At 40.5% G+C, this 71,590-nt stretch overlaps 4 protein-coding genes across 4 annotated transcripts; 1 reads left to right on the top strand and 3 right to left on the bottom strand.

Annotated features, from left to right (window-relative positions):
• Positions 1–707: 707 nt before the first annotated feature.
• ZNF488 (zinc finger protein 488) lies at positions 708–20,373 on the top strand. The gene is made up of 4 exons (XM_017839823.1): positions 708–785; positions 13,437–13,659; positions 17,480–17,708; positions 18,869–20,373. The coding sequence occupies exons 2-4, from the start codon at positions 13,444–13,446 to the stop codon at positions 20,035–20,037; spliced, it is 1,614 nt and encodes a 537-aa protein (XP_017695312.1). The 5' UTR covers positions 708–785; positions 13,437–13,443; the 3' UTR covers positions 20,038–20,373.
• Positions 20,374–25,222: 4,849 nt separating this feature from the next.
• On the bottom strand, positions 25,223–42,803 carry RBP3 (retinol binding protein 3). The gene is made up of 4 exons (XM_017839739.1): positions 39,216–42,803; positions 31,607–31,797; positions 28,765–28,907; positions 25,223–26,885 (listed from the first exon to the last, which is right to left on the bottom strand). The coding sequence occupies exons 1-4, from the start codon at positions 42,258–42,260 to the stop codon at positions 26,557–26,559; spliced, it is 3,708 nt and encodes a 1,235-aa protein (XP_017695228.1). The 5' UTR covers positions 42,261–42,803; the 3' UTR covers positions 25,223–26,556.
• Positions 42,804–48,379: 5,576 nt separating this feature from the next.
• On the bottom strand, positions 48,380–55,088 carry GDF2 (growth differentiation factor 2). The gene is given in 3 exon segments (XM_017839200.1): positions 48,380–52,817; positions 54,480–54,793; positions 54,795–55,088. Coding segments are annotated over 3 exon segments (1,281 nt in total). The 5' UTR covers positions 54,821–55,088; the 3' UTR covers positions 48,380–51,876.
• Positions 55,089–58,913: 3,825 nt separating this feature from the next.
• On the bottom strand, positions 58,914–70,732 carry GDF10 (growth differentiation factor 10). Its single transcript, XM_017839314.1, has 3 exons — positions 70,435–70,732; positions 64,146–65,053; positions 58,914–59,926 (listed from the first exon to the last, which is right to left on the bottom strand). The coding sequence occupies exons 1-3, from the start codon at positions 70,730–70,732 to the stop codon at positions 59,735–59,737; spliced, it is 1,398 nt and encodes a 465-aa protein (XP_017694803.1). The 3' UTR covers positions 58,914–59,734.
• Between the last annotated feature and the right edge of the window lie 858 nt (positions 70,733–71,590).

Raw genomic sequence — 71,590 nt, 5'->3', positions numbered from 1 at the left:
GGAACGACATCTTTCAAAAGCAATGTGGCTAGTCCAGATATAGGGAATATTTGATTATGACAAGACGTTTGATGGTTTTATTTTACATACCAGCTGTGCCACAAATCGTTTCATACCTCAAAGTCCTAATTTTTGTCCTGCGAGTACTTTCTATGAAACAGTAATTTTCATGTTAAGCCGTTCTTGTCAATACCTGCAGCTCCCAAGAGAGCATTGTGTTGATAAGTGTTGTAAGATGCTCTAAAGGACAACTGGGAAGGAGGCTTTGAAGATGACTTTGGTTTGTTTATTTGAGGAGTGTGTGTGTGTGTGTGTTTTTTCCCCCCAAGTTTAAAAGAAACTCCTCGTTTTATGGTACCGTTACAAGGGGACATCCCGTCCACTTTCAGACTCTCCCTCGCTGCAGTCTGCAGCCGCTCGGGGATGGCTTCTGCGTCGGCAAGGGCTGCGGGACCCCCCGGGCGGGAGTGGCAGCGGGTCCCGGGGGAGGGGGACGCCTGGCTGCCGGCGGGGGTCGGGGGCAGGCGCTGCGGTAGGCGTTTCCCGGGGTCTGCTCTGGGCGGGGAGCCGTGGCGGGGGAGGAGGGTGCCGCCGTGCTGGGCGGTGCGGCGGCGGGGGGCTGCCGGCGCAGCTCTTGGGGGGCCGGGCGGCCCCGCCGGTGGGGTGAGGTGAGGGCTCCGCGGGGACTTGGCCGTAGCGGGATCCTGGGAGAGGGGAAGGGGTACGGCGGGGACCCCAGCGCCGCAGAGCCCCTGTCCGCGGGCAGCCTGTAGCGGGACCCCCAGGTGAGCGGGGACAGAGGGTCCGGGCGGGGGGCTCGGGGCGGCCCCTGCCGCCGGCAGAGCGCGGGCAGAGCTCGGGTACCGTCCCGCCCGCCCGGGCTGCGCAGCCCCGGGGCCGGAGCGCTGCGCTCCCGGAGCGGGGGCGGGCGGTGGGTCGGGGCCGGAGCGGTCGGAGCGCTCCGGGGGTCCCCCAGCAGCCCGGGCGCTGCCGCACCGCCGGGACCTGCCGTGCCCAGGGCCGGGCTGCCCCGGGGAGGGTGGTTGCCCTGGGGAGGGGGCTTGCCGGGGAGCAGGCGAGGGCACGGGGGTGTCCCTTGGTGACTTGTGCCTAACCCCGACCTTGTCACCGCCCGCTTCAGTGCGGCAGCGAGGGGCCCCGAGGAGAGTCCCCCGAGCGGCGGGTACCGTCCCCGGGCTGCCGGGGGGCGATGCGGAGGCGGGGGGGATAAGGCGGATCCGCCCTGGCAAACCCGCCGGCAGTAGCCCTTTTTCTCCCTCCCGGCTCCTCTTCTCTCGCCGAGACCTCTCGAGCATCAGTTGCTCTTTTTATTGGTTACAGCTCTCCTCAGCCTTCCAACTTCGACAGGTCATCAGAGCATCGTGGCTGTTTTAGGTATTTGCTTAGGATCTAATTGCTTTTAAGAAATTGATGAACTTCTTTGGAATAGTTTACATTGTTATTCTCTATTCGTATCTAATATAAGGCTATCCATGTCCCATGGATAGCCTTATATCATGGATATTCATGTAATAGAATTTTTTAGTGGTTAAGTAAGTTAGGAGCTGTTATTGCTGTCACTTTAAAATGTCACATTGATCTTTAAATTTGCAAATCCGTACATGAAAAGGTTTCTGTAGAAATTCAGTCCACTGGAAATGTTTGAAGCATTTTAATGATTTTATTCTGTGATCCGACAGCTACTAGTTGGAAGAAATGTCAATAGAAACTTGCTGGAAGATATAATTTTTAAATAGTTTTATATATTTTTATATGCTTGCTTTTAAATAAAAAGCAGTTGCGCTCACGTATGAAATTCAGAATTTAATAATAAATTGTGACTCAGGAGTTATCCCTTATATTTGGCTTTTAAAAATGCAAAATATAGCACTTGACAGCTTTTGTTACCATTTATTAAATATGATTGGAATTAGAAAGAGGGATTTCTTTAGGCAATAGAGTGATTAAATTTATATTTTAATGTGTAAAAATACACCAAAGCATAAGTTGTTCTTTGAGAAAGCCATTTTTTTTTTGTATTTTAAGCATTTTCCAGTATTTCAAAGCTAAGTAGAAGTGCCTTATCAAACTCTGTAGAGGTGTTATCTTATAGAAAAAAAATAGCTTTGGAGCCATAGAAATATTAATGTAACATCAAAATACTACTTTAGATTCTGTTATCTGAACGTAATATAACCAGATGACAAAGTACAGAAATAAATTATGTGTAAGAATTACAGATTGTACCAAAGATTTTGCATAAGAAATTACTTTGCTAAATCCTAGTATGATATAGATGGATATTTCCATGTCTGTAGTGCTATGCTTTATTTAATATAATTTTCCTACAGCACAGTCTTACATTACATGCAATTGCTAATAATAAACACCAAGTCAAAGAACAGAGTATTTTGTTGGAAAACAAATTATTTTAAGTCAGACCTATTTTAGTTTAGAAAATCACTTTAAATTAAAAGGTTTCTTGGCTTTACTGTAGTGTTTGTGTTGCTTCCCACAATTTCAGCTTACATGGTGTTCTTCAGCTCCATCACTTGCTGTTATTGGAGTTGACATTGTGTATTTAGTTTAGCATTAATGTAAATAAGATTAATGTAAGTTAATGTTACTTAGCACCGTTGAAGAAATTTCCAGTATTAACCATGTGAAAGTAACTGCTCTTTGTTTTAAAAGCCTTCTCTTTAAATACAAAATCACAAAAAAATAAAGAGCTGTAGCTGTATGTGTAGTCGTGAATGTATGTACGTGTATATATGTGTTTACGTATATATATGTCTGTGCTTACACACCATAAGTATATGCTTTCCTGTCAGAAAGAAACATTTGAACAGATATAACTTCTTTATAAATCTAGAGCTGCCAAAAATAGTAACAGGGACATACCTTAATATATCTTTTACATCAACCAGATAACGCAATTTCTTTAGATTTGTGAAAAGGAGGCATAAATGGGAATTGTATGAAGAGAGAAGAAAAATGTTTATGACTGTTTTCACAAGTCACACATTTTGTTTCAGTCTGTTTGGTTTTGGTTCAGTCTGTTTGTGTTTAGATCATGTTGGTTGGTTGTTCCTTCATTTTCTGTGGCTACACATAGGGAATGGTGGTTTTGTCTGCATGGATGCCTGGATAAAGGACCAAATGCACAGATCTGTGTGAGAACAAATGTGTTAGCACAAACTGCTATGGTCAGGGCTGTATTTATGTGAATCAAACAAGGATTTTGCTGAAAGTGGGTAGGTACACACATCTGTGAGACAAGTAACTTTCTTACACTATGTGACAGATGAATAATTGCCTTCTTTGTTCCCCCCTCATGGAATAACTTTGTTGCTTGAAAATGTGGGGGGTTTGTATGCTTTTTTTTGTGTGTGAGAAAAGTAGAGGCATTTGTACATTTGCTTTCTGTTCTTTCCTGGTTGTTCCCTGTAAAATTCAAACTTCCTGTGATGTTTTGGGGCATTATGTCCATTGCTGAATAGTGAACAATGCCAGAGCAGCAGGAGCAGAAACCAGACCAAATATCCGAGTTGACCACCAGCACAGTTCAGGCCTGGAATATGAAATACCTTGTGCTCTGAACTGAAATATATCCATACAGTGTACTGCATACACAGGTGTATAAGGAGCTGAAATTATGTTAATTCATAACATTTACAGTCTGATAATCCTTAATACTGGATGAAGAGTTAAAACACGCTCCCTTTATCCTACAGAAACCCTCTTTTTTAGGTCTTGGGCCTTGAAACCACAAGAGCAAAGTGGTGGATAAAGGTACTGTTCTTCCATTAGACAGAATAGCTGTAGTCCAGGGAAGAGTCAGCCCTTCACACAAAAATAAAGTCTTTGAAAGCCAGCAGACTACAGAGCTGTAGTCATTTTTTTATCCACAGGTGGATTGCCTGATTTATGAATGATTTGTACAACCCAGTACCATCCAACAGGGTTCATTAGATCAGTTACAGTGCCAGACAGAAGAACTAATTCTGCCCCTGGGACCAACCCAACTGGAAAGAAACACTGACATTTTTTTAAACATGTACCCAGTCTGTCTGAACCACAGGTATTGCAGAAAATAAACTTATTTTATTCTTTCTAATTGATGCAGCTTGGTATTACTGTTGCTCATTGTCCAATTTGAAACATCAAAAGTCCTCCCAGTGTCTGCACTGCATTTCTTGTATTTAAGCTCTGTGAAAGGTGGAACAGAGCCCTGAATGAACCTGTTGTTTGTGTTCCACTAGACTGAAAACCTCCAGCTAAATCAAAGAAACCTTCACATAGAACTATGCAGATATTGTTGCATCACACATCCCAACAAATCAGTATTAACCAGGCCTTCTAGCTATGTGGGATATTGCATTCCTTTCCTACCTACCACATTTCCTACCATGGAAGACAGTGGCAGTAGAAATAGGGGTTCGATGTGGAAAGTCCTAAAAACGTAAGGAAGTTTGGTGCTGAGCTGCCATTTGAAACTCAGTGGGGCTACGGTACGTGACTCTACTGGGACTTCATCAAATCTCATCTGTTTTGTCATCAGGCTAGTTGTGATGCTCAGGCTCAGGGATTTTGTTCCTGGACTTCAGGTAGGGACTGGAAATTGCATCCTTGTGGTGGTCTTGGACTTAAAGCACATCTACCTTGGAGAGGCAGCTCTGCGTGTCTGTGGGGCAGCTACCATCCATCAGGAGAGAGCCCACTTCAACTTTCCCTGTCCTCAGAGAAAATAAGAAGAAACTTGGAGGCTTTTATTTTAATCTGCACTTCCTAATGGCTCCTGTATGTCACAAGACTTGCTTAAAGCACATGTGAAGTTAGAGGTGTTTACTCATTTTGAAGCAGGGAGTTTAGCTCTGTCTTCTTCATTATTCCCACTGAAGTTTGAGAGATTGTTCATAATAAAAGGCTTTGGCAGTTTCATGATTCACTAGGTTGGGTATCCAGCCAAGATATAATGATGGTTCATCAAGAGCTGTCAGCTTACATTGCATGTACTGGGGATTTCAGATGATAGAAGACAATCTGAAGACCATAGAGTCTTAAAATAGTAAGAACTGGAGAACTACTCCCTGAAGACATCATGACGATACAACAACAAAATGGTGAGCACCCATAAGACTGGAGGCCTCTGATTCACAATAAAACCTCAAAAAGGGCCCAGTCTCAAGAAGCTCAAAGTAGACACCAAGCTTTTCACCTTGAGCTGCCTCGTGATCATTTCAGAGGACGCCAGGCAGTGAGTTTCCCTGTTTCTACTCATTATTTTTAGAGGCTCGCCAGATTAGAGTTGTGCAGCTGCTGTACAGAAAAGTATGATGAAAGAAAGCTGGGGAAGCCTGGAATGCCAAGGAAAAATCATTTTCATGCATCAGGCTAGTTCAGTCCCAATTTTATTTTTTTGTCTTTAGATTCAGTTCATTTCAGTCAACAAATTCCTGCTTGATGCTTATTGTTGTATTTTCTTCTGCTTCTTCCCAGATGCCTAGCTCAGGCAAGCTAGTCAGGCAAGCATGACTGAATCATGCCATATGTTCAGATGAGCAGTACATAAGAGCTGTGAGGAACTGAGAAGAGAGGTACTCACAATATGCCCCAGTTGTAGCCCTGGACAGCAAAACAAACAAACAAACCAACAGACAAACAAAATCAACACAACAAAAAACACACCACCAAGTTTCCACAGGTTTTATTATCATTATCTCATTTACTTAATCCATGCTAATTGGGCTGTTCTTAATGCATAGATGGGACATGGCTGACTGGCAGGCAAGGATCCTCTTTGGATCAGCTGCCCTCTTTCTTTTATGCGGGATCGCTGCTGGCATCCAAATTTGTGACCAATAAAAAGGTGAGGATGACAGAGCATACTCAATGCTTAGAAATTCAAGGTATATTATCTTTCTCAAAGATGGACGGGTTGCTAAACTTGAGACTAAGAAATGAGTGACATATGACTAGTTTTCTTTCTTAAAATCAAGAGCAATTCTTTCTAACATAATCCAAGATCTTTACATACTCTGCTTGGGATATAATGTCTGTCTGATGGGTAGCAAACCCCCAGATGGCTTTGTTCATCCCAAACAGGCTGGGAATGGCAGCACATAGATGTATCTGCCTGTCCTCTCCATGAATGTTTGTAAAATTTTCTTAATGCGTGCAGGATTTTCAGCACTAAAGGTACAAAGAAACCACTTCATGCTCAAAAGGAAACAGCTCCCAGTGCTGCACCCAGGCTGAAGCACATAACCTCTGTCTTGCCATGGCAGTGAGCTAAAAGAAATTACTTGTTTGGACTTTTCTTGCTTTTAAAGGACTTCTCAGCTTATAATTTAATTTAGGAAACAGGTTGTGATTTCTTTTAGGATTTATTGTGTGGGTTCTGGAATTACTTATTCTACCTTTTAAAACAAAAATTTTGATTTCCCACCAGTATCCTTCAGTTTTAGTTTTGATTCTTCTCCTTTGCAGTTCACAGCTTAAATTAAAAAGTGAAGAAAACCTTCAGAAGAAAAGCGATTGGATAAAACCCACAGATGGATTTTCTCACTTTTCCATCTCTGATTCCTTTGAAATTTCCTTCATACGTTAAGAATCCTCAGTTCCTTATAACAACAGAGAATAATAAATGCTGCAGACAGAACCACTCTGTCTGCATCAGCTCAATTCCTTTATTATCTGTAGTTTATTGTGCATGACACTGCATGTCTGATCGTGGATTCCTCAGACCGACAGACCTATTGAAATCAAAGGCAGCTTTGGCAGCGGCCACAGGAGTGCATTGGCACAAAGTCACAGGTTATGCACTTCAGGGAAAATACCGTCACACTTCTGAGCAGAAAGGAGTAAGTTAAAAGGTGAAGGAAATGATGGTTCCAGTATTTAATATTTCACCTTTTTTTTTTTTCTTTCAGTTTTGTTGACATTGCAAGTGCAGAGGTATACCCTTTACATTAATCTGTGCTCTGGAAAAAGTCTGAGACTCTGGGATGATGCTTTCCAGGATTAAATACTTTAATTTTTTTTTTTTTTTTAGTAACTTCTGTGCCATTTTCTTTTCCACCTGCAGTAATTGCTTTGAAAGTGATATAACTATATGGAAATTAATCTACAGTTAGAATGGAATGTATTGGCAAAATAGAAAAAGCTACTGACATTTTTTAAAATCAATTTAAGAGAAACAGTTTTTATTATTTTCTTCCATGTATGATTGTGAAGAGCTGAACTACCTTCTTTCTTTCACACTTGCATAGTTGATCATAATATTAAGCAAGGCTACCAGTGTCTTTATGGTCACCAAGAAGCTCCAAATGATGCCACAGTTCAACATTATCACTGTGGCAAGGAGAATCAGGTCAGATCCTCTGAAAATAGGATGTAGGTGAGTCCTTGCTGAAATTGGTCTTTCTACATTTGGGAATTTCCAGACATTTTTCAGAAGAGCTTGCAGTGACATCTGAAGGCCATACAGTAGAAAGTCAGGGATCTGAAAATTCCTTTCTCTCTTTTCCTCTCTAGAAACATGTTTTTCTCGTGAGGTGTGGGAGCTACATAAACATTTTTCAGGAAGGCAGGAGTGGTAATCTTATTTAGTTAATGGTATAATATACAAGTGCTAGGAAATAGGGAGGGAGGAGGAGGCGGCTATCTGCAGAGCTCCAGCTTGGAAGAACACTTAGGAAACCAAAAGATGACTGACAATTTATGTGCTACTCTGGAAGCAAGCAGGCTGGGAGCACTTGCTGGGAGCACCATCTATTTCATGTGCTTTTTGATGGAACATCCACAGTTGCATAATCCATAAGGAGTTGCCTGCCTATAGGTGCTTGTTCTTTGACAGATCTGTCACACTTCTCAGAAATCAAGATGCAAAATCCATCACTCAGGGACATGGTATATGTGTATCAAATAATCTCTGGGGGATGAAGAGTCCATTAAACAGCAAGTCCCTAAACTCATCCATATGAAGAATTCACATCTGTGACACATAGAATATGGAGAGTACTCATTGTCCAAAGGTGATCTGAGTCTAATGTGCTAGTAAAGCACTATAAATATTAATTTTATTACACCCTCTCAGAGACATGTGTGGGTGAGCCCAGAGGGACAGGAACTGCTTATGCAGAACATGAGTGAGAATTGCAGGATTATGTTGTAGGGGTGGGATCATGTCTCTGGGAAGCGATGGCATTCCCAGCATTGGCACTTTGAGGCAAGCACGTCATTGCCTGCATGATACAGAGTTGAAGATATGACCTTCACCATGAAGCTTATAACAGAGTCCTGTGAAGTTTGCTACATAGTAGAAGAAGAGTGAATTAGTCATATGTAAACAGCTAGTGAATCTGTAAGAGGTGAAAGCACAGCAGAATTACTGCTCCTTAGAGGAGGTAGCCAAACTACAGAAATCAATAACATAAGACAAGAGTAATCAGTTGACTGAAGTCTTGAAGATTCTCTGTTATGATAATTTCTCTGTTCTTTGCTCCCTGGAAAGAATATGAGCAATTCACCTACTAAAGCCTGTCAAAGAAAAATGCCAGGCATTCTATTATACCTTTTCAATTTCTCATTATGACTCCATTTGTAGATTCTTAATGACTTTCCTTAGACTATGAAGACTGTTGGCAAAGATGTGAGATTTGTATTGAGACCAGATTTGTAATTAAACAAGAGCTCAAGTACTGGGTTCATGGTTTGGTGTAGAATGCTCATTCAGATTCAAATATGAGGTTCCTGAAAACTAAGGAAAGTTGCAAAAAAACCTCCCAAGCATCTTGGCTGTGGCTGAAGTTTTTGCTTTAGATTATAACCAAATGAAAAGCATGTACTTCCATCCAAATTGAGAGGTATTTGAGATTTATATTCTGGCCTACTTACACATGATCTTTCTTTGTTCTAGCTCATTTCTGTCATCTGTTTTGAGTGCTGCATGCTTTGCTGCTCTTCTAAGATACCTGTTGATGCTTTCAAGGTATGAGGTTGCATTGACTGTTATGCAGCTGCCTTCTGCACTGGCAAGTGCCATAGTGTAGTCATACACCTGCTGACCCTCTCTGAGAATCCAGCAGATGCCCTCTGGCAGCAGTAGGATCTGATTTTGCACACAGCTGTCTCTGGGTTTGCAGTAAATGGTGGCAGGACTGAAAAGAGCAGAACTGATTAGGGCCCTGGGCAACTTCATGCCCATACTCTGTTGAGATTTATTTCTGTAAAGTGTCAATGAGTATTTGACTGGAATTACTGGGGGAAGAACACTATGTGGATTTAGACTTGGGATACTGCTAAACTTTCCTGAGCTTTGCTGAAAAGGCACCTCTGTGTGCATTTTCCAGACACCACCATCCTCAAACTCATGGGACAAAGGTAAAATCTGTGTTAGTAAACTTTCTTTAAAAGTGTCACACAGACTGATAAGTTTCTTTAACAGCAACAGCCATTAAAAAGTCATCTTGAAATGTAATTTTAAAAAGTCTGCAGTGTAGAAATGCATTACCTAGGTTGTCTGCGGGTACCCTCTTTTATGCTGGAGCTGCTGAGTTCCACACTCCAGCCACAGTATTGCTGTGATGCCAGTAAAGCTTTTATAGTTTTATACCTCTTACTCCTGTTGTCCATGGTCCTTTTACCTCCCTTCAGCTCTTCTGTTCTGGTTTCCTTGGCTCCCTCAGAGTTCAGAAAGTAAATCAATTAAATTTGTTTCTCTCCTCTGAAATCATGTTTCAAAACTCAGTCTACTTTTAAGGAAGTCAGTATTTCAGTTCTCCAGGATAAGGGCTGCAGCTACCTGAGAACTCCCTACCACTGCTCACCTTTACAGGAGGCAAGACTTGTTCCAGTATTGTCCTGTGGATGAATCTCCACTTTGGAATGGAGACCTCTGAGGACAGGTCAGAAAGCCCACAGGACGCAGCACAATCCTTTGCAGAGGTAGCAGCTCATTTTTGAAAGTAGTACAGTCATGTGTGCTCGCTCTTGTCCCTCAGCTGATGGACTTGCCTCTCTAGCAGAAGCTGAAATCTACTTGGTACAGAGGGAAGAGCTTTCTTAATGCTCTTTGAAGACTGCAGAAAAAAAGATTCACCCTTTTTCTTAGTAATATTGCTGAGTATCCACACTCTCCACTCTGAGTATGAGCAGCACGTCTTCAGCCTCCCTTCGCTTTTTCAAAAAGTCAGCACTGTAAATTTAAATTACTCTCCCTACCTGACATAACGGTGACCAGACCCTATAAAACCCAGTACCCGTGGAGACACCTAACCTCCTGTTTGAGCGGAGGATGGCAGAGAGAATGATCCACTCACGAGAGAAACGAGTCATGCCTGACGGAGTGCTCAGCAGCTGCGGCAATACCACACACCAACAGCACCAGGGACTATGGGATGTCCTGTGTTGCTTTGTCTTGCGACACTGTGTTATACTGAGATCTGTCACTAGATGGTGCCTTCGACAAATGATTGGAAAGGTTGATCTTCCCATGCGGAAAGCTTTTGGCCCAAGGCTGACCTTAACAATTCCATTTGCTGTGTAATCCTTTTCATAACTTTTCACAAAGTTGACCCTTCTGTGCAGGAGTTGAGTTCCGTGCTTCCACAGCTGCTAAAGTGGCACTTTGAGTCTTTGGCATTTATGCCTGTAGATTTGGGGGATTTTTTTTTTTTTTTTTTTCCTGAACACAGATTAAGTTAACAAGTCACTTAGAAAAAAGCAAACTTTAATGTCATGCTGAGTTTGAGGGGTGCATAGAGGAGGTATGTTAGGAAGTATCTGATAATCCATATTAACCTGCATTTCCCATATCCCATCAATCTAGGTAATTAAATGGAACCGAAGACATGCACATATTGGTTTATTTGCTGGAGAATAAATATTGATTTATTGTCCCATGGCCATTTACCTTTGCCATAGGGCAGTGCTCCTAATGAAGCTTTCCTTCCCCTCCTCTATGAGACAGGAAGAGACTCCTGTGTCCAGGGCATTAGTGCGTGCCCATCCCTTCGGGTGTGTGGAAACCCATCTGTATTCAGGATTTGGGGCAGGGCAGTGGGCAGCGCAGCAAGCAGCACACGCCTTGTTGGGAACTTTTGACACCTTCGCCAAGGAACTCAGAAGAAATGTCAGGGTTGGAGGTGTGGGCTGTGGGTGTGCTTTTCGAGCTGATGGACCTATCTGGCAGGAAACAGTGCTAGAGCGTGTCGTACTCCTTGGTGAATCTTTCTTTGGGGTGCGGATTGCGTTAGGGATCACTAGGTGGTGCTGTTACACATCATTCTCACAGCTTCCTTTGGTATCCGCACATTTTCAGCCTTTGGAGAAATGGTTCTTGTTACGGTTGGGTTTACGGTAACTCTCTGAAAAGCTGCTGAAATAGAGAAAGGGAGGAAGCAGCAGTAGCTGGCTGGGAGGGAGTGTAGCTTCCTTAAACCCTCGTATATGTGCTTGGGCTGAGTTTTCTGGAGGAAAAAACTGACTGCACACGGGTAGCATGCATCCTCTTCCAATGAGAAGTGTGTGTGCTCAAATCCAGTGTCCTTCCTCATTGAAAGCTTCATTTTGAGGGCCCCGGTTTTCTGCTTCCCCTGGATTGACAACAGTATGTCAAGGTACAGCACTATCTTAGTTTACATGAAAAAATTCAGATGAATTTCATGGAAACGGAAATCTTAGTAAGAGGTGTTGCCTTCTAGGGTCATAAGTGGATAAGTAAAATAATGTCAGAAGAGATTAGGAATTTCCTGAATGTGAATTCTTTAGAAAATAAACTGGCTCAGGTTACAATTTGTTTCTAAACTTATTTAGAGAGACTTTTAAGCATTTTAGATATCAAATTTAATTTCTGATTGGTTTGAAACTTTTATTTTTGGTATTATTTTAAATAAATATGCCTTGACTGTTTCCATTTATTCATTGATATATTTTAAATTGAAACAACCACATACATATGAATACATTGTATTGATTTAGGTAGATTCCATATATTCTACAAATGTACACATATATCCCGTCATTTTGTTTTCACACCAGTAGTAACTTTAGGAAATGATTGGGAAACCAGGAAGTGAAACTTACCATTAAAAGAAAGCAGAAACCCAGTCTATCCTTCTCTTAGTGACTAATCCCTGGCAAGCCATCCAGTCTTTTTTTTTTTACCTGCTATATCCCACTCTTTGCCTTGGTCATCTGGTTTAGAACTTCATCCATCAGATGTTTACTACATACTGAATATGTGACCATGTATTCTAATATTTTTAGGGTAAGATCTTAAACTTTGCCTACAAGGAAAAAATTATAATGAATTAACTATACTGAATTAGAAATTGATTTAGTTAAATCAGTGGAACTCTCCTGAGCACATTATACCACTTCAGTTTAAGTAGTGAGTCGGTGAGTAACAAATCAATTCTGATGTCAGAGAGTGAGAAAGATTAGACTAGATTTTCAGCCCTTCTATCTCAGTATTTATTAGGCTAAGGCGTCTTCAGGGCTTGTTGCTGTTCTCTTTAATTTTCTCTGCCTAATGGACCTGATCCAGCTCTTGATGGCATAAATGAGGGGGTTTCCATGACCTCCAGCTGGGAGCTGGAGATGGCAATATCTTTATTAAAAACCTAAAGAAGCTTAGAATGACAGATAACTCAAACCTGCCTCCTCACTTCATATTGATTTCACAGATTGTGGCTCGTATTGCAGAACTTGCCTCTGCACTGAAAAATATTCTACATTCAGGGCAGGAAAATTCATCTTCTACTAGCATTGTGCTAAAAGTATTGCTATGCAAATAGTCATAATCTGATTTGATTTTCTCAACAACAGCTGATAACATATTTTGAGATATAAAAATATTTTTCATCCATCTCCACAGATTTTGTGCATTCAGGTTGGATAGACTTGGGATTTATTTCTAGTTTTGTGTCAACTTAACCAGAAACTAGACTGATGTTGCACTCAAATAAAAAAGCACAGCTTTTTAAAAATGTATTTCAAAAAGTGCTCACTTTTTTTATTGCCTTTCTCCTTCTCTACCTTTCTTCACACCTCTACAAACTATTAATAATTAAGAAGGATATCTGAGAATGTGCTGAACAAGAATATGCCGAGTTCTACTCACTGAAAATTCTCCTTACTGTTCCCAAAGCATCTTATTTCTGACTGTAGAGAGTAACAGTTGAACTCTTGGAGTGTCTGCCTATTCCAGGAAGAGTAACTCACTTGTTTACAAACCTAAGATTTTGGTTTAGTGCAAAGTAATCTTTCTCTTTCTAAACTGGATGTTGTAATGCTTAAACTCTGTAACCAACAATGTCCTGGCATGCTCTTACGATTCACCTATAGTCCTCGAAGTCTCTGTATTGTAAGTAGTGATGCCCCCTTCCACTTCCATCTCTATTCCAAATGTGATTTTTTTGTATATTTTATAGGTTTATAATGGAACTTACATCTTTGCCTAAATTCCTTTGGACAAGTGACAACAAGCTTCTGCATCACCATTTTCCGGACATATTGGCTACTGTTCATACCACACAAGACATTCCTGAAGAAGTTGTTTTTGGACCATGCATGCTCCAGAACACCCTGCTGGACACTGTAGCTTTTATTGCTCTCAAGTGTTCTGATAGACGGAACATCCACTATGTATTTAAGGTATGAGAAAACAGTGTTTAATGTCAGTCATATCAAAAAGAGCTACACCATCTCTGAGAAGGTAACTTTGCAAGGGGTAGGTTTTTTGTTTTGTTCAGTATGAGTAACAGCTCCTTCAGAGGAGAGAAGTAGTCAATGCATTTCTGATTTATGAGCTGTAGATTAGAGGGACCTCAGTGAAAACTGTTTCCTTTGCAGGAAGAATACAAAGTTCCACTTCTAGGCTGACGATTGATGATCTGCTTCAGCACTGGTGTGGACTAGGAGGGGAGAGGGACAAATAGTTTAGAAACCTCACGCTCAGGTTTCATCCTTACACAGGACAAAGCATATTTATCAAGTGTGACAACCCTGTGAGAACAGAGAGGGAAAACTGTGGCATTGCACTGATTCATGCAGGTGGTGGATTCACAGCATTTATTGACAGATCCAAGCAAGTGCTAACACAGTTTGCTCAGTTATCCATAAAAGTGAAATCACCAGGACAGTTGAGCAACTAGTCCACACAATCTCCAGGCAGCCACAACTCACTGCTGTTAGTACATGGACCTCCTAAAGTTACCTTAGATATGTATGTCTGTTTTAGAGCTACACTTCTCAATCACTGTAGAGAAGGCAGAAACCCCAGGATTGTGATGGAGCGTTAACTTTCTAACTTTAATTACCAAAATTTCTTTGTTCCATAGCCACTGTTTATCATAACATTTTTCATTTGAACAATGCATATTTCGTGCTGGCCTGTTACCCTGGCTTTCTGGGTCTTGGAGTGCCTTTCAGTCACCATTGGTCTAGATTAAGATGGAGAGGTAGTGTTTTACGGTGTGAGGAAAGCCACATTCCATGGCATGGATGGATCTGGGAGAGATCCAGGTTCACTTAAGAGTTCTCTGCTCTGGAGGAGAGAAATCCCAGTGTGTGTCTGTAATATGGAAGATACAGTTGTTGGGATATACCTGTTTTACAGTTCTGCTTTAAACAGAGTAAGAAAGAGAGTAAAAGGCTTCAGGGTTTATCTGACTGTTTGCACAAGTTTGCTTTCTTGGACAGTGTTATTAGCACTCCAGGAGATCGACAAACTCTTTGGAGAGAAACCTGTCCTGAAATGAGGCTTTATTTATGGAATATGTCAGTATTTCTCCTGGGAGTTTTGAATTACTGTAGACTCAAGAAAGAGCCTCAAAGGGTTTCTACATTGGAAGAGCCCTCTGGAGAGATGGCTTTAGTGTTTTTCTACACTTGAGCTAAGTAATTGCTATGCAGCAATGAAATTGGATGCCTGAGTTGGCTCAGATCTCTGTCTTTTGGCAGTAAATACATGGAATTCTGTGCAAGTAGCTGTTTTAGATGCAATCGGTAGTCCCATATCCTGTTAACTACTCATAATTAAAAGTAAACCTTCCAGAAATCAGGAACTACTGTTAAGCTCCTAACTCTGTGTAGTCAATTAATTAACAATTCAATCATGATACTTTGTTGTTATCATGGCACTGAAATGCAGAACAAGAAATGGGTTTTGCTCTGCTGGCTATAGTACAAACAGAATACACACAGGAATAATTTGGCAAGAATTTGGGAATATTATTTCTAACAATGGTTCCTCATCTTCAGCTTTTTGTTTAGACCAAAAGGGAACTCCATAATTTTTCTCTCATCCACTTGGAGACCTTAATTTGAACTCCTTGGCCCAGTTTATGCACTTGGGCAAAGCAAATGCCTTGGCAACCCTTGGCACAGGTAGTTCTTTCCAGCTGAATTCCTCTACCCCTTACAGCTTCTTGTGGGTTTCAAGGAAGAGTCATATTCTCTCCCTTCTCCTCCAGTCTCTCCCAAGGAAGCCACGTTGCTTCCATAGCCCAGCTATGATTGAGCCTGTTGGGCTGTGAAGCCCTTTCCTCCTATATGGGTGCAAAGGATTCATCTGAGGGATTGCCATCTCCAGAACAGGGTGGACTTGTTGGGTTTACAGTGACTCTAAACACACGGAAAAACTAATGCTGGTGTGTGCTTCTATTTGGCAGCACCCAGATCTTATGTCTGGTACTCCTCCACACCTTCTTTAGGCTCACTCAGCTCTTTCCCTGGACTCCTGGTTCCTGGAGAAGCTGTGCTCCCTTTGACTTTGCTTAGAGCGCTGGGTGGCTGCTCAGTATTTCTGAAACACAGCAACTAAAATATGACAGCCTCTGTCATAGCTATTAGTTACAACCACTGTGTGTGGGTGTTCTTGTGTCGCTGTCAGACACTTGTATTTCTCAATCATTGTTAATTACTGTGGCATTTAGAGAGAACCAGTTACAGGCCATTCTAATTTATTTTCTCCCTTATACTGATTAACTCTCATCCTAATGGTCCCTTAATGTTTCATTCTTGTATCCAAGCTACTAATGTGATCATACTTTTCACGGTAGGGAATAGTCAGTTAAAACTAGAGAAATAATTAGCCAAAATACTGTTTTTGATACCAAACACCACTGAATGGCTGCCCTGCAATTAGTGGAAAACAAAGAGCTATACATTGCTTGGGGTGAAATTTAGATCATACTTGTCATTAGACATTTTTCATTTTCAAACTTTTTCCTTTCTAAACAATGACTTAATGCTTCAAAAATTAGTTGAGGCTTTTTATGCATGTAAATGCTGCCCTTGATCGCCCTGTTTCAGCCTTCAAGCTATGAAAATCTTCCCCATCTTTCAAATACTGCAGAGGGCATAGATCTGCTGTGGTAAACAGCAAGGAAAAACCTATAAAGAAATAAATCAGTCTCTATTCAGTGTAATAAACTAAGATGGGAGTCACACTGAAAGAGGAAGACCAAGCCAAATGTTTTGTAGTTATATTATGTCCAGAGCATAGTCAGCCTGTGACTAATGACTCAGGAGTCCTGTGGATAAAAGTTTATATGTGACTGAGGACTACACTTTAATATACACACAGAAGAGAACTTTAAATAGCAGACTTAAAATTATTTTTTAAACTTTTTAGTGCCTGACCTTACAACCTAAGAAATTATTTAATGAAGAATACTGATCTGATGAGGTTTTATCTATTTAGATACCTTGAAATGAATTTAATTATTTATCAAAGGTAAGAATAGGAATATCTAATTTTGTTTCTTAAAAAGGAAAGAGATCATATAAGTGCTTCTTAGTTATATTTAATAAAATCTATGTTTTATGTAATCTAGCCAAACAGATATGCAGATGTTATCTACTTGGGATGTTGAATCAAATAACCGAGGGTTATTCTTATACCTCCTGATCCATATCCTCTTATGTCAGTGAAAATCTCCACATGCATCTGCCAAGAGAGTGTGTTCATTTCCAGTCTCTCACTGCATTGATCCAGGGGTCTGCACACCTCTCATCCCCCCAGGCCACAGCACCCTGACTCATATCCCATTTTCCCATGAGACTGAGACCCCTTCTTACAGAGGATCACACCTTCTGTACCTCTATGATCCACACCTGGCACTGTCTCATGAGATAACCTGCAAAGGACAGAGAACATCATCCTTGCCATGAGTGGGCCAGAGACTGACCAACATACCATGGCATTGCCATGAGATGTTACACATGAACACTGGTGTCTCCTTCTCTTTCCCATGCAGCTGTATTCCCAGAGTACTTAGCATTCACATAGGGGAAGCCTTTTACCTATGATGACTTTGGATTTGCTGACATGGGTGTGTGTATCGGGCTCACAGCTTTGTCATATTTGCTCAATATAAGGCAGAAAACAGGCTTTGTTCTTGAATGTGATGGAAATCTTACTCTGGCTCTCAAGACCTGTAACTTCCCTTTTATGTGTCCTGTCTCACAGGTAGACGTTACGTCTGTGCACAGTCCCACAGGACTGCCTTGGATGAGACTTGTACAAGCAGCTGCCAATAGCAAGGAGCAGAACTTGGAAGCTTACTTAGAAAACAGCCAGTTATATTATCGCTCCACCAGGAAAATCAATAAAAACGAGGAGTTGCTTGTCTGGTATGATGAGGAGCTTTCCAGCCTCTTGGGTTTCAATGAGATAAAACCTCAGAGTCCCCAGAATGGTAAGTACCAAGTTGCTGACTGCAGGGGTCACTGAGGGCAGAAAGTGAATCTACAACTTCTTTAGTATGCGGTTATTTTGTAATAAGTGAAATAAAACCTGTCAGCCCTTTGGATTCACCAGGGAAAAGTGTTATCTGCACAAGAAACTTTAAACTAGCAGATGTAATGTTCCACCCAATACAGCAGCCTTATTTTCTTACAGAAAGTTCAGTTTCTGTAATTTGAAAAGTGATCTGAGCTATGCTGAGCCCAAAATTAGGAATTTGTGGTACTACCTAACCAATCTATGAACTTTCTTATGTAGCTGAGGCCTCAGGTGCTGTCTGGCATTATTTGCATTTAAAAATTGCTGTGTGTTGTGAAATAACGTAGCATGGATATAGTTTGCAAAGGTTAAGATGTACTGTATGTGTCTTGGTTGCTGAATTATGTATCATCTGTTCATGGCAATCAATCCTCCCAGTGAACCCGAGATGCAGTAGATCTGAAGGCCAGAAGGAAACAGTGTTCCCCATTCCTCCTGCACATCACTGGCACTGTTTCACTTTGAACATTATTTTCTGTGCCACAGATGGCTGTGCCTTAAGGCATATAACAGCTTGCCAAATGAGCATGAGTAAAGGCTTCAGGCTAAGGTCAGATGATTTGTGAATGGTATTAAACTTCCAGAATATCCTAAAAATAGAGGCTTGTGTCAAAATCTTTGAATCCAGGTCTAAAACACGTTATTGCTTGGATATATAGAGTTTAACATTTGTCCTGTATTAAAGCCAATGACTTAGTTTAGAAATGTAGACCCAAATCTGGGTTCAGACTTCAAATCGTCATAAAGTCTATATGATTTTATCCAGGTCACTGTGTTCTGGCCATTTTATTTAATTTTATGTAATATAATTACATTTTATATAATACAGTCTTGGCTTGAGAGTCTAAATGAAAGCATTTCTGCAAGTAGCACATGGAGGCAAATAAGAGGGAACCATTTTGTATAGCAGGAAGGGACCTGATTCTGCACTGGCATTAGCTTTACCATGTGTTATCTTGTATGACACAAGAGGTGTTTCTGATTTTTTTGTTTGTGTCAATGACAGGGTCAGTATCTGCATCCATCCATGATTCTGCCTTTGCAAAACTCATCATTTGTTGTCTGTTTCTGCAGAGTTGAGATGCCAAGAATGCGACCGAGTCTTTAAATGTGAGCATTCCTACCTATCCCATGTCCGTTTCCTCTGTGTCCCAGAGAAGAGTGCCCTGCTGTGGAGGAACTTCCAGAACCCTAAGACTGAAAAGAGCAACTTAGCTGAGCAGACCACAAATTTCCACAGTCTGGCAAGGGATCTAGAAGTCAAAATGGCAGCTTGTAAAGATGATGCACATGGTCTTGTTGGAGAAAGGAGAGCAAAATCTGAAGAGGCTGAGAACAACAGGAGCAGGAAAACAGTGTTGTTGGAGAAAACCAATAATTTGACTGAGGAACGTAACTGTGGGGGCAAGGAAGAGGTTGGAGGAGAGCATGCATTGGCTGGTTCTTTCTGGAAGCTTAGTTCAGGGAGGCAGTCAGCTAGGAAGGATGTTTTAGAGCAGAAGCAGAGTGCTTTCACAGAGGTCAGGAGGATGAAGGAGAAGCTGAGGAATGAGAAACTGAAGGAGCCAGAGCAGGAGGATGGCACAGTCCCAGGTGGTAAAGAGCAGGTATCAAAGGAAGTGTTGGTGAACTCCTCTGGTAGTGCATTCTCCTTCGTTTGGCCCACCAGAGCTCGAGGAGAACAGAAAAGTGCTTTCAGCAAACCCAGTAAGCGTCTAACAGAAAGAGCTGCAATAAATTCTTCTCATCCCATGAGTGAGTCAGCAAAGAGCCTGGGGGAGCTGTCTGGCTTCATTGCCACCACAGACATCATGTGCTGCAGCACTCTTCTCAATTCCAAGTTCTTTGTCAGTGATTTGTGTAATGCTCAGATGCTGCAGACAAGCATCACTCGGAGCAATGTTTTCCCATATACCTCAGAACCGTGGCCCAAACAAGCAGGAGGACAGTTACAAAACACAACCACCACTTCTTCTTCCTCCTCCTCCTCTTCCTTGACTCTTCTTCCCCCCACCTTCACATCCTTTGGAGTGGCTGCCCAGAACTGGTGTGCCAAATGCAACCTGTCCTTTCGCATGACATCCGATTTAGTCTTCCACATGCGGTCACATCACAAAAAAGAATACTCCTCAACTGAATCCCAGTGCAAGAGGAGACGAGAGGAGAAGCTAACATGTCCCATTTGTCATGAGTACTTCCGAGAACGCCATCATTTATCCCGACACATGACTTCTCATAATTAGAGCTGTGCAGACAGATGTCACCAAGGGACTGGGCAGGTTGTATAAAGAAGGGAATCATTGTTCACTTATATACTTTTTGGGTTTACATTAATTTCTTAAAGGAAATCACTGTTTACAATAATTTATAATAGATGCTTTGCAAAAAAATTATAAAATGTTTACAAGAATATGAGTGGCTTGTAAGTTTTGAAAACTCAACCTAGCCCTTGTCAACTTATTTTTGAGGAAATAAAATAGTGAAATGAATGTGCATGCAGTGTTACTTTGCAGAGTAGGGAACAAAATTATAGTTTTGCAGACACAGTTTTCTTTGCTTATATTTGATTTGCTGGTGTCTGTGTAGTACAATGTAAATACAGAAGTAACAACCACCTAATTGAATGAGGAGCCTTTGGGCACTAAAAAAATCAGAGCTTATATGCTAAGAAAAAAGAAATTACTATTTCTAGCAGTGTTGGTGGACTCTTACTCCTTTATGTTAGCTGAATCAGCCCTCTTACCAGATTTGTGAGCTAAAAACTTATATCTCACTATCTCCTTGGCTTTGAAAGGAACCTGAAGTAAGACTATCTGAAATCTGTGATCGTCGACAACTGACCAGCAGACTGCCAAAGAGGATGTGACTTATAAAGCAGCATATCTGAGTTCTGTTCTAGGCTCTGCTCCTTTTGAAATATCTTTTACAAAGTCAAATCAGCCTGGATCTGTATTATAATGTGACCTGTTGTCAACATTATTGTGTAGACAGGAAGCAAAAATTCTACCCTGAGATGTGCTTGCAAGGTCTGTGTGACTTTAGCAGGCATACAGATCTGATGGGGGTAGAGTTTAGCCTGTGGTTTTCAGGTTTTGGATATACCAAAGGAAGCAACTAGGGTATTTGAGTTACAATTAGCTACTGATAGATAGAATCTGCACACTAATGGTGGATGATAGGCTCTGTTTTGCTAACAGGTAGAATATGAATGGCCTTCACAAAATGACACAGGCATACATGAATTTTATTGCATTAGATGAGCTTGTCTATCCTCTGGTGGGCCAACTCCAGCTTTTTTAAAAAGAAAGTGCCAAATTCTTTCTATTGCCTCTCCATGAGATTTGAGCTTTGCTGAGTTTCAGAAGCAGATGAGTTTATACTGCCCTGGGTGGGAAGAAGCATTGTCTATTGTTACTGCAGCCCAGCTAATTAGCCTTTCATTACTTTTTAAATCCATTTAGGGGCTTGCTCTTGATAGCTTATGACAATGTGTTCCTGAAGCAATAATTTCTCTCTCTCTTGCATAGCATTTTTTCAGGTTGTCTGGTGTTTTTGTGGCCTGTCTCTGAGCCTCATCTGGTTCATCAAGGGCTATTACTCGCTTCCAGACAGTGATCAGAAACCACTCATTTTCCAGCTAAGACTAAAGGACATTGCAATATTCTCTTTATGTTCTATCATACTGATGATGTACTCCAGTGTTTGTCTGCTGCACACTGGACAGAATTTTGAGTTGCCATGACAATGCCTAGTCTGATAATGCAAGTATCAGCACATAAACACATCTGAGCAATAAAAGAGAGCCTGAGAGTCTTAGGCTGTCAGTTGGAACCAACATATTACACTCATTGTCACCTCTTGGGAGATTTCTGTAAGTCATGAGATTGTATTCTTCCCAATGCATTGCTGTTGAACATTAATACATGGTTGTTTCCTGTTGATGTAAACCTTTGACTTATTGCAGGCCAACATTTTTGCAACATAAAGAGATAAAAGTGTTACATTATGCCTTTGAGTTGGATTATAACACAGCTTTCCAAGGTCAGTGGTGGAATCTCTTTCACTGGAGTCATTAAAAACCAAAACAAACAAAGACTTTGAAACATGGAGCACAGGGAACAACCTTGCATTGAGTAGGGGGGGATGATGTGGTTTCCTCTTAATCTTTCCATCTCTACTTTGTGTCCAATAACATTTACTATGTAAGGAATGTATTTATGGCAAGGTTTAATGGACCAAATTTCACTCCATCTGGTTTTACCTGAGTGCCAGCCACTTTACTGTGAAGTCAGTGTCCATAAAGTGTAATGAAGGACTCCATGGTGTAACTGCATTCATCTGTGGTCAGGGTTATATTTCCCATTAGTAGTTTAGGCCAGATTGTGATCTCATTTATTCCAGTGTAAATCCAGAATAAGTCCATGTTGCTACTTCTGATTTACATTAATTATTTAAGATCAGACCGGTCCAGTATAAATAAGACTAAAGATTTTTTGGTACCATTGCTGCAAAATGTTCTCCTCTGTACTTACTGAAAGATGCCATGTTTTCTTAACAGTTTAATGGTTAGAAACCTAGCTTCAGATTTCTTCTGGAAAAAGATGGGTCCAGCTGTATAGTGCTCCTCAGTATTATTTTGGCGCATCACTTCAATATTACCCTGCTCCAAGGGCCTGTTTTTCCAGGCCCTGTTTCTCCAGGACCTGTATTACACCTGGCATATTATTTACATCAGAATGAAGCACTACCAAATCTAACTGGTTACATGGTTTCACTGATTTTGTGTTGGTACAGCTGATCTGGAGAAAGTGTGGAAAATCAACCACTGACAAACAGCTGCTAAATCTCAAAACCTTCTGATGGTGTGTTAGACCTACCTCCTTAGAGTGCTCACCAGTAATCAAACTTCTTCACTCTGCTTATGGTATGAGGCTTAAGCAAGCAGCAAGGTTACGGGGAGAGGTGTAGCTTTCCTTTATGTCACTGATTTGTTTTCTCTAGGAAAAAAAAAGTGTAAGAACTCTTTCCAGTGTCCTTGTGGGCATATCTCAGCCACAGCAACTTACATACTGTGATGACAAACAATCTATGAATGTCTTCTGTGCACAGAAAGGCAAGGGAACCAGTTATGAAAAGTGGCAGAGCTGATTCAAAAGGTAAAAATGAAGAGGAGAGGTTTTTAATCAGCTTTATTTCTGGTACTTTGCTCACCTCCTCCAGTGGCAGCAGCAGTGCAGTTTGGTCCTGGCATGTAAAGATTGAGGATTTTCCTCTTGTAACATGGGAATCACACTGTAGGCAACTGTGTGCAATATTACCCTTGTTCCTTTGGAGGTGGCCATTGGCATAAAAATTGAGTGAACAGATTGCTTCTTGTTCTGGGCGGAAGTGCTTTGTGGACTAAGACTTATTTAAACACACAACCAACCAATATGACATCTTGTTGCCTGCTGCATCTGTGCTAATATCAGGGCAAACCCACATAGATGCCAACAGAAGCAGAACCTGCAATGTGTTAAATGAGCTCGTGTGTAAAGCTCCCTGTGCAGGCATGGTGAATGTCTTTTATGTGTCTCAAGTTTAACTGAGTGTCTCATCTAAGCTGGGTTACATAAACCAGGGGGCTTGTCCAAAATTTTTGCAGATTTTATGTCTTTAAATGAAAATATTCTTATTAAAGCTGAGTGAACCAAGTATTGCACAGGCAGAGGGAAGCCTAACGAGACAAAGAAAAACAAACTTCCTATAATTGAGTCATGCTGGAAGCTTATTTCCCCTTATGTCTAGAAGTCTGAAAATTTAAATTGGTGCAGATGAAATCCTGCTGGAAGGAAAGGACTCCACTAGAGCAGGCGGTTTGTGAAGAAATGAAGGGACTTAAGGAATTCATGAAGGGCTGCATTCTATCCCAGTGAAATACTGTGATTTTACAGCAGAGATCTCTGTCTTTTCTACAAGTAGAAATGCTAGGAAAAAAAAAAGGATTTTGTTTTTAAAATAGGAGGAGACAAGCTGACTGTTTCTTTTCCTGTCTTTGCTAGCAACTGCCTGTTCATTTTGATCAAACCACTGTTTCTCATGACATCTGTTTTCTGGATCAGTGAAAAAGGACACAACACAGTGTTGTCAAGCTTAGCTGTGCAGGGTGTTTTTCTGCAGTGGGTAGTGAATTTGCCAATAGGAAATGCCAGATTAGGATATTTGCTCACTTATCGATCACTGATCCTCAAACTTCTTCCAATGAAGATGTGTTTCTCCATCAAAATGGCACTCAGATACGCCTTTGAAAAATACATATTTACTTGCTTTTTAGGGAGTAATTTTTCACTAATCAGTGCAGTCTGTGGGCTCCCTTTGGTCTACAGAGCATAGTTCGGAAATCACTGGACTAAGGCAACACAAAAAAAAAAAAGGGAAAAGCTGGCTGTCATTCTTTGGTTAAAGTTCTATGAATGCTAAAAGGAGAAAGATGATACTGCTAGGTGGTCTGATACACCAGCTCCTTTCTTCCTACCTTTAAAAGGAACATGATTAGGATTAAAATTCAGGAAGTTATTCTAGGTCAGATGGTAAGGAAATGGTGCTATAAACTGTTGAATGCCCATGTCAGCTCTTGAACCAGATGAGAGAAAAGTGGCAGGTTCAGCATGTTTCCTGTTCTGTTGTGGAAGGGCACTTACCAAATTCCTTGTCCCTCCCTAAAAACCTTCCATCTAACTTTCTCATTTAAGCCACAAATGATGGATTTTCCATACTAATTTTCACTTGTAGTTTTGTGATACTCAAATCTTTCAATGCGGTGTAATTTTCTACACAATTACTGTCTGTAGTTTTGTGAGGTCTAAGTTCATCAAGATGGGAATAACTATGATATAGCACTTTGTGAAGACAGGAAAAAATGTTTTTTTTACACACTGACCTTTGTTAAGCCTGGCAGTTTCAATATTAATTAGCCAGTATATAACCTATGAAATAATAAATAATATTTTGTCAAGTAATAAAATTTCTCAAGGTTGCACATTAATCTTCCAGTGAAATCAATCACTTCAGTGAGCTACCAGCACTATTGATTTGAAATGAACTCACCAGCAAACGCATCTTCATTGTTTGTTTTCCCAACTGGATTCCAATTTCTAGGAGTATTTATTATTCATAAGTACGTATCATATTACTACAGGAAGAAAGTTTTGCTATTTGTGCCCATCTGGTATAACTTTTTGCCCTTGAATGGATGGATAAAGTCTTTAAGTATTTGGTTTCACAATTAATATTGTTTGTACATGACAGCGCAACTGATTGTTTTTAGGAAAACAAAGCAGTATATCTGGATCATTTAGACATTAAAGAGGCTTAAAAGACATTAGAAGAAACACATTTGTATTCTTTACTCATTGACTACGCCAGTTTTTTCCATATTAAGAATATTTAATATTCTTCATACATGTATCACTTTACACCAAATTCTGTATGAGTTTTAATTCATTAAAATATTTTCCACAACACTGAGAAGTTCAACAACAAGCTAGTGCATAAAAATCAGAACATGAAAATGAGTCAAAAGAGTCCAGGTTAGTGATCACACTGAGTGTAGCTGGTAAGACAAATAAGTAGTAAAAAAGATGGAAAGTCTACTTGGTTCTTAAAATTATTTTCCTGTAAAAACTGAAAGTCAGATGTTTAACACAATTTTTAAAAAAATGGCAGGAATTTACAAATGAGCAAGCGAACACCAATGTGTAACTGCTATAGACTCTAATTGAATTTTGAGGGACCATTTCCCTGACTTAATTACCTTAGAGCTGGCATTCTGTAGAGATGAGAAATTTTGAGATCTAGATTAGAGTTACATGTACTACTAAGAATTACAAAGAAGATGTTCAACTAAGAATTGTAAGAAAGACAAGGAATGTTGTGCATTGCTTAAGCTCATGTCATTATCTCTGTTACTTGCCCTGGAATACACCATTACTTAAAATGTAGTTTGTTAGCAGGGTGCAAAGAATATTTCTCAGCTTTTTTTTTTCAATTTTTTCCCCCCCTGTCTTTAGGGCAGGACATGTAGCAATCTATTTTTAGGCCTAAGTAAAAACATATGATTCTTTTCCTTGAGACGGTTGATCTGAGCACTGAGTGAAAGAGTCAATGTACTGCCCTTCCCTTGCTCATTCTCCCCTCCCTTTGACAGATACTAAGAGAGAAGCAGGCGTGTACCTTTGAAATACCGGGAGTCTGGGCAACCCTGACAGTCTGGGAATGGTTATTTTTGGTACATCTAAACAGACAAGAGACTTGATTTAGCTCTTGCAGTTTGGAAAACAGTCTTCCAACTATGTTAATTCTTAAAGACATACAAATAGGAATGTACACAATTTCCAAAGGAGAAGAGGTGCCTTTTCTGCCTTTGAGGTTGTTCACATGCCATCATAGTGACGGCTGGGATTTTTCTAAGGTACCAAAGAAAATCTGTGATTTTTAGCTAAATCTTCAAAACCAGACACACCGACCATTTATGTTTGGCTACAGGAGGGGAATCCAGAAATCCCAGTGAATTATCCAAGTATCTCCACCACACACAGAAAGAGCTGGGTTCCACAGAACGGGGAAAAATGTCAGCATGTTGAAAACGAGTCACTTTGAGCTACGTACAGGGACCCAATCACTGACCACAGGGATTCAAATGAAGTTCCCACTTCTTTCTAGGGTTTACATTTGGGAAGATAGCTCTCTTTTCCTAAGAACCAGGGGCATGTTCCTCCACTGGACTATCTAGAGCTGTGTAGGTGAGCACTGAGCATCTCCTTTGCTTTGATGAGTGCTGTTTCAGCTGGTGTTTCTATGTGAGGAGGCACTCCTTTCCCTTCCCAAGAAGTGCTGTCTGCAGAGATGACTGATCTGGAGGTGGGGATGAAGATGTAGAAGTTGGTATTATCTACTTGATATGTCTGTGGGGAATGGCAGTCACCACTGGTTTGTTCCCCAATGATGAGAGCTCTGCCCAGTCTCTTCATTATGTACACAAACTCTTCAGCAGCCCCAGCCGTCACAGCACTAGTGAGGATTATTAGCCCCTTCTGAGAGCCGTACCTCTCCCCTGTCAGATAGGACAAAAAACATCAGAAATGCATCCATTTTCAGAGATTTATTTGTATAAATAGAGCAAAGAGAAGCCAATGTAGAGGCTTCATTCCCTATATGCTATTAACAACTCAAGAAGTTTGGAAATTTACTTTGCAGATATGATACTATTAAAACATTTTAAACACTAGCCCAGCCTCTATACTGTAAAAAAGGCTGTCTCCCTATGTGGTGCTCTTCTGCCATCAGTTTCTGGCTATAAGCTCCAGCAGCTGGGAGGCCAGCTCATAGTTACTACTGATAGTAGTAACCAGGATAGATACTACTGACAGTAGTAACTGATAGATACCACTCTTCTGTGGCTTTGACTTTTACAGGAGTTCTAGATCCCATCAGAGCAGTGGAATAGACCAGTGAGGAAAATGACATTTTCCACTCTAACAGCAGGAATACTCAAAGCTCATCCAGAAGCATCTTCAGTTTCACTCTCACCCCTGCTCTAGGAACATGGCTCTCATAGAGCTCGGCCTGCAACTATGTATCCATTATTTTATGAAATGATAATTACAGTGGTTTCCCACAGGTTTTTTATAGTCTGTAAGTAGAAGCTGTTGCATGGCCTTTGTCCCAAACCCTTCAACAAATAGCCCTTTATTATTAGGATCTAAGCCAAGTTATCTCATTTTCTTACATAAACGAGCTGACAGGAACAGGAAGGTTTTTGCACCTTATTTTCAATATATCTGAACATGCTAGATACTTTTTCAGAGTTTAGTTTCTTTGAAAAAGTGGCCGATGTGTTGTGACTGGGACCCAATAACTTGAAAACTACTCTAAACTGGTCTAAAAATGTTCTATAAGTTACAGTATGAGATATAATTCTCATACTAAACTCTAAGAGAGGGGCCAATAGCATGGTAATTAGTTTTCACACCATCTTTGGTCTTTTCATTTCACTATAGACATAATAACCATTAGAAGACCCTTTTCACAGTAGATATATATAATACTAGACCAGATCCAGCTCCTTTGAAGTTAGTGTGAGTCTGCCTCTTCTCTTTGATGGGAACTGGAATGTGTCCATAGAAATCAAATCCTTAGCACAGCCCACCTCTGACTGCCTGGGAAAATAGATGGACCTTGCAGAGTGTGAGAGTTTAACCATTTCAGCATGCTCCAAGCCAGTAACTGCAGACACCATCATGACTTTTTTGCTACTGTCTTATCTTAAAAGGGGAAAAGAATTAAAATCTATATTTAAGGCTTCTTAGCACTGCAGTTTATGGGCACTGCAGAGCTCTGTTTCTGCATGTTGCAACATTTTTCAACTTCTATAAACAGTGAGGCAGGGTGTGTGTGGGGTGTGTGACACATTGCCAAATGCTCCAAACTCACTCAAAGGTGCAAAATTTAGTATTTTTGTTTCTTGCATCCTCTGGACAAACTGGGATATTATGATGTTTTCATCTACTGAAACAGTGGATTACACAGGTAAGTAGTGAGGAGCTACATACAAAACTTTATGTGAGTGTTGGAAGAGACATTACTAGAGGTCTAGGCAACACAGGATTTATTTTTAATTTTGGCAACTTTTAAAAGCAACAAGTCAAAACTGCTGTACACAGTATTTGGCTAAACTTCTGGGGACCAGTTTACGAACCTCTGTGCGTAACATAACACCTTTCCTAGGAATGATAAACTGTTATTTGCAGATGGCATTGAGGGACATGGCCAAAATGCACATTTTTTGTTTTTTTACATTATCTGCACGGCTTGAGCTAATTGTGGCAGGTCCTTTCACCAAATGAGTTTTGGTGTCTAATGGCTCACTTCAAAATACACGAGGATAGACATCTGAAATGAAAAGCTACTCTAAAAAGAAATCATCATTTTACCTTTGAGCTGTGGCTGGGTCCATATTTCTTTTACTGAGTCACTGGGTCTGTCATAAACTTTGTCCAAGAGAACTGGGTGTCCTTCATCAAAGAAATATGAGCATAGGATTGCTATGGGTGTAGTGGAGCCTCCAATATTGTACCTTTTCAAAAAAATATTAAAGAAGCAATTGAAAATTTGTGGAAGGCAGTAAATCTCCTTTCAGGTATTGTTTCTTAACATCAGTACTGAAAGGGCTTATGGCTACATTTTGACACATTTACATTCATTCTCCCCTATCAGCATTTGCACATTTATCAGATAAACAAAATCCTGTCTAAGAGACTTGGACTTCAAAAACAAACACAAAACTTAAAGGTCTATTTTTTTCTAAATTTAACCTAGAAAAAATCAGAAAGTAAGCAAAGACTCTTAATCTGCAGAGAAACATCAGATTCTTGTTATTCTACTATGAATAACCTGTGCTGTTCCTGATATAGGCAGCACGGAGTAAATGTCTAAAACCTAATACATAGAAGTAGATACTAATTAAAGCAATATACGTTTGTGGAACTGTTGTGTTCTTATTTTTTTGCTACACACAATGAGAAAACCTAGTGTTTTAGATCAGGCCATTTTTTTTGTGCCAAAGATTTTGTTAGCTGCTTCATTTAGCACAGTTGTATTTGAAAATTTTGGTTGCAGTTTAATTCCATACCGGTCTCTGAAGATTAAATTAATTGAAAAGTCTGTCCTTGGAGAACCCCTGCTATGAATACACACAATGGACTATCAAATTAGTTTTTGCCTGTCATTTTTCACTAATACTAGAGCACATACAGCACTAGAAATGTTTGAACTTTTCCCACTAATAGGAGGTGGATACAGTGCTTTCCTGTAGGTGATGTTAGGAGTTCCTAGCACAGACATTCCAGCCAAAACCTGCTAGAAAATAAGTTTGTTCAGTCCAGTCCATAGCTAAGATTTTTCACCTCCAGAGAAGGAACAGACCATCCAGAAGGCCTCTGTTCCAAAGAGTGAAGTTACATCTTTATTCTGCTGCTGCTGCACAGCCAACGAGACAGCTCGGCACAGCAGAGTCCGGTTTCCCACAGCTGCTGGAGTTACTGGCAGGCAGAGCAGTGCTAGAATGCCCTTCCTGGGACTCCCTTGCACACAGTGAAACTGCAGTAGCTTTAGTTAGTAATAATGCCTGAGCAGTTGCTAGAATTTTAGCTTAACTTTTGGGTGCAAGTACTCCTTCTTACAGACTTCTTGTGTGACAATAGGGAAGCTGTTCAGTTTATCAGTGTCTCTTGTCAAGGCTGTGAGGGTTAAAAATAGGAAGTTCATGAGTGGAACAGCTGTTCCATGAAGAGGAACTATTAAGATGAGAGACATTATTCATTATGGTTAATCCCATGCAAAATCAAAATTCTCAAAATATGAAGTTCATGATTGGCCCAGCTGTTCCAGGGAGGCAAACCTGTAAAATGAGAAACATTATTCATTCCAGTTAATCCCATGCAAAATTTAAATCATCAGCCTTGCCTTAAAATGATAAGATTGGTTTAGGGAGAATTTTAAAAGGTATTTGGGATTCTCTTTTATATGCCTTCAGGGACTGGATCTTTTGTGTGCACTTAAAGGACTGGAAATACATTAAATATAAAAAAATCCCAAACAAACCAAAGCAACCCAAGAAAAGAGCTATAATTACGCATTTTGGTACCTGAGAGGATTTCATCTTTGCTGTTTTATTGCCCCCAGCCCTGAAATTTTTAGCATAGGAGAAAACTGGGGAAAGAAAGAGGAAATTCTGAGTCATGTCTTGAGTCTGTTGGAAGATGGTGGTGCCTTTGGTGAATTCAAATTCAGTCGTGGGTGTGTTATGTTTGTTGCTGCCTTGCCTCCTCTGTGCTCACATAGTGAGATCTTTCTCTCTGCTCTCATCACTATGCTCATCTTTTCCTGCCTATTCTGTAAATCCCACAAGAGTATTAAGATTATCAAATACTAAGAGCCCCATGATGACAATGGACACAAGTGGTTCTGCCATTAAAACCAAGTTCTTACAAAGGCCTTCTTTTCTTTTGTTGATGTTTGTAATATTCTGGACTCACAGACATTATCTCTGGATCAAAACAAGGGCATTACTTACCTAAATATTGTATGGGAAACATATATTTTTTATATTAATCTCATTTGATAGCTGGCAACAAATGGGTGCCATCTTCTGGCTTGTAAGATTTGGAGCATTGTTGATACACTGGAGTGTCCAACAGAATCCTAAGATGAGAGCAGGCCTGTGAGGCTGCAGCTTGGTGCAGCAGGGTCTAGGAGTGCTACAGCACCTCTAAGCCACCTTTGTGCTCTGTGTACAAGGGCCATTTTGTACAGAGCTGATTGCCCAGGATTACTTAGCACTGCAGATAAGGCAAACTAGATGTTGTAACACAGCCTTACACATGGCCTGCCTTTTTAACTGTTGAATCACTTGACCACTGCATGAAGTAAAATATTTATTTAAGCCATATATATATATATATATAAAATACAAGGCACATACACAGTTAGATTAGAAAGAAATTAGAGAAATAAAACACATGTGACACCCAGGATTGCATTCTACAACCTATTCCCTGGGTTTGCCTATTTAGTTCTGAACATCTCAAGTGATGGTACAATTTATCTTTAGAATACTTCCAGACTGTTATTGTTTTCCTTGGCTGTTTTCCTTTTCTCATTTAATCCCAGCAATGTTAGCCTGTGAACAGGACAGTAAGCCATGTAAAGCTAATTCACTGTTACAAATAAAATGCTGTTCTGAAAGAGCTTTGGTTATTTGCCATTCAAAGTTACCTCATGTCTATGATCAATGCATCTGTGTGAACAATTTTCTTCCAAACATGCTCTATCAGTAGGTCGGACACCTGGGTTAGAAGTTCAGCGTCTCCAAACATATCGAATCTCACATAGCCGATGTTGTTTTCAAATACATTCGTGTGGAATGAAACTTTAATCAGATCTTCAAATACTTCTGGAGAAGGGATCTGAAAGAGTTTGGAAAAACAAAACAAATCATTTGCTGGCACTGATAGCTTGGCACAAAATATAAAAAGAATGATGTGGGTCAAGTTTAATCCAGGTGGGACATCTGTGAGGAATGTGACCAAGTTTGAGAAACATAATAGATTATATAATATTTTTTCATAATAAACATAGGTTAGCATTGGCTGATGCATTTTTGTGCACCAATAACATGCCCAGAATCTGGATCAGGCACCTAGATGCCAGGGCTCAGTGTATTTTTCAAAAATACAGGAATTTTCTTGGACTGGATAGGCTGAGAAGGCTACAAGAACAATCTTGCTAAGATTCAAAAGATTCAAATCAAACAAGCCTTCAGCATAAGCCACTGTCCCAGGCCTGCCACTCAAGCCCACTTGACTTTATGAGTTCTTTCTAAACTCGTCACCTGGGACTTTTATAATCTTGATTAGCCTCATCTAATAAACAGCTGCTGGCTGCAGATGAGGTTGGCCCCAGCCCCTCATAATGACCCAGTTCCTGTGACAGTGAGGAACCTGATGTGTTGGGCATGTGCTGGGATACTCGTGAAGTAGATGTGCTAAATCTCTTATATGGTGGCCATGTGCCTGGAGTCTCACGTGTTAGGCCGTGACTTATTTCATTTTGTTTAGCTTGTGCTAAACAAAATGTCTGCTTTAAACAGCAGACACCTTTTTAGTATCAATGTGTAGCCAAATAATAGTTATCCTAGTAACCCCTATATGCACTGAGACATAACTATTGCCAAACTTCTGTTTTGCATGCAGCATCTGAAAATGGAATTGTCTCCTTCAGCTTAAGGAGATAAGACTTTAGGATACATATGACTTATGTGACCTTCATTCAACCATTTTGCCTTTTCTCCTCAGGGTTGCCATGAAAATGATTTTATACCTTCTTTTAAATCCACTGCCCTTTGCTATAGCTCAGCCCCAGACAATCCATACTTTTACACTGAGAAGAAAAAGGAGTCAGAAGTGAGCCATGTGCTAAAAGGTGCTCTTCCAGCCTGTGATATGCCACAGAATGTGGAAGGCATTTGGGCTTTCTGTGACTGTAGAGGAGTCAGGTAATCTCCTGTCCTCCATATAGTGCTCTGGCCTGCAGTTGTGCTCCTGCCAAAAGCAGGTCTGCCACAGCAGAAGGAGGTTTTTCCAAGATGTGTGAATGCAGCTGTATTTGAAACAGTGCAAGACTTTACCTAGGAGGAAATTACCCACCATATTACACTTCATCACTCAGTCCCTTCTGTATGCCAGAATTTCCAAAATATCAATCATTAATTTAAAAGCCCTGTTGGCTAGTAGTTGTTGATCTGATGATAAGAGCAAACTCCTTTCTGTACTCTTCTTTCTTGCTATACCTTGTGAAAATAACCATTGTATCTGGACTGTAAACATATTAGTCCAGCACTACTGAGTTTGTCATTTCCAATCCACTTCCCAGTGACAGCAACGCTACGTGACCTGCCCACTGTACTTTGATTAACAAATCACAGTTTTGAAAAATATATCCAGCATGCATTGATTGTTCTGACAGAGCTTCTATCTAGTTCAGCGATACTGGTGCCCCCAGGAGGAAAAAAATCATCACTCATTGGTAACATCCACAAATAAAATTGATGTGTTACTCCCAGCCACTTCCTAATGATATTTTAACTGAACCCACGGTTGTCTTATCTCTGTCTCCAATAATTGCTAGATGCATACCCATAAACATGTTCATTAAGAATAACCTCTCTGTCCGGTAAACTTTTTCTCTACTTGTTCTTTTATTGCAATGTGTCACATCTTTGTTCACTGAGAACTTCAGCACTGCTAACTCTTGAAAATTCATTACAGATTTCAAAGTGGGCAGGTTGCTCTTAAAGCATCAGGTCTCATGGGGTTAAATAAATGTGCAAGGATCTAAATGAAAGGTCTTCATCTTCATGGCTGCATGAAAATGTATGAAAATATATCTATTCTAAAGGCTATAAGACTGAAAAGCACTTAGAATGTAATTTTGGGGTGCCAGGGAAAGCCTCTAAATTTTTTAGCAAAAGAGGTGAGGAGGCTGGAATTGCCATTAGAGAGTAATTGTCCTGGAAAACTGCAGGTTCATGACACTGGTACATGGCCCATGTGCTGCTGGTACCTAAGGAGATAAGTCTAGCTTACCACGGGAGCAACCACACGCTCTTCTTTGGAAGGAAGGGCTCTGTTTGTCCTTGATTAACAAGGACAAGCTGGGACAGGATGCAGCTGAAAGTAAGATCCTGCTGTTCAGTCAGACAGTGTTTACATACAAATAACTTGATGTTACATATAAACCCTCAGGTGCACACTGTAAACTGAAGGACCTCCAAGCTAACTCCACTTTAACCCAAGGAAAAATGTTTTTTCATTAACTATATAGGGTCTCTAGTCCTATTCTGCAGACTCCCTTCCACAGGTGAGAGGCTTTACTGGAATACATGATGTGACATGTATTCAGGATCCAGAATGCTGCCCTTGGACTTGTGTATGGATTTGCATCCCTAGTTCTGTGACTGACACATATCCCAACAATTGGCAAACTACTTTTCCAGCTATGCCTCTCTTTCCTCTTTTCTATTTAGATGGAAACTGTATTTTCATAGCTATTTTTGTGCTGACAATTGTAAGGTAACTGATTTCCATTAAGGTTGCTAGTGCTGTCAACTGTTAGATGTTTAAATATTATCAGCCAACACCCTTGTGCCATTGCTAATACTGAGATTAGTTTAAGAACCATGAGATTGTGGGGGCTGAGTGGCAGGGTTGTGCCTTTCTTAGGATAACATTTGGTTTCCTTGTGTACCCTCACAGGCTGGAATGGAACCATCCCTCCTAGTAGGGTTCCCAGCTCAAGGACTGAGCAAGAAGAGATATATCCCTGACAGCTGATTCTCAATTGCTCTTAAAAACACCCCTATTACTGGGTGATTTCCAGGCAATCCAGTCTAGTACGTCACTAGCCTTACTATTACAAAGATGTTTTTAAGATCTAGTGTAAACAGTCTAAGTTCACTACTTCCTACAGTTTAAATTCAATACTTCTTGGCCTATTTACTATGGACAAGGGAACAGATTATTCTGTTCATATTTAAAACAGCCTCTTACGTATCTGAAGACTGTTTTCATGTCTCCTCTCGGTTTTCTTCTCTCTGGAATAAACAACTCAAATATTTTAAACTTTCTCAAGATTGCTTTTATTCAGTCTTCTCTTTATCCCTGTTCCTCTTTTCTGGTATCTCCCTATTTGAGCCACATCTTTCCAGAAAACCATTGCCCAAGACTGTGCTTATTATACTCTAGATGAATTTTCTCTAGAGCTAAATGTAGCAGAAGACTTCATGTCTTACTGATTATATTCTTCTTTTTCATTCCAGTTTGATGTTTATTATTTACTACAAAAACTTGACGCTCTTGACTTGTGCTCAGCTTATGAACTCTGAAGATCCATATACATTTTTACAGGACTCCCTCTAAACAAGCTGTTTTCCTCCCAGAATTGTGCAGTCAATTACTATAGCCCTAGAAACTGTGTAATAACCCTGTAAGTGTTCGTATTTAACCTCATTCTTCTTTTCAGAGATCATTTCTCCATTTTTTCCCCAGAACTGTAGCTTTGAATTCTAATCCTGCCCTCCATTGCACCAAGACAGCTAGGACGAGTGGGTTATTGCAAGCAAAAACTGATACCCTCTGGAATGGTGCTCTGCAAAAGGATTAAAAGGAGTTATTTAAGGCTATCAGTCCCCCTTGAGGGAGTGCAGGGCAGAGTGAGAAGCTGCACTTTCAGCCCACAAAGGGCGGCACTGCACAGCAGTGTGTAAGCCTGTTCTGACAATACACGGCTTGTAACACACTCATTGCAAGCCAGTGAGCAGTTATTTTCCTGTCGATGCCCTGAAAGATTACATTTGAAGGCAAAACTTTAAAACACAATTCACGGTTAAATTTTGATTTTCATGCAAAATCCGTTGAAAATCCTTAAAGCGAATGGCCAAATCTACTGTAATGTTAATGGCAATGGAGAAAAGTGAGCACAAGCGGATCTCTGTGGTGGGATTGTAACTGCAACTGAAGCTGCATTGACACTGAGTATCAGGATCAGAAGACGAAAGATACCAGGAAAAGAACAAAGTGAATGACAAAGTGTCATATGCTTTTCTGCACCAAATACAAAAAGCAAGCAAGAATTGCAAAAGGTGAAGAGTCAGTGAGAATTAGCCTAAGACACTTTTCTGGCTTGCATAAACTTGCATAGTTCCACTGACTTTACTGTGGTTATGTTGATATAAATCAGTGTAATATGGGCCTACAACATTTTTTTTTCCCACCTGTCAGCAATAGATGTAGCAATATAATTATCTATCTTGACACTTCGAGGCTGAGGATTTTGATTTCATTCATTAATGAAGAGACATAAGCAAACTGCACTCCTTTCTGGTGAAACATCTGTAATTATTGCTTCCTTCAGCAATTACAATATTCTGCTATAGATACATATTATTTATCTGGGAAAAAGAGGGCTTCAAATGCAGAAATGATTTATCTTTATAAAGAGTTCCTTTTTTACCTTTACTCTGATCATCATTTTCAGCTGCTTATCTAAAACATTAATATGTAAATTCTATTAGATGTAAACACTGCATTAAAAGTATTTGAGCATTATGAAGGGGCCAAAAGTCACTCAGGGAGACTTGTCACTTAAAACTGACATAATGCATTTGCCAAAATCAGGCAGCAATTATTCCATAGATAGACAGTCATGAACAGAAATTTTTCAGTATGGAAAGGAAGGCATGACTGGAGGGGGGGAGAGCGAGAAAAACAGGAGAATAAGAAGTAGGATAAGAATTGAACTGCATGTCAGCAAGTTTACAGAGCTCTGTCTTAAAAGCAAAATGTTATTTTCTTAACCACAAACACTATATACAAAATTTGCTTCTAGGAAGCCTGACTTCAGAAATTGGCATTTATGCAGCTGACAACTCTGGCTAACATTGACCTTGCTGCTGCATAGAGGAGACATATTCACTACCCTGTATCATGCTTCAGCAGCTATTCTAGTGCAGCAGATGCAAAGGTCTACACGCATTTCACTTGTCTGTCTCCTATGTCCCAACCCATCCTTCCCGCAGTTATTCATCATCACTTTCAGTTAATTGTGTTGGATCTGCTTCACTGTCAAGGTCATTAACAGTAACATCCCCCTGTCAAGGAGAGGGTGGTTTGGAAGATAGGTAGCACAAGAGAGAAACTGACTCTTAGGTTTCTGAGGAATCAATCTGACACAGATTAAGAAAGCCACTATGAGGGTGCATAGGACTGCCAAATTTTTTTTTTTTAAATTAAAAAATTTAATTAGTGCCATCATGTAAACTTTACTGTAATCTAAAGACATTTGCTCTCGGAGGTATCCCTGAAATGCTCCACAGAAAGCATCCATCTTAGCTTTACAAAGCAAAACAAGAGATTAAGGTACTCCTGCTGTACAAGGCTCTTTCTTTTACCTCCATCTCAAGGAAAATCCTTTACTTCAATGACTTTAATGTCTGTACACATCTTAACACTGCTCTCTTGTCTCTCTGCCTCTCAATTTCCTCCAGCACTGTGAGGGAATACTTATGCATCTGGAAACTATAAGAGACATATGATTTTATACATTATTTTGGCTTGAAGAAATCTCACATTTGTCCTGATTTTCATCCACACTTATGTGATTTCCTTTTTATGGATGTATCCCTCTTCCAATAATTTTTCTTGACAAAGAACAATGGTAAAGAAAGGCATTAAATAGTATAATGGCATTTCTTCACTAGCTCTATCAGGATGAGAATTTCACATCATGTGATAAATAATATATTTGTCCTCTACATCTTATTCTCAACGTTCAAGCTCTGAATAAAGTAAGTAAGATCCGAACAAGTAAAAACAGCCAACAATATTCATTAACAGCCTTCACTGTGAAAACAGTGACTAATTTGAAAGATGAGCCAATGTTGTGGAATGGGAAGAAATTATGATGTATCACTACTGATGCATCGATAATAATTTAGCAGGGAGTTCTGTCAAAAACTTCGAAACACCTTTAGAGTGAAGTTTTCTATACCCAAGCAAGTTAGCAAAGAAAGAGAATGATGGAATGGAAAAATCCTTTAATTAATTATTTCCATTTAAGCTTAGAGGCAAGAATGAGCCAGCATCTCTTGGGTAACAAACCTGAAAAGAGTGCCCTCCCCTCTCAATGCTTAGACTTTGTCCTTGACCTTAGTGTTTGTGATAATACCACAAAGGTCATGGCCACTTTAAATCACACATGCCAAAAACTTCAGAGGGTGGACGTCCACATATTTTCTCCCCCAGGAAACACTTAATAGTTGCCTAACACTTGGTCTACTCAGGTTCATTGCAAAGGCAAATGCATTCTCTTCAAAAAGTAATTTTATGAGTCCCTGGAGAACATACATCTCTGGTAGCAATTCTAGCACAGTAGCCAGAAAGGAGCTAACTCCATCCAAGAAAGGGATCAGGTTATCCTAACCCTCTATTTAATTTGAAGATGGAATTTTAACAAGTGCTCCTGGGAGCTCCCTTCAGCACAACAATGAACAAGAAAGATTGCCAAGGCAGACCAATGTATAAACACTCAGGCTCAGAACAAAGCATGGACTGTTACGCAAACCACACAGCAAGGGCAAAAGTAGATTATTAAAAATCAATTTTTCCCTGAGGTCACCTAACTTCCACCCAGATACTTTTTCCAAAGTATTTCTAGGTCACTGGAAAACTGTCTGTCACTGAGCATGAGATACAATCAGAACAACTTTCCACTGTCACTACCAAAGGAGTTGCTAATTGTTCTGGTATAGCTTGATGTCAGCTACTAGAGTTTTATATAGAAAAATCTGTCAGAGAGTATGTGGCTACATGTTTAGTCTGTGTATGCATTTACTCTGGTCCAACCAAATTCCCCTTAATTACAACCTGGGTTTGTAACTGGTGGATTTCTGCATTCATTTATTACAGCTTGAAAAGCGGTAGCACTGAAAGGGCAGGGATCACAGAGACAATGAGATATCTTCCCTCTTACTGTGAAACCCTGTATAGTTGCTTGTGGCACACAGCAGTTGAAAGAGATTCACAGCCTGAAGGTTGTTCCCAAAATGCATGCATTCAGAACTATCATCTACTATCACAAGCTACTACCCTGACTTGCCTTAGTGTCAGAGACAGCTCAGCATACGAAACCTACTCAGCTGTTGGCTTCTCCTCTGGGTACAGGTAAATCATGGTGGGTTTATGATATGGGATAGAAACAAGACAGAGTATCTGTCTCCGTGCTCCCATTCTAGGTGGCATCACTATACTTGGGTACAAGAAAACTGTACCTGTTTTGGCATGATTCCGGGGATGCTGTCCTTGGCATGTTCAGGGATGTAAAGTAATTTCAGGTGTTCATCATCAGAAAGAACTTGTAAGATGGTAGTCACCTTCCTGGCCAGCTCTTCTTCTGTATTAATCCTTTTATAATTGTGTTTGTTGATATTCTTGGTGAGGTTAGATGCTATAACAGTCCCAATGTCCAGAAAGGCATAATTATCTGCCACAAGCTTGCCTACAGTTTGCAGTGTCTGTGGCACCTGGGCACGGAGGTTGGCAATGTGCTGAGCTACAGCCATGGCTTCACTGGCCTGGATGGTGATGTGTGGCTCCACCCCAGAGACACTCCATACTTTACCTGTGACTGGGCTGAGCACCACTTGGCTGGGAATAGAGGCATACAGGGAACTGTTACCAACACGATAAATGCCCACTGAGAGAGATCCACCGACTGTGGGCTCACCAATAACTGTGGCCCGGTGCAGGTCCTTCATAGAGCGAGTGAAAGCTTCAGCTGCTGAGCCACTCATATGGCTTGTTAGGATGTAGATGTCCTTGAGGGAGCCATATCTCTTGCCAGTGAGCTGGGGGAGAGTCCACACCTCTGTGCTGCGGGAGGTGCTGCGATCAAAGATAGTGTAGAGGTGTTGCCGAGGCTCAGGCTCAAAGAAGTAGGAACAAAGTATTGGGATAGCAGTGGAGTAGCCCCCTGTGTTGTACCTCATGTCAATAATCATGGCATCTGTGTCCACTAACTTGTTCCATACCATCTGCAACAGCTGGGGCCCAATGGCCTTCACTGTTTCTGCCTCAGCCATCATATCAAAGCGAAGGTAACCCAGGTTTCCTGGCAATACCTCAATTTTGAAGAGTGCCTCAATGATGTAGCTCAGCTCTTCAGGGCTGGGAATCACGTTGGGAAGCTGTTCTTCTGGTGTTGGTTCCACATGGCTGTGGAAGACGTGAAGCCGATGGTCCCCAGAGGCCTCCTGCAAGTCACTGGTAAGCTGGGAAGCCAAAGTCTCAGGGTCTATCGCTGACCGATAACCTCCTTGGGCCCGTTTGGCATTGAGCATAGCACTGGCCTTACCAGCCACTTCTGGGATGGCATAGTGAGCCTCTAGGAGTTGCCCGGTACCCTCCAAAAGTACTCCCATGTTCTTGTGGAAGGCTAGCACTTCTCCAGCCTTCTCCAGTGCATCCTCAGCCAACACTATGGCATCAGGAACAACTCCTCCACCCATCCAGCTTTCCCCATGGTTGTCAATGAAGGTGATAACAGGAACTGTGATAGTTAGGCCACGGGTTATTCCCAGCTCAGGCTGCAGCAGAGGGAAGGTACGGGTGTGCAAGAGGCTTCCTGCCGTGATCTCACCAATCAGTGTGGCACGGCCCAGGGACTGCATGAGGTAAGCAAACTCCTCAGCAGCTGTGGCAGTGTGGTGGCTGGTGAGCAGGTAGATGCCACGTTGAGCTCCATAGGATTGACCCAGCAGTTCTGCCTGGCTGTTGTGCTCCTGTGTGTGGTTGGTGCATCTGTGATAGGTTGTGAAGAGATGGACAGGACCAGCAGCAGGGTCTTGGAAATAGGAGAGTAGCACAGGCACAGCAGAGGAGGACGGGCCTCCAGGGTTGTAACGTAGGTCTATGATCAAGTTCTCTGTATTTTGAAGGGGCTCCCACACTTTGTGGACAATGTAAGGTCCCAGCTTAGCAAGCACAGAGGCATCTGCAAATTCATCAAAGCGCATGTAGCCAACATTGCCTGGCAACACTGACACCTTGAAGACAGTATCCACCAAGGCATGCAGCAATTGCTCATTGTCAGGTAAGTTGGCTGCCATTGCAATTGGCTGCTCAGCTGGGGGAGCAGCAGTTTCACCTGGCATCATGACTCGGACTAACAGGCGGGGGTCTTCAGATAAGGTCTGCAACTCACTGTTGAGTTTGGTGGCCAGGTCCTCTGATGACTGCACAGAAGAGAAGTCAGAGGTGATGAGGTGCCGCACCAGTGGTGGCACTCGCTCCACTAAGCTGTAATAGTCCTTTAATATGTTTGTGAGGTGGCTTAGGGTGCCAGGCACTGCTCTGCGCACTGCCAGGATGTCCAAGGATTTCTGCAAGGCTTGCCCTGCTTCAGTAGCCACACATGGCATCACCCCACTCACCTCCCAGCTCTGTCCACCCCCACTCAAAGGGCTCACAGATCGTGACACGGGAACCATCATATAGAAATTGGAGGGGCCAATACGCAGCTTCTGGATGTCCAGTGAGCCCCCAGCTGTCTTCTCTCCAACAGTTATAGCCCTATTCATGTGCTTGAGGATGTAAGCCACATCTTCAGCCACTCCTGTGGTGTGGCGGCTGATCAAAACAATGACATCCTTGTCTTTGCCGTACCTCTCTCCCAACACCTTTGGCAGTGTCCATATCTCTGTGGTGGTGTTGGAGGGCCGATTGTATACAGTCTCAACATGCAGCACCTTGTCTTCATGCAAGTATGAGATTACGAAGGGGAGGCCAGAAATCTGTCCCCCAGTGCTGTGACGAAGATCTATCACCAGGGCAGAGGTGTCTATCAGTGTCTTCCATACCTTGTCCACCAGGTAAGGTCCAACTTTCTGCACAACTTCCTGTCCTATGATATAATCAATCCTCAGGTAGCCAACATTGCCATCCAGCTTGTCATACACGATCACATGCTCAATAAGATTCAGAAGTTGTTCACGAGTAGGCGAAACCTCAGCTTCTTGTTTGGGAGCTGCATGTGGTAATGGCTCATAGGAAATCACCAGTCTTGGGTCATTCAGAGCGCCCTGCACTCCAGCTGTCAAGACACTGGCCAGCAATTTTGGATCTGAGATGTCCAGGATCTCCCCACTTTTGATTGCTTGTTCAATGGCTTCTTTCATTCCCACCAGGTTTTCAGGATAGCAGTAATTGTCCAGAAGAACTTTAGCCATGTCCAGCACTAGAGTTGGCTGAAAGATTTCCTCAGCAGGTATGCTGCACATGATCAGTGCTGAAAACAGCAAGAAATGTGTCCTGATCATTTTGTCTTTGTATGGAATAGAAAAAAAGTCAGAAGCTCTTATTGATCAAGATGAACATAGCTCTGCAATGACTCTCTGTGAATCACACTGAAACCCTTGTGTTGAATCCAGGTGCACTGAATAGATCTTTTAACTGCATTAAACCTTTAATCTCATTAAAATGGAGTACATCATCCAAAGTGCACCAATAGACGGAGTTCAGCTCCTTACTACTTCACAGACCTCTTATGAAACAGTAATAAACTTCAATCATTAAGGAAGATCTTTCTAGCAGTTAATTGTTTCCAAAAGGTAATGCATTGCCTGTTACAAACTGGTCCTGGCTTATCCTGCAAGTGAATTGCTTAAATGCAAAACTAATTTTAACTACAGTTAGAACAGCAATCTAACCTTTTACGTTTATTTATGAAAAGCTTATATCAAGAAATTTTTCAGTGACTTAGTTGTATCAATATTTAATATCTTTTTCAAAATTGTTGATAATACATTGTCTTTGGTGTTTTGTAGCCTGAGATGCAAAGGACTGTTCTTACATTCTCTGACTAAGGGCTCCAAACAAGGAACTCCAGACATTTAGCACAGCTCATAAAATCCAAGGTAATGACAGCCTGTTAATTTCTGTGCTGAGAATTGCCAACATTTTAAACAGGACTTTGAAACACATTTGCCTCAACATAATACAGCTAAATCTGAGGTGACTTTAATCTTCACAATTTGCACTCAATTAGGATTTACTTGTAATACTGTTGGGTAACATATGGTCATGTCTGATGACAGCTCCCAGCCAATAGACTTTAGGCTCAACATACCAAAATAGAATGTGGGGGGGTTGTTTGCTTCTGCTCACAATGTATTTGAGACCCTATTGTATTAAGAGTTTGAAAGAGGATCAGAATATGGGGGATGCGGCTGCAGGCTGTACTCATCCTGAACTTCAACATGACATGCCCAAGACATGCAAGAACAGATTCCTGGCTTTAAGTCTGAAATGAGTTGCTACCCCAGCCATTCTGTTTGCTGGAGGTAGTGACAATAATAGGCTCGGGAATCTGGGAAGAGCACATTTTGTACTGCTGTCAAAATGTTGTTACATGTGGAGGGAAGAGTCTAAAGATGGTCTAACCCTGGCTAGGTGCACTCTGTTGCTGTCACATGTGTCTTGAATGAAGCCTGACACTCATGAACAAAGTTTAGCACAATCCTCTTTCTGGGTCATTCAGTTGTAATAGTAAGGGAGTTCTGTGAAGTTTCCTTGTTTAATGTGTCTATATAGGAATAGTCTCATGTTTACATGCAGGTACTGTTCCATCCCATGGTTGATTTGAATCTGTGTGTATGTAAATGTACGAACGTAAATCCATCAAAGAGAGCAATTAAATTGTTCTAAGAGTCCATTAGAGAAAGGACTGCTCTATGGCAAACAATATAAAACTTGATGTTGCAGTCCCAGTTATCTCTGTCAACCAGTCTGTGCTATCATCTGTAAAAATCTCTAGTTTAAAAAATCTTGCCACTTCCCTTGTCAAAGGAGAGGCCTAGGATATAGTTTAAACTGTTGCTGATAATGTATAAATAAGTCCTTAAGCTCCAAGTATGCCACAGCAACATTCCCTGTGCCTCACTGGTAAAGAAGCAGTGAGATTCATGTCTGTTGTATCCTCTTAATTTCAGAGGGTATCTATATTGTACAATGTGTGACATTCATTACAGTCTGAATTCCAGGGCATTATCACCAGTTTGAATTGCTCTTCTTGCTTTCTTCAGGCAAAGAATAATCCAGCACTACAGGGTAAAGGTAGCTGGACAAAAACTCTCCAGTATAACCACATTGTGTCCAGAAACTGCCTTTTGAGCTACAGATTTATTGCCAAAGCTGCATTAACTCCTGCGTGACTGATAAGTGGACAGGACCCCAGGCAAATTGATTTCTACTGCTTTTCTAACCCATGGCTCCTCTGTTTGTCTAGCTTGGAAAGTTTTTGGGGCAAGGGGTCTCTTTTGCTATGTTAATGTCTACCACATATCCTACCTTTATTTCCAACCTCTGATAGTGTCTCTAAGTGCTATTACCACAGGAATAATGGCACACACTGTAGTGTACATTAAGACAATCAATTAAATAAAAAAGATCTTGTATTTAATAAATGCACAACTGAATTCTTAAGCACCTGGTCCTCTGCACACTGACCAAAGCAGGAGAAAATAAAACCATTCTGAAGTAAATACATTATGAGCTGTGATTGTGTAACTAAGCATATCAGCAAGAGGGGGGTGGTACCTATATAATCATAATTCTGACATTTGCCACTTTGGAGTGCTTAACATTTTCATATTACTTGCAATTTTTTGTGTGTTCCAACCCCTTTCAATTAATTTGAAAGTGAAGATATAGATTAACTAATTTTGTTATGATAGAAACAAAGAAAAACAGTAAGGAAAACATATGTAGGATCTAAACCAATGAAATAAAAATGTATACACGTGGAGTGGTTAGATATTTCGCCTGCTGGGCTGGGGTATTGGGTTGTTTGATGGGTCCCCTTCTTTGTTTCTTATTTCTCTCTTCCTTTTACTCCTGCTGGGTGCTGGAGGAGGGCATGCCCAGAAGCCAAGAAACAGGATTACAAAGTGGACCCATTGTGACAGGAATTGGGAAAAAAAGTACAATAATCCATATCCCTAAGAGCATGTCAGGATGGATTTCTATTTATGTCTGTCTGTACAGTAGCTTTAAGCATGCAGCTTTCTGTCCCAGAAAAAAGAATGACATTGCACGTTCATGGACGATAGTACTTTCCTTTTCAATCCTCCAGTACACAGTAAATAATGGACCCATATTTATATGAAGCTATTTAGCAAATACAGGATAATGGTGGAAATAAGGTTAAATTATTTACCATAAAAATTAGAGAAATGAATATTTTCTAGATTTCTTGGAAGCAATTTAATTTTGCTGTTTAAATCACAGCAAATCTGAAAAAAAATCTTTATTTTTTTAAAGTGCCTTCTTTTTCACTGTATTCTCTGCCACTTTTTGATTTTAGAATAGAATTTAATGTAACTTGAAATAACAAAGCATTACTCAAATTACCTCACTTTTAGCTTCCTGTGCAAAGAGGTGAATAGGGTGTGAATAGGGTGTGAATAGGGTGTTACAGATGTTATATATAAGGTGTTAACAGTCACCTCCTCTTACTCTGAATGTAACAGAGAGTGAAGATCATAGTCAGAAAGGAGACAGGAACAGACAGCAACTGAGCATTTTTAATCAGGGTATGTGCCAAATAATTACTTTCCATATTTAAATGGGACCTATATATCCACTGCTAAACTTTTTATATGACAATTATTTCCTAGCATTTAGGGAAGCATTTCCACAGATTCACAATATTCTTCTCCAGTGAGGCCTTATCTAGAGGTTAAAATCACAAAACAGCACTTTCCTGTCTGTTGTAAAATCATAAGAAAAAAGAAACTTTTCTCTGTTTTTCTAACATTCATCGTGCATTTTATCACAGTCTAAAGATTTTCATATCAGAAGGGCTGGAAACTATAGCTGAGGTTTTTATAAGGCAAAGATTTTAAGAAATATATGCAGGATTGTGATTAGACATGACAGCACTACATAGCTCAGTTTATTCCTCAAGTTCAGATATATAATTTGTCCTCATGTGCTTTATCACTACCACATAGAAAAAAAACCCAGCTTCACAATGTAAATGTAAAATAAATTATTTTCCCAACGTGCACAACTTAAAATGCTAGGACAATGGAAAAAAGTATTTTTCCACACTGGATCTATTCAGTGATCTATTTCTCTTGGTTTGAATTCAATATGACATGTAACATTCACTGCTACGTTGGTAATTCTTTATAGATGGTGTTAGAAGGTAATAATCCTTTCTTGTGTGATGTGAATTTTTTAAGCTTTGGAGAATGACTATTTACTTAATTATTTTGAGACACACATAGCTTAAATTATTATCAAACATGTTGTTTAATGCAAGTCTGTTCATTGAATTCTGGGTACCCAGGTCCACAATGTAACTCCACTATCAGTTCTAACTTCTAATATAACCCGAGCCAAATTCTTCTTTTGATTTTATTTTTGAGCAGAACTAAATAGCTCAGGCCCAGGTTTAGCTTTTATAACTCATAAAACTTTATGATCCTTTAAAATCTGTCCACAAGTATTTCATTTTCTGACTTCCTGTGAGCATGAACTTCCCACATATTCTGAAAAGAAGTTTTTTTTTTATCTGTCCCAGTCTAGTCTGCATGCACAGCCTGTGTCGCACAGACCACGTGCTAAAAATATCCCATGAAAGCAAGATTAAATATTTTGCTTTATATATTTTGCTCCAATACTGCCCAGTCCTCATCTACAGCTCGTTTCACCATTCTCTCATCAGACTCATGTAGACATTTGGCCACTGATAAACCACAGTAGCAGGAGGCTTATCTGAAGGTGGCAGCAAGAGCACCTTTTTAACTGGCAGAGATGCCACCAGGATAAAGGTAAAATTTGGAAATAAACTACTTTTGGTTTTAGTGGAGCCTTCTAATATAGCCATATTTTAAATTATATGTATGAATTAGAATTAATGTAAAGGTGATATCTGGCTCCCAAATACTGAAACATAGGGTTTATTAGCTCAAGCATAGGACTATACTAATGAAATATTTAATGTCTCCAGGACTTTGGTAAATATTTCTAGACAAACCTTCAATGCCTTTTATAGATGTACAAGTCTGGGTCAGTACTACTTCATGGCTGCCTGTGACAGGCATGATTGGATTGAATAGGTATGGTCTAAGACTGTCTTTTCTGTTCTGTTCTTGTACTGTTTGGTACAAAGAAAGCCTTGTTCCTGAGTAGGCTTTCTAAGCCCTGTAGAAATAAAAATAATGAATATCACCCTCAGATTTCTTTATAATTCCCATGCCAAAAGAAGTAATACTAGATTTCTGTCCCTAGGTTTTCAGCTCTTATGCCGTACAAACCTGTATAGACTAAAATTAAAGCTGTTGGAAGTTTTCTTTCACATTTTTTAATATTGAAATATTTCCATTTTATGAAAATGGAAATAGCACTCTGAGTTCTTTAACGATCACGTTTGTAATAAGAAAAACTTAAATTAAAAATGTCATGGATTTTTGATTTTTTGTTAATATTCCCTTTCCTTTATGGCAGGTATGTCAGGCTCCAGACAAACCATACACTTCAGCGAGGGGACTGACTCGGGGCAACCCGTTTGTTAGGGCTATGCTGAAGCCATCCTCCTGTGAGGCTTTTAGATGAATTATGACTGATGGTCCAGCAGAAGTTTTAAGGGAGATGACAAAAAAGAAACAGGTGCAGCCCAGAGGGATGACATGCTCCTGAGGCAGCCTGGAAGCAGGAGCCAGCACAGACAAGGCAGTGAGGCAGGTTGAAGACACGAAGCGGGCAAAAGGGGCTGTGGGCAGCCCAGAGTGGGATGTCAGGAGACACCTTTATGCTGAGAGGTTTTAAGGTATTATGGTCGGGAGAGCATGAAAATGTGTGGAGGTGGCTGTGGCGTACGGAATCGAGCTAGTGCAGCAGCCCGCCACAGCCTGGAGGTGGCACCGAGGCAAGGCTTGGAGAAAGCACTGAAGGCTGCAGAGAGGCCAAAATATGGCTCTGAGGTGGTTTGTGGGCCCCAGTCAAAGCTGAGATGTCACGAAGGAGGTTTGCACCCCAGGCAGGCAGAGCCTCCCACCTGGCAGACAGCGGGCAGAGCTCCAGGCCTCACATACTCTAGAGACTGAGGAGAGACCTGCTAAGTTTTTGATTCTGCTAAACACCCAACAAATGGTACATCAGGGAGTTAACATGGGAGAAGGGATGTGTTAAGTAGTCACATGTAGTGTCCTGTTAGCTGTTCAGAGCAGCCAGAGGGGATGTGGAGCAGTTATGCAGTCTGAGGATGGGGTCTTGCCTCACAGACATTGTTCATTTACTACTTGTTGGCTTTGCCAGCGTGTTCTGTGTTCCCATCTGTACCTTGTAATTCTTTGCAGTAAAAAAATGATTCAGTGCTGCCTATAAGGGGCTACAGCAAGGTACTGATATTTCTTGGAGCTCATGGTGTGTGACTATGTGGACCTACATGATGGATGACCATGCACCTAAGTGCATGACCTATGTGGAAATGGCCAGGCTCTGAGGAGGCTGGAAAGAAGAATCAGCTGTGGTCTGGGAGCAGCGTTAACTGTGCAAGGGTACAGTTGTGTCTGAAATGATGAGTCTCCTTGAGAGGCAGTCTGAAACCTTTTATTCTGAATATCAGGAATTGTTAACTCTAGATTACTATTTCTATATTGTCAGGATCTTTACAGCATAAAGGCATCTGAGCAGATACCAGCCAAACACCTCCGGATTCCCTCTTTATCTGTAGAAAAGAATAGTAAAAATGGACATCTTTTTATTTTCAGTGATCGCTGGTGCAGCAGACATTCTTCTGTGTTGGGACAGGCATGGAGGAGTGGATGAGATCAGAGGACATTGTTTCTGCTGTGTACATACACAAGGTGGGAAACTAGTTAAAAATAGCCCCAGCTGTATCTCCTGACCAACTTCCACCAGCTTACCATGTTTATCTATAGACTGAAGTGCTATAGGTTAGCCTTAAAACTGGCTGTGGAGTCAGCAGGTGATTCTGATGTTACAGGACTGTTACACAGATAGCCGATGGGCCTGAGAAGGAGGGCGTGCATCAGCCTTCTGTCTATGTTAAACAAATAAGTTTTAATTTTAACTGTGCATCTGCTGAACAGTGCACAACCCCCAACCTGCTCCTCAGAAGCAGCAAGCTGCTGGTCAACATTCATAATCAAGTGATGATGGGGGGGTTTTCTCAGTGTCCAGTGGGGCACAGCTTGAAGCAGGGGACAAGGTTCTTACCTGCTCTTTGCAACCTGGCTGATTTGTTGCATCCCAAAGCAATTGAAACATGAGGGAGCTCAAACAGTTATTTAAAATTGGATGTGCAAAACTACATAAATCAAGCTGCTAAATGTAAAACCAAACATCAATTTGACATGCACTTCAGCCATGCTGAAGGTAGTAGCAGCTGTAGTCACCACTGGGTTCTCATTTCTTCTTGACCCTGTTCATCACCCTATGGAAAGATTCATATTTCATTTTACTGCCATACAAACCAAAATGTTAAGCCGATGGGAATGTGATCATTAAAGCTCGTTGGAAGCTCAATGGATTTTATAAATTGAAATACAATAACAATTTGTAGTCCTGTTTTGGGATGGGATCTGTAGAGCTCCTCTGGAATTCTGATAGCATAGCTATGATCTGAGGTTTTGAGCCAAAATTGGCTTTGGGTCCTTTTTTCCCCCCCTGCTCCAAATAAGCTTGGGAAATAAAAATCAATGTTTGACTTCAGAATGTGGAAAAAAAAAATTATTCTTGAGAATTTCTCTCTGTGAGGGTATGGGAACTGGTCTTTCCCCTTCCCTATTTTTTCCTGTAATTACAGACAAAGTTCTGTATTCAGTGAAGTCAGAATATAACTAGGACTTTGTGTTTAGATGACTGAAGGGCACACAGCTACAATTACCTTGACATAAAGGTCAATGTGATCTAATGTTTCTAATGTGATCTAATGTTTCTAATGTGATCACATGAAGTGCTTGTTTGGTAGTTTCTGTCGCTTGATTAAGAGAAGTTGTCAAGAGCAAAATGTCAGGAGCTTAAGTGACATGAACAAAACAGGGAGAGAACATAGGGGGTTCTGACAGGAGGAAAACACAACTATGACTGTAAGATGGCAGAAACCAGTGGGGAGTGGTAAAATGATAACTTCTATTGGAAGTTTAAGAGGTTAATGACCTGCAGCTATGGATGGATGGAATTTGCATGGATCCAGATCTCAGATGTGATCCAATTGCAGACAAGTTCTAAAGAAAAAAACCCTATAAATCAGTTAAAGGATTCTGGTGAATCGTGCTTTGTGCTCATGGTTTGTGATGTAACCAGCAGTTCTTGATGGAATTACAACTGCCCTGCTCACACTCACCTGCTGTTTGCTCTGTATTAAGTTAACAATAGTAAATAAACTGTGTATTAGATTTCAAGGTGATCTGTTCATGCCAAATGAATTCGTCTTGCCCTAATGCTGTCCTAATTTAAAACATATGTATTGATTTAAGTCCTGTTGCTTCCATACATTAAAGTACTGTTTAGATTTTTGCCTCATCAATATTCTTCACCATTTTGAATGGATGTGTAGCTTGTTGTGGATTTGGTTCAAAAGTGTTCTCTGATAGATTTTGTGTGTGTGTGCGTGTATGTGAAGGAGTAGAAGTGAGGTGGACCATGGTGGCATTGTACAGCACTTAAACCTGTCACCTGCAACCAACAGTAGACACTTTATCTGTTCTTTTACAGGCAAAACCTTCATTAGCATCAAAGGAAGTTTACTTTAATTGCGGGAAAGATGGGGTCCTTGTCTAGTGAAAATACAACTGGTCAGGAGAAATATTGTATGACAGTATATTTCTCATACAGCAGCATAAGCTTCATAGAAAAGTGATGAAAGTTTTCTGATTTTCCCTGACTTCTAAGGGGTGAAAGAATTTTATATATAAAATGGAGTTTCTCCCAAGAAGAAATTAAAAACCCCCCAGAACCTTATGTCAGACTCCAAACAATGTATTTAGACCTCCAAATAAGTAGCCTGGGCTTTTCAAAAGTGCTGAGCTTTGCCAACCCCCACTGCTCTTAGGATACAGCTTCTAAGGCTGAACGTCATTTGACTGCATGTTCTTGCAAAGAAATACTAAGAATATGCAGTAGGTCAAAGTGGTTCCTTATCTTTGTGCAGAGATAAGGGCTGCTGTTCCTCCTAGGAAACAGTGTCTTAGAAGCGGAAGGCTGCACTTCTTATCATTCAAGTATGTGCCATAAAGGGGTAAAAATAGGGACGTCGAGGATAAGAAAGCTGAAACTAAGGCACCTGCTACCCAGAGAAGGAAACTTGGGAATGAAGTAAGACTGAGAGTCTCTTCTGTTTTGAATACTGCAAATCTTCACTTGCAGGAGCAAACAATTTGCCTGTAAAAGCCTCTGAGATTATTGATATGAGAAAAGGCTTCCTGGATTTAGACTCCTGACTTTATCATGCAGACTACATTCCATTTACAGAGTTTTACAGAAGTTGAAAATGTCAGAGTTGGCTGAGAGAATTAGATTTCAATAGCTGTTAAACATTTGCTGGACATCCTAAATCTCCATTGAGAATCCTTTCGTTTGTGACCTAACAGAATTGATTAAACAGAAAGGTTGAAATAAGGTATTCAAACTGTATCACATTGGCAGATAATGTATAGTTCATTCAATCTCACAATATTTTAATCCAGTATTCACTTTGCCATGATATGTAATGCTGGCTATTTACAATAATTGCCATTCTCTAAATGACAATTTTCCTTTAAAACAAGCAGCAAACCCAACAAGCAGCCGCATACCCTGCTCCAAACCTTGTTTGCAAGGATTTTCATTTGCATCGCTGCTGTACAGATTTACACAGAGCAGAAAAAGGGGGTATTCTTATTCTTAGAACTTCTGCTTTTTATGCTACCTGCAGCCACATTCTGCCACTTTCATCCCTTCATAGTTATATATCAAAGTAGGCACACCAGCATCATCCTTATAAAGAATGGAGATTGAATCCAGTTTGGTTGGAACACAACAGGCCTTGGAGGCTTTCTTTGGGTTTTGGAGATGCACCAGAGTTTGGACAATAGCATGTTTTGTTGGGGTAACGTTATCTGTCAGAGGGAAGAAGCAACCTCCTTTACACTCAAAAGCCTCATAATCTTTTGGTGCGATGATCCAGGAATCCCAGCCAATCTCTTCAAAGTTCACATGGAGGGAAGTTCTCCGGCAGTGGTTGGCCCCAACGCTTCTCTTGCTTCTGGAGGAATGCTGGTGCGGCCCAGTGATGGCCTTTTCCTCTCCCTGTTCGTCCTCTTCAGATGAAGTGTTGTGCTTTCCTAGCTTCTTTAGTACACTTTCTTGTTCATGAACAATCATCTCTCGGAGCTCTACTTTGGTCTCTTTTGTCCCATTGCTGCGGTCATTGGAGAACACCATTAACAGGGGCAGATTTTTAGCATCCGGGGCAACACTGATATCCAGCTTCTCACAAGTGAAACCACCCAGAACTTTACTCTCTATAACAACCTCTAGCTTGTTTTTAGTCTTCAGTTTGTCAGCTCTGACCCATCTTTTCACAGCGCTGGACACTTCAAACATCTCCCAACCACACTTCTGGATATTGTGGGAGACAAGGAAAGATTTGGTACTTTCTGGGTTTTCCCAGTGTCCATCATCTAGAACATCATAAATGACCATGGTGCCTTCCAGCCTAGAGAGAGACTCAGCTTCTCTGTGACAGGAGACATAAATTCTCAGTTCAGCTCTGGTGATTTCCTCATATTGTGGAATAGAGATGTTGAAGAACAAAATGTGTTTCTGAAATGGATTTTCTTCTGGTGAATCTAAAGAAACAACATCTGCAATAGGAAATTAAAGCATGTGGTTACAGTGCTTCTGACTGTCCAAGTAACTTGTTTTTAAAAGACTCAGGATGTATTTTGGGGGTAAAATAAGAGCATGGCGACACAGCATTAAAGAAAAATACTATCTTCTGGCCAAGTTTCAAGGGCAGAGTGTGAAAAGGGAAATGGAGGTCCCTGATGTTGGTAGTATTTCACCAAGATTGCATAGCCAGGTGAGTGTGTGGAGCATAAAGAGGCAGCCTAGAACAAACTGTGGATGATGCTGGTCAGTATTAACTACATAAATAAGGCATGTGCACAGTTTTCAGATTTAGCAATTTGCTAAAGATATTCTTACACAAAGAATTCCTCAAAACCCCTATGAATTTCCTACTCTTATTATCATGCAGCTGGATGAACTGCTCTCATATTCATATTTAAGTGTCTTAAAGAACTACCTGTGTTGAGGCTTTTGTTGCTGTCTGTAGGTAACTTTGAAAGCAGCTTGGATTACTGGGCATTTGTGGTAATAGAAAAGTTTTTGGAAATCCTAAATTGAAGCTTCAGGGTCTATCTAAATGGGGACTCGGTGATAAACAGCCTTTCATGCCCAAGTCCCAGTCTGTTCCATACTGAACTTGTATGGGTTTGTTCATATGTTTGTTGTCTGCAAATCTATGCACAGTACCAGCAACTCTGCCTGGGGAGGGGTAGATATTTGTCAGGAAGATCAGACTGGCAATGTTTAGAAGTCATCACTGATGTCTATTTAATGCTCAATGTAAACTAGCTGCTTAATCATGACTGGGTGTTAGAGCAATTTTATTTGGCTATTGCTGCTGCTTCTTCAGAACATTTACCCACAAAAGCAGTCAGAGAGGAGAGTGAGATATGGAAACTATAAAATAGGTCATTCTGTTAAGGTTCCTTTACATTTCAAGACTAGGGTCACTAATTTGGGAATTTGAAGTTCTCTGTAGAGCTGTTACCTGTGTATGTCTATTTTTCATATAAACAGAAACTTCAGTTCTCCTTGTTTCATTTTTATCTCAAGGATTGCATTTGCTTACAACTTTTTTACTGCTTCTTTTGATGGAGCTTTTAAAGGTCTATTTAATGTTACACAGACAGGAATCTTGAACATTTTAAGCTGAGACAAGCATGACTACCCATTTTCATATAAATCTTTCTGTCTAATCCAGAATTTTGGAGGAGCACTGCTGTTCCTTTCTTGGATCCAGAGACACCTTTCTCAATTGGTTGCTGTATTTTTTAAATATGCACAGAGCCCACCTGAAAGAAGAGCTCTCTAGCATTGATGTCTCAATTATAGGTGATCAAAAGTTTGCATTCTAACATAAAAACTCAGTTCCAAATATGTAGGGTTGAGAAACATGATTCATGTAAACTGTTATACAGTCCATCATCTCAGTTGAAGTGTTTGAGAAGAGAATATTGTACAGTGAAAATATCAAAAAAGAAAACTAAAGGTAATTGTATTTTTTAAAGATTGAAAGAAACTACAGAGCAAGCATACAATCCAAAATTTTAATGTTTCATTTCTAAAGAATCTGTGGAAGTCAGGCACTCAGTTTCTTCTGAATTTCAAAAGAGTCTGAGTATCTGCTGTCCATGAACTTTAAAAATTCTAGTCCACATATTTAGGACTTCTCCTACCTTCAGTACTGAAGCTCCTTACAATATTGGATGCAGGGATGGAGGACTTGTCTGCAGCATATCTGTTGTATAAATCAATCATGAACTGTGGTGGTTCTTCTTTAGTCTTCACTTGCGAGGGGACTCTCGACAAATTCAAACTCCTTTGTAAATCCGTCTTCATATTCTCCAGGAAAGATTTAAAGTCAAAATGGGACTCATCTTCTACTTCCCCAGGATCATGAAAGTGTGCATCAGACTTTCCCATAGCTGATAACTTGTCCCAGTCTTCCAAAGGCTTGCCTCTTGTCAAACAAGCAATGATGTTGAAAACNTGCAGCTAAGACTCCAAAACAATGCATTTCTTCTATATTTACTTTCTGGTGGAGAGACAAGAGGACAAGGGTATTTTAGCTGATTAACAGTCTTGTTTCATTACAGAGAGAGGAAAGAAGATGTAAGGCTAACAACTGGAATGCCCTTTGCAAATCACTTTCTTGTGCTCTTTTTGCAGTCTGCTTCAAACCCCAGCCTCTTGTCAGTTGTCAAGCAGATTGGTCGTACACTTGCCCTTATCAGAGTCATTGATGCCATGCTTCAGCTTCTGTTATCTAGCAAGGCTCTTAGTTAATGAAGATTCTGTAAACATCTGACAAACACATGTGGCTGGTGGGAAGGACATTGTATATTGTAAAGAATCCACATTTCACTTTAGGGTCATCTTTGCTTAATTACATTCTTCTATCATTTCCTTGCCAACACAGAGAGAAGCTTTCTTAGGGACGTAGAAGATTACACTTTTTATCAAGACTGGAAAATAGAGATCTAGAACAAAATCACTCTATTAGCTATTAGCAAATAATATCTGAAAAATCTTTTTTACAGACCCTTCATATGCAATCAGAAAATCCCCAGTCCTTTGATGGAGACCTGTGATTCTGCAATACATGATCTCATGACAATACAAACAACCTTAAAACTTGTTTCCGTTTATCAGCCAAGAGCTATTGTTTGTACACAGTGAAATATCTGTTTTGTGTCAAATTTGCTTCATGTTGTTTGCAGGCTTGTCCATTTTCAGTTTGATTCCTTTGGTGTATGGGAATTTAGCCTCGTTTTTATAGTATCTTATGTAATATATTTCATAGATTCATCATATCAATCCAGTCCAAGAACAACCCGTCATTTTTTCCCTGACCTCAAAATGAAGACAGAACTAGGCCTTCTGAGGCCACACGGAAAGTAAGAAGTCTTTCTGAAGATACAGAAGATTATCTATGAAGATACTGTATCCATGAGAAGAAGGGGCCAAGGCAAATTAATTTCTCACGATACAGAAGAAAAAAACAGGTTTATTTAGAGACAAAAATATCACTATTTATCTTAATGAATGTGTTATGAGTTAATCTAATGATACATAATTGCTTTGTCTGTACTATTAATGCATAATTTTTTCTAAGCACAAGTCAATTCACACTGTACACGTGCCATAAAGTCTGAATAGTATTATGAGCTGTTTACATTAAAAAATCTCATTCCAAAGATGCAGTCAATATTTTGCTCTTTCTGGCCATTCTTCTCTAGTTTTCCAGCAGTGCATACACAGCATTTAAATTGATCCCAAACTTCTGAAATGCTCACTTATGTGTCTGTTCAAGTGATAATTGGATCCAAGATCCTGGTTAATTATGTTCTTATGACATAAAGTCAAAATAGATTATTTGGCATTGACCTTGGTGTCCTGCATAGCAAGATTGTTATGTTTTACTCAAGGTCTTTGTGTTTCCACTGCATTCATAGTCCAATTACCTGTGTTTGGCTAAACACAAGTTTTTAAGTGCCTCCGGACTTTACCTGAACATGTCAAAGAATCAAAGATTTCTTCAATTTCGTAGCACTTACTCAAAAAAATAATCACCTACAGTTAAAAAACCCACGGTGCTTCATTTATTATTTCACTGTGCCTGACTTTACCTTCTAGATGGGAATTTTTGTAACTTTCTGGCTAGTTTAAGGAGTTCCATAGTGCTGACATTTTCTCCCTGTTGAAGTGCTTGCACAGTGTAATCAAGTTACTTCTCAGTTTTCTTTCTGATAAAATAAACAGATTGTTCATTTCAGTCACATAGGACATTTTCTCTAACTGTTTTCTTTTTTGTGTCTCTTTCAGAATTTTAATGTCTTTTTGAAAAGGTGAACCCCAGGGCTACACGCGGTTTTCTGGTGTCAGTCCATCAGTGTCACATGCAGAAATCAAATCTTTCCTTATGTGGTTCACTATTCCAGTGTGTATCTTTTCAAAGCTTTCATTAGCTCTCATTACATAGCATCACCTTGAATGCTCATACTGCACCATAAATCCATGATATCCACAAAATTTTTTTAAGAGTTACGGCTTTCAAGGGTGCAGCCTTTTACTCAGTAGGAGCAGCCTCCATGCCTTTTGCAGAGGTACCTGAAGATCTGCATCTGTCTGCTTTAAAATGAACTTTAATTACATAAAGTGCAGCTAGATCAAGCCATCTCACCTCTCTCCTTCTGAAAATGCTGTGGGTGTTGCTATGTACAGACTTCTAGTTCATATATAAAGATGTTACATAATGTCAGGCCAAGTGTCAGCTTTGCAGAAACTTTACAATGAATAGTTTAATTCAGTGGCAATTCCTTTTGAAAGCTGTAATTTGAGGTTTGGAGGGAGAAAGTTGTTAGTTCATGTGATACACAAATATATTAACATTGCCCAATGGTTTCTTTTAATTATGCAGCCTCGTGCAAGTGAATTGAAATACTCCACAAAAACCTAGGTACATTCTAGCTGTTACCTCTGGCAATTAAACTGTGGCCTCAAAGAATGAAACTGGATTTTGGGAAAAAAAGTCCTTAATGCTTTACTGGCTAGTATCAGCTGTTTCCATGTTTTATCTGTCTTTAATCATCCCATATTAGTATGTGCTCAGTTCTTTTAGGATTAATTAGTGGAATTATCTTGACCTGTGTTTGTCAATAGTAACTTCCTCTAGAAACCTAAACATTGAGCAGAATAGTTTATAGGATGTTCATAGAAATAAAAAGATCTGTTGGAACCAAGAGAGTAAGGGTATCAGCGTCCTCTGGCACCAGCTGACTGCACTTGTGCCATTTCAAATGCAAAGTTTCTCTTTCCAGATGAAGACTGGACCTCCAAATACCAAAGGTCCAGAAAGGAGTAGCTTAAACCACTAAACGAATAGCAGTAGGAGGCCTTGTTTGCATTAGAGAATTGAGCAGTACAGCTAAACTCCAAATGAAATAAGCTTTACTAGTAAGAGATGTGTATTCCTTGTGTAGTAAGGGTATTCCTTGAGAAGCACTACCTCTCAAGAGGTGGGAATCTGCACCACCTTAGTATGGAATATTGGCAGCAGAAATTCCATAGCACCTTAGCAGGATAGGAGCCTTTCAGTTATTCACCAGAAGGTAGTGCATGTAGTATCCTTCCCCTAAACAATGCAATTCTTAAAAGGATAAGACTGTGCGTAAGGTTAGACTGTCTCTTGAGCAGGAAACACTCCATATCTTGCACTATGTGCCACCTCACAGACTTCAGAAGTTTGTTCCACTCTTGTGCTGCTTATGCTATTGTACAGCTGGTGGGTGAAAATAAAGTATGTGGCAAGTGTAACCTAGCACACAGGGACACTGAGAAAGAGGACTGATAGACACCATGATGGAACACTAGCTCTTGAAGGAGTGCTGCACTTACAAGGCCTACCATAAATGTATCAACAGGGGATTGTGCAGGAGTTAGAGGCACACAGAGACTTTATTTCTACAAAGATTTCTAAAGGAACCACTGCCAAATGTTTTCCATTTTGATGTTCATTGTTTGAAAAGAAAGTTAATGAAAGTTCTGGAAAGAGTTCAGAAGAGAGCTGTGAGAAATTGTTTTGAGGCTTAGAATAAGAAACCAATCTATTTAAATCTCAGCCAAAATGTAATTTGACCCTACTCACTACACTAAAAATACACAGTGAAAGTATTTTGTATAATAGATAAAAAGGATCTAATATAATAGGTTACAGTAAGATCCATTGAACTGAAGCTAAAGATCATCAAATCCAGTCTAGGATTAAGCCACTACATATGAACAAAGAGCACTAACTTTTGGAACAACTACTTGTAGTCTGGTAGAGATATTCTATCACATGAAATCTTTAAAGCCAAATTTATGCATGTTTTTCAAAGATATTCCCAAGCTCAAACCAGAAGTTCCATAGTGCATGGTGTAGAAACTGCTGAGCAAAGTTCTTTGATCTGTGCTATGCAGGAGGTCAGTCTAGATGATCATAGTATTTTCTTCTGTCTTTAATCTATTGAAGTGCATTATGACAAGCTTAACATGTATTTACATGTTTCCATCTAATTAACAGAATGCAAGAGAGTACATTTATAGAAAGACAAATCAAATATTTTTAAATACTACTGTACCTTTAATTTATTAGCTTTTGTTAAAAGCATGTAACAATCTAGAGGATATAAAGTATAATTTACAAAAATATAAATCTTGGTTATTTTCTTTTTAGTATTTCAACATATTACTATATTGTATGTGTTACTCAGATAATATGTTTAACAACCTGAAATTATCCAGCAAACCAAAAATGTAGGATATTACATGTCTTTTGTAGAACGAATCATATATTAGGGAAGGATAACCAAAAATGGCTATGTTAACATATGGTTTATATAAAAAATTATGAACTATACTTGCATTCTGAAGAAAATATACATTTTAAGCCCTTTATTACAGCATTTTTCAGTATAAATATGCAGAGAGAGAATATGAGTGTTTTAGGCAAAAAGTTTTGATTTTTGTACAAAAGTGATATTCTAAAAGAAGCCTGCCTCTCCAAGTTCACTTCCCATCTTCCTGGTTAACTGAAGAGATAAAACAGTCAGAAAATAGCATATAGAAACATATTTTAGTCCTTTAATTATGGAAAACTTTACACTTAAATTTCTCACTAAACACCAGGTATCTTGGCTAGGTGGGTTAGGAAGATATCTGTAAAAGTACTGAGTTCCTGGAAGATAAATATGAAGGACAAATGATGGCAGTGTGACATATCCTTCCAGGTGAGCACATGTATCATTTTAGTCCCTCTGCACGCTTTCTGTAGAGGAATTGTAGACTTGCATTTGTTCATCAACACAAGTGGATTCATTTCTCATTTACAACTTCCCAGTACAGTCAGGCAGGATGTGTGGGTCTCACTAAAGGTGTGTTTGTATGAACTTTATCGGCAGGCACAAGTTTCAACTGACATGTTGGGATATACCTTTAAAACAACATTTTTGTTCTCATCTAAGAACAGGACACTGAGTGAGCTCATTTTGTCAGGAACGCAGCAGGGTTCTGGGATGCCAGGAATGATTCCTACTGCTTTTACGATGCTCTGAATTGTAGCATGATTTGATGGCCGGACAATCTGGAACAGAGAAGGAAATAGTTATAGCTTCATTTATGAGCAGTGGCTTCCTCAGGTGGACTTGGTAAATTACAACAATTATGGCTTTTTGTTTCTCAATACAGCAAATACACATGATTGATGCAGCACAGTCAGTCCCTCACACTTCCAGCTTTCCTGTGCTGGGTGTATCCAACAGATATTTTGTGTCCCTTATGCTGCCTTCATAAATACCAGAGGAGGGCACTGGTGGCACAGCCAGCAGTCAGCAGCCTGAAGAAAGAATGTCCCTGAATGTACCTGCTAGATGCTGGAGGCAGACATGCAGAAGACTAAGGTGGGCCATACTTCTCAGTTGCAAGATGTTATATTTTTTTTCCTTAACTTCTTGTCTGACTTGGAAAATGGGTTACTGTAACTATTTCCAGAATAACTATCCCTATGTTCCAATAGAATTTCTTCTCATGTATGCTAACCTGGAATTAGTTACTTTTTCCAGCAGTAATTACTTTATTTTAAAAGAGCAGAGTACTCCAGAAATACTGTCCACGGGAAGGAGTTAGTTTAGAATAGCCAAACAACCTGTGATCTTTGCTTCCCTCTACCTTCCTCACCAGGCCTTATTTTTCTTTCCACCCTCCCTGCCCCAAGAAAGCCTAAAACTGGGAGAAGATAATAAAAAATCTTGCAGCTTTACATCTATACACTATTCAGAGTACTGAACCAGAATTTTAGTCCTACTATTGATTCTTGGATGCAGTTAACAACACAAAAACAACACATTTGAATAGAGGAGACAGCCATTAGGCATAAGAGCAGTAAGAACAAGGAAAGGAAAAATTAAGATATGTAAATACTATACTGCTTAGTAGTTTAATGTAACTCTTTTTTTTTTTTTCAGTCAGGCACAGGTTTACTGGTGACAGATCCTTGCCATTGCCTGAGCATAGCATGGAATGCGTGTACTTCATGAGGCAAGAGCATGGCAAGCAGTCCACCATTGAGGCTGAAGCTTCAGTGATTCCTGTTCAGTTATCATGCTTGAATACTATCCCAGCAAATGACTACAATAACAGTAAGAAAGTTGTGTTAGTCATAACACAGGCTTTTTGCTACAATTTCGTGACTTTTCTCATATCTGCACGTAGCTGGTGTACGTAGCACATCGCTATTGGTACGCAGCAGTATATTGGGTGGAAAATACATCTGTGGGACAACAGATAGGGACTCTGCACACCTCCACATGGAATTAGATACTTCAAGTGACAAGAATTATTGTCTCCTGTGTCTTCTCTTTTTTTCAAATATATAAGTATATGCAAAACATGATTTTCCACTTCACTATGAAAGGTTATGTAGTCCATGGATAGAACAAAGGAGCTATTTTTCAGTATAATTCAGTATTGATACATTCACATTAAGTGTAACATATCAGCAAATCAGATACAAACCTTGATTGCCATTAAGGCTTTCAGATCATCCTTAACTAAGCCATTACAAGGAGGAACTGTGAAATCCATCCTTGACCCTTCAGGGCCCCAAGACAGCACCCCTATAGCCAAGTCCTAACAAGCGACCAATCCTGCAAAGTGCCTTTCTGTTCATTAGTATCTGTTCATTAGTATATGTTAGCATAATTAACAACAGCTTGGTCTCTCGTCTCCCTTCATCTTTAGATTTCAAAGCTGTGCACAGACAAGCAGCAGTGAGGTAGTCTCATAGCTCCTGCGTGAAGTAGAAATCACCTTCTACCCACATTGGTCATGCCAGCAAATCTGGACAGCAAGAGAGAGACAGGAGTTCTTTTTGTGTTTAAGCAACTGCAGAGTTTAGAAATTCAAAGAATTAGGGCTTCTAGAATCAAGTTCTTAATTTAGCCTTTACAAAAAACCTCCTGAAGTGTTCCTAGTGCCTGTGCTATTTCATATTGTTATCTGAAGCAGTTACAGATCACAATGTACTACTGAAACAGCATTTGTTGACCCCATGCAGTGGATAACCATCATTGCCCTCAGTGCCAGCTACTGACTTACATGATTCCTGGCTATGAACCTGCAGAAGATCCTACTAGGATCTTCTCCAGCTGTGAGTCTCTAATATCTGCAAGGAACAAGCAGATGCAAGCAGACTAGTGTGAGCTGCTGCCTCCCCAGACAACAGCACTAATTATGTTTCTAATGCCTGCAAGTGGATACACTATACACAAAAATGCTTAGAGAGAAATATGCTTATGATGGACCAGTACTCTGTACAAAATCTGGCTGCCTGAGCCCTATATTGACAGCAGAGCCAGACAGCACACCCATCCCGCATCCAGCCAGGCTCTGAATTTTATCAGCCCTTCTGGAAACCTGGTATCAGTGTTCAGTGATCATGGGCTAGGCTTCACATTAGCCTTTGTACCTAAATCATGAATTGCAGTCATTAAAGTAAATGTGCACAATGAGGTACACATCTATGGATCTGTGATTTAGTTACTCTGGGGGTTTTTTGTTTGTTGGCTTTTTTTTTTGTTTGTTTGGTTTCTTGTGTTGTTGTTTTTGGGTTTTGGTTTTTTTTTTTTTTTTTCTGCTCTTGTTGTTGGGGGTTTTTCGCTTGTTTTGGCTTTAGGGCACCAAGATACAAGTGCAGTCACATTAATTTATCTAGAAAACAAGTCTCAAAATAAGAACTAAAGTAAGTGGTTTTAATTTACAAAGGAATCTTTATTACATAGCAAGTAATATTTCTAGATAAGAAGTTAAATAAGTGAGCAATATAAGCTCATTCAACTATTCCAGCTAGAAATGGATCCTCTCTTTTATGGTCCTGGTAGCTTTTGTGTTATGCTGTTTTGCTCACAAGAAACCAAATGCGTCAAATGCATCTTTTTTTGCGGGGTGGAGTTGTTTGCTTGGGGTTTTTTTGTTTTGGGTTTGTGTTCTTGTGTAGGAATGGTGCATTAGACTGTGGGTCTATGGCAAATAACCCATATTGCCAGGCTGTGTTTTGCTTTAGATAAGTTAAATGGTGATTATGTTGCATGACCTCTTTATACTACAACAACAACAACAATGAAGTGAAGTTGTATGTGAGTCTGTGCAAGCTTTAATTTTTGCCAGACCGTGTATCAATTTATGTACACATGGTTCAGCATTGGCCAGCTACACAAGAACACGTTGCCAAATCTGTACACCCTACCGTGAAGTCTGGATTTTCACTGTTCCTGGACTTAAAACTAGCCTGCATATCTACTCTTCCTGAAATCATACTACTTGTTTCAACACAAACATACATCAATCTCCCTGTATATAAAGTAGGGCAGATTCCTGTCTCAGAGCCTTGAAATTCTCTGCTGTAAAACACTATCCATTATTTATGTGCCGAATGACCACAAGCAAAAATGTCAGTAGAATAAACAATCAGGCCATTTGTAGGTAGAATTGCAAAATAATGACAGTTTCTAAATATGCATCTTACACAGTGCTTCAAATCCTTCCCTCTGCCATCACTTGAAACCCGTATAAAATATTGGTAATTCTTGTCCTACATATGATTACCAAAATTTTTACTTCTTTCCATAGAACATAGAGTGGGAGTGAGCCAAATGTTTGCCTCTCTATTAGCAAATTTCACACTGCTTCTATAGGAGGAATTCAGTATGCTTGGAGTGTTAGAGACAGCTATGTGGCATTTCCAGCCACATAAGGTAAATCAACTTTTTTGTTCCAGCTGTATTAACTTAAGTATTTAGAATTTTGGTAGACAAATATCATTGTAATCAGCATTATTGTTTTCAAACGTGACAACCAGTTTCTTAAAGTTAAAAATACCTCAGTGTCACTACTCTGCATTTTTCTTCTAAAGTGGAATAGAGAAATACTGTGAAAGAGTAGCTTGTTTTATTATCAGCATATAATACTTCATACTTCTCCAAGTATAATAGAGTACTTTGATGATTTAGTGGGTGTGACCATATTTTCATAAGCTGTGTAAGTCTTTATGTTATGGTTTCAAGATATAAAACGAGAAATTGGAAGATAAACCTGAGATATTTTTCTTATTCTTTAGATTAACTTTAAAGAAAACTTGGAATCCTTTGGCATATGGAATATTGCTTAAATTATTTAGGTTGAACAATGCAACAAAACACAATGAAAAAGGTAAAAATTGTAAGGAAAATCTAACTTAAGAAGTAGTTGGATAGGAAAAACAGTAGGCCTCCTGTTTGCAAAGTGACAAGAATAAAAATACATACTACCTTGGGCATTGGAAATTCACATGCCCCTGCACAGTAGTAGGCATCAAATGATTTGGGAGATATGATCCATTCATTCCAGCCAATATCAGCAAAGTCAACTTTCATGTATCTTCTTGAACAAATCCTCGGCTCATTCCATTGTTTTCGCCTTGCTTTCTTCATTGTTTTCTCATCAAAATTTAACACCTGTGACTTTTTAAATGTTTCTGTATTTTCTTGCCCTTTTCTCCTTCGATCTTTGCGTGAGGCTTTTGGTTTCAAGGATCTGTAGGCATTTTCCCATATGTCATGCTTGTTGTATTTATTGTTGTTATAATGTACTTCTGGCAACTCATTGTTCTGAATTGAGCTAGTGAGGTACGTATCCCTCCTCACTCGAGTATCAGTAGAAGCATTAGGGGACAGATTTTGGTCCCCATCATTGGAAGGAAATGGATCATAACGCTGTAGGGTGCCTGCCACACTGTTAGGTTCAGAGATTGCAAGATCATTGGCATAAACTAGTATATAAGGCAAATGACTGGTGACCTGTTCAGGGAAGCCTTGATGTTTCTCCCCAGAATCAAGCTCGGCACAGATAATGAGCTCTCCAGCCCTTTTTGATTCTTTTACGATGTGTGAAATGTCCGTTACATGCCAAGCCCCTCGCCTTTGAAGAAGCACAGTGATGTTCCCTTTAACTAGTCCATAGGCAGAATTCTGGTGGATGCTTTGGAAAATGAGGTTGAGCCGGAGGGCCGGAGGCAGGTGAAGGAGGCGGCAGGATGAGTTCTTTGACCGCTTACAAAACACTTCCCGGTGCCGAGGGCGTTTATCAACATAGAAGTGAAAACTGGCAGCAAGGATCATCTCTGAATCCTGCATAGATGTCAGATTGAAGCAGTACAAGGGCTTCTGGGCCAAGAATTCTGCAAGAGAGCAAGGAAAACATAAATATATTTCTGAGACCAAAAATGGCAGTCAAACCCTTATTTCCATTTAAGTGAATTAACAAATTTTACTTTTCACTTAAATCATTAAGCATAGTGAGCTTATCACTTCAACTTAAAACTATGTTGAACAAGAGGAAAAACCCTCTTAAATATTTAAGAGCAATATTACAATAATATCTGGACTGTTCACCATACTGGGCATCTTTTGTACATATGAGGGATAAAACTCTTCCCAGAGATTTTTAGTTTCAGAGTGCCTTTCATTCTAGGCAGGCAAGAAAAGCAGTCTTTCCTTCTATTTCATTATAACAAAGTCAAGCTCAGAGAAGCTGTCAAATTTGCCTGTAGCAGAGCTCAGAGCAGTACCTTGCTGAGTATAATAGCAGAAATCAGATTTACAGTTAGTATTCAGGATGATCTAATCTAAAGCTGACTGCAGATTCCTCAAAGGTCTCCGGGTGCTAACTCTGTGGGGAACAGCACATGAAGTTCATTGTCTGTAAACAGTGCACAAGAGTCATTTCACATGGGGGCTTGATAAATAAGTAGGATGGCGCATTTTGGGGGTTGTTACTCTTATGAGCAATCCTCCTTTCCTGTACACATCATGTAGGCACTTTGTTTAAAGCACTGTAAAACATACTTGGTTTCTAAGGCTTCTGTTTTGATCTCCTTGAAGTTAGTGACAACTACTGTTGAATAGGAGCTGACTCTTAAAATTCAAACTCCATTTGAAACTGCTTCTTTTTAGCTAGTTGAACTATTTGTGCTCAGCTTACATCTTCACTGTCCACTCAAGGAAGAGGAACAATTTTACACTAATAACTGTTTACACTATGTTTATTTAAACAGCAGAAATATTTCTTAGAGTGTTAAAATGTAATTCCAGAATCAAAAGACAATGCCTTCACAATCTATCATTGTGAAAAGTTGCTTTTAAAAAAATTTTTACTAGCTCAACAGTATATGGGAAAATGGTGGTAGAATTGATTCTTATTCTCCCAAGCTCAGAGTGCTACTTAGATGCATCAAAGGATTGCAGTGAGTAAGTTTGCATCTTTAATTAACCCAAGTGGACCAACCCTCTGGGAGCCCTTTCTGACATACCTGAAACATCTCTGGCAGAAGAAAGAAAAAAACCTGCCTCACAACAAACAAAAACCAACAAACCCCATAGGCAGGCTTCCCAGAAACACACAGGTTCGATTTTCAATGCACTATGGAGGAGGAGCCACAGAAATTTTGAGAACAACAGAAAGGCAGTACTATTAACTGCCACCTGTCAGAACATTCTTCCTTTTAAGCACAGTTTCATTTGAAAGAGGGAAATTAATAGTGCTACATCTTACTAAATTGGTGCTTGCTGTCTCCCAGTTAATGCTGGATAGAACAATCATTTGGACTAAAGAACAGCAGGTTAGCATGTTCATTAAGCTCCTGCCCACACAGACAGTCTGATGTTCAAATATGCAATTCTCATCTACATCATCTGTATTTTGTTCCTGATACAGTGAAGTGGAACAGCTTGCACTGATGCCCACATAATGGTTTCAGTGGCAGAGAGGCTAAAAGAAACACAGCATTCTGTGATAAAACCTGTTTGTTTCTGTCAATGGATTCCTGTTAGTAAGCTTTTGATTAACCCTAGTCATATGCACAGGTGTTTATACTATGAAATATCATAAGAGTTTAGATTCTATTCAAATCTTTGAAGCACAGAAATGTCACCAGGCTACTGATTATTTCTCAGGGTAAGCGAGAGAGTAATTGTAGTACTACCTTTAGAACACCAGGATTTATTAATATTTGTTCATTTCAGAAGGCATATGTTTTTAAAAAGAAGCTTCTCTTCACCTGAGCTGTGTACAGTTTAATTTTCTAATATTTCTTTTAGTAGTAGAATGCTTCTAGCACCATGAGCTCTATAGATATGGCTATGAAGCATATGCATTATTGGGATAAAGATGTTTCAAACATCAGTGTCTCAGTATTTCAGATGGGAAAGTAACTTATAATGATAACTCAGAGGACGAGAGGTTGAATTAATCTAAAATCTGCATTCTAGAGTGAAACAAACCCTTCGAAAGTCATAATTCTTCACAGAACAGAATAAGAATCTGTGATCCTGAGCTCACTCAGGCTTTTACCAAGCTGTCAACAATGGATTATTACATTTTCCAGGTCTACTTTGAGTTGAACTGTACTAGCTGTATACACTAAAGTTGCTAGCTGTATACACTAAGAGGTTGATTGTATCTGCCTCTGATCACTGTAGACATCTTCAAGTCAGGAATACAGGCAAGTTGTGTGGAGGATACAAACAAGAGACTGGTAGGGGAAAAAAGGCAAGTGGCCAAAGAAAGGAAATACTAGCTTTTAGTATGTAGCCCACATGGAAGAATGCTGCATTGCAGTAAATGAAGATTAGCAAAACAGATTTACATGGTACTTCTGATAACACATCTGTGAGAAAGGAATATGCAGAGAACCTCATTTAAATTATTTTCAGTGGTGAAATTATGTTAAAGCAAGGCTCTAGAAGCCAGAATTACAGTTCCCTGGTTAATCCTGATTTGGTTTTCTTGCCCACATGCATTATGATATAGTCTTAATTAAATGGCTGCTTTTTCTGCTATTCACAAAGGTCTTTGCTTTGTTTAGCACAGAGGATTGATCGTGTTCAGGGAGTGAGCCTGAGCTGCAAGAGTCAATTTATGGGGAAGTTCCATGGCTTAAGCAGCACACTGCTGCCATGAAGATTAATTCTCCCCTATCTGAGCAATTTAGGTGAAGTTGTACAATACCTTAATATTTCACATTTGGTCATAAACAATTAACGAAAGAGTAACTCATGTCAGCCAATTGCTGCTGTTTTCTAGAGCTACAAAATTCCCTAAAAACTGTAAAGCACCTAAAGAAATAAGAAACTTGAAAAATTAGTTCTTAGACTGTCTCTCAGCTGCTTATCAGAGAAATAATGAACTCTTGAGAGCACACACAGAACTGAGCTGGGAGGAGGTCATCAGACGTTTGTGAAGTACTCTTCCTGAAGTGGCAAGCACTGCTATAGGAACTGAAAAAAAAGAAGTTGTATTTGGAACACATGCAAATAGCAGATGCACATACATTTCAAGTGCCTCACATTGAGTATGGAGAAATATTACACGCTCAGTAACTCAGACAACACCATGTAAACCCTGTAAGGGATATGTAGGATGGCAATACAACTGGGTAGTTTAGAAGACCTCAGAAATGCATATGACAATGGATAAATTTCTGGAATGATGTTCGTATCTCTGGAGCCTTCATCTTGACAACCATAAGTAACACTGATGCTTGAGTGCGCCCTAACAAACAGCTTGAAGCAGCAGGATAGGAAAAGACAGGTACAAATTTTCTGAAAGGTATATGATAAAAAAGAAAAAAAAAAGAAGTAAGTCCATTGCTTAGGATAGTGAAAATTACTGTATCTGTAGTCTGTTTTTCTTATCTCAATAGGATCAGAATTATTATCTGTATTTTATAAAGAATGAATGTTCAACATCTTCTTAGCAAAACATGCAATTTTCTTCTTTCAGAAAAAAACACTAGAATTTCTCAGAGAAGATAAACATGCTATCAAATAAGGTTCTTCTCCCCTCCCTCATCTTGCATCATTCTATGGTTAATTTTAGAGTGTTCACCACTTGCTTGAGGAATTACAAAGAAATACAATTTGTTGTCATAACAAAGGAACACTGCAGAGGAGCTTCTGCTTTCATGAAATGTTACTTGAGAGAGGTGGGATCCAGTAGAGAAGGTACACAGATGGGACAGAGGAGACAGGAGTTTTGGACATAGGTGTGCCTTATTTCCATTGCATGGAAAGACAAGTTACTTCTAGACCTTTCTGCCTTGGTTTCATGATCTGAAAAATAAGTGAAATAATATTGACTTGTAACTGGCCAGCACGGTCTACCTCTGGGTAGAAAATGCTGCTAATTTATTGTTTTAAATTAGAATTAGAATTACAATTTAGAGTACTTAGATGCAAGTAACTTGTTCATAAGATTAACTGAAAAATGAAGAAAAAGAATGTAGTGCAATTCTTGCCTTGTTTCCAAATCTGTCCTGTGGCCCAGGGCCTTATCTGGGTAGCAGCCAGTATCAGCTGCTTGGATCACAGAAAAATAAGTTAGCAGGAGGTCATGGAATAACCATCCACAGTGGAAGTTCCTTCCTAACCACTAGCTAATGATCTAAAGCACGACAATTTATTTATCTCCCAAATGTCTGCAGTTGCTTCACATCCTAACTCCCAGAATTAGACATTTTCATTTCATTCTTATCCTTCCATGGAGTCTCCTCCTCCTTGAATATGATTACTTTTTAATATTACAGTTGACATAGGATAGAAATTAAGTTGGGGTGCACAAGAGAATATGAATTATTGTGCAGTATCATAGTAATGATTCCCTAAAACACTGTATGCTGCATTGTATTCTATATACAAACCTTAAATGTAGGAGAAATAGATTAATTCAAAATTTGCTTTTGTGAATTTCAATCCATCAGATTTGTCTAAAAAGAATAATGAATATTTCTGATGAGGTAACAACATTTAGCTTTAGAAACTGATACAGTTCTTAGTTTAAGAGCTAGTTATAGTTAAGTACGGACTGTAAGAATTAGCCAAAGAAGAAAGATGTTTTCCAGAAAAGACACTTGGAGCGTCCTTGGCAAAGAATAACAATTTAAGGGCTATTAGCTACACAAATCTCCTTTTTATTATTTAATGTAAGACTGGGATAATGAAAGTGTAGTTTTGACATAGTATATATGTCTCTCCACCCTCATAATAAGCCACATAAAACTGGGAAGAGGGAAGTCAGTCATATGTCTTCTCAGGTTTAGGCAGTGCAAGGTATTTAAGATGCCGAGCAGTTTCAGGCGGTCCCGTAGGCGGCACTCTTCCTAGCAGGAACTTGTGAGCCTGCGAGCAGAGCTGGAGGAGAGGACCAGCGGCCGGAGCACTCTCTGCTAGTTTCATGCTCCAAGTATTTCTGAAAGAATCTTTCGACCCAGTGCGATACCCGCTGGGAACGGCGCTTCTTTTGCCGATGGTTTGCATCCACAGCAACGGCGGCTTTCCCGAGGAAGATACTCTCGGGGGAGGGAAGGGAGCCAGGGGAGATGGGAAGCCGTGCGCAGAGGGGAGGGGAGACACCCTGTCCGTGTAGTTAGCAAAGGTCTCCCCAGCATTCACCCAGCGTGACACCCCGCGCTGTCCATGACAACCTCGCCGCAAACCCATCACTTTAAAGCGAAAGAGGAGCGAGGGGGCTCCAGCGGTGCCCCCTGCGCCCGGCCCGTCTTACCCGGCCTGGCTTTGAAGCTGCGGACCGTGTTGCCGTCGCCGGGCCGGCTCCCTTCCCGGTTGTACTTCTCGTAGAGCTTAAGCATGTGGACAGCTACCATGTCCTGAGCGATGCTGCCCAGCGCAGGGGGCGGCGAAGAGCCGCCGCGGGGGTCGCGCCCGGGGGCGGACGAGTGGCGGGCGGCCGGCGGCTGGACGGGGCAGGCGGGCGGGCTGCCGGCGCCCTCCCCCGCGGGCGAGCTGCAGCCCCCATGGCCCAGGGCCCACAGCAGGAGGCAGCAGGTCAGGCGGGCGGCCATCGGGGGATGCTGCGGGCGGGCGGGCGCGGAGCGGCGGCGGCTCGGTCGCTGCCTGCGTCTGGGGCTCCCGGTCGGCCCTGCCGCATCGGGGCGAGGGGGCGGCGGGGCCAGGGAGGGAGGAGGGAGGGTGGGGGCGGCCCCCCCACCCCCGCCGCTGATGCCGCCTCCACCGGGCCAATCCCCGGGCCCGGGGGCGAGGAGCTGCGGGCCGGGGGCGGCGGAGCCGGGGCAGCTCCGGGGGTCCGGGTGCAGGGGGACTCGCGGGAGGGGTCTCTACATTCCTCTGACTTTGGGCTTTCCCGCTCCTTAAAGCTTAGCGGGAAAAGGATCTAAATTAATTAGCGCCCAGCCGCCGATGGGTGACACATGTCACTGCCGCCGCTGCGGCATCGAGCGCTGCGGCAGGACGGCACCTTGGCTGCCTGCGCCAGCGGGGGCGTGGGGGGGGCTTGGAAATAATTTCTAAAAGATAGGAGCAAATAGGTACCAAGCGGGCAGGCAAGGGGTAGGAAAGGTCGGGAGGGTGGGCGGATGGCGGGGACAGCATGACAAGGGAAGGGTGCGCACATACGTGCCGAAAGTGGAAGACTCTGCTGCTTCGATCGGCAGAGTGGACAGTGCTGTCTTGTAAAGGCAACCCTGTGAATAGTGTTTGTTTCAAGGATCCCGGAGAAAAGAGAAGTCCCCGGTGGGTCCATACTCTAGAAGACCCAGTGTGAACTAGCCAAGAGTGCAACAAGGGTCACTGATAATTCCAAGCAGATACTTAAATAGTAGAGGTTAAAGGGGCTGTGCATGGGTAAACTTTCATCACTGGGCTATTTCTATGTGTGATTTGAAGGAAGAGAATACTAGTGT

The sequence above is a fragment of the Lepidothrix coronata genome, unplaced genomic scaffold (assembly GCF_001604755.1).
Source record: "Lepidothrix coronata isolate B3197 unplaced genomic scaffold, Lepidothrix_coronata-1.0 Scaffold8, whole genome shotgun sequence".
In the NCBI taxonomy this organism is placed as follows: domain Eukaryota; kingdom Metazoa; phylum Chordata; class Aves; order Passeriformes; family Pipridae; genus Lepidothrix; species Lepidothrix coronata.
Note: the sequence above shows the minus strand (reverse complement) of the source record. Positions and strands in the feature narration are given on the sequence as shown.

Bases quoted from the DNA above. Each gene is read 5' to 3' on its own strand.
- ZNF488 (XM_017839823.1), top strand. From the start codon at position 13,444: ATGGAACTTACATCTTTGCCTAAATTCCTTTGGACAAGTGACAACAAG. The intron at 13,660-17,479 runs GTATGAGAAAAC...CCTGTCTCACAG, and splicing joins ACATCCACTATGTATTTAAG to GTAGACGTTACGTCTGTGCA. The intron at 17,709-18,868 runs GTAAGTACCAAG...CTGTTTCTGCAG, and splicing joins ACCTCAGAGTCCCCAGAATG to AGTTGAGATGCCAAGAATGC.
- RBP3 (XM_017839739.1), bottom strand. From the start codon at position 42,260: ATGATCAGGACACATTTCTTGCTGTTTTCAGCACTGATCATGTGCAGC. The intron at 28,908-31,606 runs GTAACTTTGAAT...TTTTTTGAAAAG, and splicing joins GCATTGATCATAGACATGAG to GTACAATATTGGAGGCTCCA. The intron at 26,886-28,764 runs GTAAAATGATGA...CCTATCTGACAG, and splicing joins GACCCAGCCACAGCTCAAAG to GGGAGAGGTACGGCTCTCAG.
- GDF10 (XM_017839314.1), bottom strand. From the start codon at position 70,732: ATGGCCGCCCGCCTGACCTGCTGCCTCCTGCTGTGGGCCCTGGGCCAT. The intron at 65,054-70,434 runs GTAAGACGGGCC...GCTCTCTTGCAG, and splicing joins CAGCTTCAAAGCCAGGCCGG to AATTCTTGGCCCAGAAGCCC. The intron at 59,927-64,145 runs GTAGTATGTATT...TCTCTGTTCCAG, and splicing joins GTGAATTTCCAATGCCCAAG to ATTGTCCGGCCATCAAATCA.